This window comes from Electrophorus electricus, chromosome 16 (assembly GCF_041902795.1).
Source record: "Electrophorus electricus isolate QZ-2024a chromosome 16, ASM4190279v1, whole genome shotgun sequence".
Lineage (NCBI taxonomy): Eukaryota > Metazoa > Chordata > Actinopteri > Gymnotiformes > Gymnotidae > Electrophorus > Electrophorus electricus.
Window position 1 is genome coordinate 2,895,582 of NC_137512.1, and position 66,919 is coordinate 2,962,500.

A 66,919-nucleotide genomic window follows, 5' to 3' on the forward strand; every position below is an offset into this window, starting at 1 on the left:
GCCCTTATTTAAATTAATTACTTTGTACTATTTTTTACCTTTAAGAATATTGAAATTATTCATAAGAATTTTGCAACAAACCTGGCATACAGGTATTTTTCTCTGATCCAATAACATTTAAGTCTTCATTATTTCCATAATCACAGCAAGACTTCAACAAGGTAGTGTGATGGAAAAAAAAACTTGTGCAGTTGTGTTTTCATGCCATTAAATATATAAATATAATGCTTAGCAACTAGCCAATCATAGACATAACCACAGTAGATGTTAAATCGGCTACTGTTTTAATTAGCATAATATGGCATGCCCCCCATCATAGAAAAGTCCAGATCTGAAAGTAAGAATATCTATTTAGTGATGTGGGTCTAACATGTTAAAATATGCTGTATCTCACATTATGTACATTTGTTTCATTGCCTTGTTTCAGATATAGCAGGTTATGTAAAGAGCAGAATGATGAGCTACTATAATATTAATCTAATCAAAAACAGTATTAAGATCTGTACATTTTAAAAGGCAATTCACTCATTTTTATACATTTAAAATCCATGACATATTTTACTAAGAATGTTTCTGGCTCTGCTTAGCTTCCTCTGTTTCATATCTGTGGTGCTGATATAGTTTATAGCTGTAGTCTAATTAAAGATCAGAATGACAATAATGTTTACTAAACATTGTTGTTCATTCCCACAGTGACATTATGCTGAAGATCTGAATTATGCTGCCATTCATTTCAATGAGAGGAAAACCAAAAGAGGGCAGGTGAAGAGAGGACAGCCTGAAGACAGCATGTACTCTGAAGTGAAACATTCAGCTCTTACTGACTATCATCTAGATTATTAGCTCTCTTCCCATCCTAAGTGATCCCATAATCCTAAGTGAAGTCTGGATACATTATCTCTTTACTGGCACATTCAGTGTTGTAAAGGAGGAGCTGTGTAACTCTGTAATCTCCAAGTGTCTATTCTCTGTTCATCTGCTTTCTGACATTTAAGGTATGTTGTGTTTCTGCTGGTTCATTCCAAGGTCAACTAAAGTACCACATTTGTTTTAGAGAACCACTGTGCTCAAAACTGGGTGACTGACTGCATAAAAAAAAGTTTCTTAAAGCTTAAGAAAGAAACGTATGTGCACTTGTAACCCCTGACCCTTATGTTTCTAGTTTGATTATAACATGGCCAAATTTTCAGATTAAGTGAAGCGCCTGTGCATTTGCAAATATTACTATTAATCTAACGTAATTTTATCATTTGAATAAGTTGTGTCTCATTTCTAAATTATTGAATATTATATGAACACACACAAAAACATGTATGAATGTGGACAGAGGGTACATTAGTAAATATGAATTAATAATAAAAAAATAAACATTTATTATTATAAATAGCCTTATGAAAGGTTCAAGTAGGGTGCAGGACACAAGTGCACATTTTGAGTATTTTTATACTCCATGAATAAACAAACTCAAAGGTGAGTTGGCACTATTTAAAAAAAAAAAAAAAAAGGTCAACACACTTGCACAGAAACAAAGCACAGCACTGGATTAGTGTTCCTGTGGGCTTTAAATAGGGGGAGAAACAAAAATGCTAACAAGGAACAGGTGCATGTAATCAATAATTAGTGGATTGGAAATGGGGGACGTTGTGTGTGTGTTTGAGTTTCTGTGGTCGTGGGCATGTCCCTTGGGCTTAATGCCTAACGTAACTAAAATATCCTAATGCTTGGTGGCATGAAATACATACATATAGAAAACAGTGCTAGAATAATAATGCATTTCCAGTAACATGGGAGTGCATATATTAATCTTGTACTAGCAGATACAAAAATGACTGTAAATGACAGATACCAAAAAATTCTGCAAAAACGCCTAAAACTCATAACAGTAAAACATAATAAGCACACTTACAAGGAGACTGTAACACAGAAACAAGTTACATTTCAAAAGAATATAAGGTAAACATGTAAAAAAAAATACTTTCTATAAATTATATACACCATATTATACCAATTTGTCAAAACTATAGAAAAGGTAAGGTTTCTCAAGGGTCAAAGGTTAACAGAGCCCAAATGACCTCTGGTGGCCAAACAGACTATATGAAAGAAAAGACGGTAGAGGATCTTGGGAATTCTGATGGCCAATGAGATGTTAACTGAGTGCAGCAAGAATTTTGTTAATTTTGACTTAGTAATATTTAATTCCTCATCCACCTTATTAACGTAGACCTAAAGTTCCAAGAGTGTAAACTGGTTCTTTTTCTGAAGTTTCCAAAAATTAATTTCATGTGAACATCTGAGGAGAAAAGCAGTTTCTGAAATACTCAAACTAGCATGGCTGGCATGAGCTGTTGCACACATTCATACACACTTGCATACACATAAGTAACTAAATGTATAACACTTGTACAATAGATTAACCTGTCACAGTTACCATATCATCCAGCTAAATGTTCTGATACTGTTTTTGTCCTGTGTCCATCGTCCTGTGTTGTCATTCCCCCTACATTATCATTTCCAGGTGTTGTTTCTTCTTCACTATATCATATATTTACGTGTTCTAGTATTTCTTGTTAGTCCTTGTTGTCTCTGCCTTATTACATATATTTTGCTTGTGTTTGTCACTTATTATCTCTGTTAAGTCCTGTCATGTTTTAGCGTGTATGTTTTGGTACAGTTTCATTCTGTTTGTGTTGTGTTTGCTCTGTCGTTTTGTTTTCCCTAAAATACCTGACTGGCACTTTCATCCTGTTCTACATCTCACCCTCCTTATAAAATCTACGGTTGACTATTTTCAGATGGTACCAGTTACACTTGCATCCTGCACTGTATCTTGCTATGTCCGTTCACATAAGATATGAATGATTATTTTGTCTGTAGTTTTTCCATGAAAGCTTCATCTACTTTTGTACAACACTATCTTCATTATGCATGTCTGTTCCATGCTGTAGATATTCACTACCACCATGGTGTGCTGGTCATTAGCATGGGTCTGGCACTGGCTGTGTCTGTAGTCTGGAATCTCACTGTTTGCTCCAGCAGCTGCACAAGGAAGTGCTGCAAATGTGAGTTAATTCAGGTCAACAAAACTGTCAGTGATTTATTATCACTTGGTTGAATATCTGACATGTGTTCCCTTTTTCATGAATTTCAAGGCAAAACATCTCAGTCAGACAACATCAAAGAGGGAAAGATGCCAGAAGGCCAGGTATGTTACTATATACTTGTTTCACTGTACCTGGATCAGTTTTCATTGAACCAAATTCACCCAGTTGAGTTGCGCTTTTTTTCTTTGTTACGTACTGGGCTGCAACACAACTTCCCTTGTTTGTGTGAAAAGGATCCAAGTACTAAAGAGTTCTGTTATGCTGCATTACAGGTCTCTGAGGACAAGATGCAGAAAACAGGGCATCAAGAAAATCAGTACACCCATGTGAGATTCTGGCCTGTTTGAGTACAGGCGAGTTATATAACAAAACAGGCAAACTCAGTTGGTTCAAAGATAAATCAGCTATTCTCTACAACACCATTATTCACAAAAACACAGTTCTCAGATGAAGACACCTGTAATTCATCCTAGAAAATCGGTCCCTGGTCAGACACACCACACCCTCCCATCTGCTCTGTGAGAGAGAAAACACTGTCTGTCTGTACATGGCTCGGTTCACCAACAATCACACACAAATGTACACACAACTTGTGTTTACATTTGATGTATTAGTGGATAATCCCTGTCTCTATTGTCATGCATGCCCAAGTGTACTTAGGTGGTACAATACAAGTGCCAACACAAGACAAATGGATGTGTGATACTAACAACAGGAATTGTAGAGGTAGGCTTTTTTAAAACCCAGAACAATTACAAAATCAAAATCAATTACAAAAGACTCTTAGACAAACATCATTTACCTGACATATTTATCCAAAGTGACTTAAAACTCTGAACACAATTTGAGCAAATGAGAATTAAGGGTCTTACTCAGGAGCCCAACAGTGGTAGGTCTTGATCTGGCAACTGTCTGATTATTAGTCAAGTACCTTAACCACTGAGCTACCAGTGGTATCACTCAAATGGATAGTTCTATAACTAAAAACTTTAAGAGAAAATTAAAAAACTATCAAATTTGTTTGCATTTTGCTTAGAGGATTTTTTTCTAAGAAGACAGCAAAGCTGGGAGTCTGTACATCACTGTAAGTTTTGGTTTCATCTATTGACCTTTTGAAAATTGCCACTACCATAAATCACTGAATCACCACTGACATTCCAGTTTAGTCAAAAGCTTAATCTGTGAAAACCGCTGGCTCTGAAGAGGTGTAACCCAATAATAGATCTGCTCTCTAAAAGAACACAGTAACAACTTGAGCACAGCACAAAAAGCTATTGATTCATTAATATGAGGTCTGTGATGGAGAATATATGCTTGGTAGAGTTCTGACAAAAATCAACAAAATGAATACAATTTGTGAACGACAGCCAGGAACTTCAGTCATTCTTACAGTTATTAATGGTGACTCTCCTTATATTAGTATATATATATAATAATTGATTTATGTAGTTTGGCATTAGGAAATACTGATTCTTGCAAATATGAGGTATCAAGGCATGTGAAAAATATGAGGTATCAAGGCATGTTTTTCTGGCAGCACTAAGACTAAAACGTTATATTGTGCTTTACGGGATGTACACTATTCACAACCTCTGGGCAAATAAAAATAAACTATTAAAGAAAAACAGTGTTGAACTACATCATAAATATGTGTATACTAATCATTAAATGTGAGCACCACTTCTAAATGTGATTGGGGCCTGATTTCCTGTTAGTTGTTTTTGCTACTCTATAGGAAATAGAAGTGCAGATAATGATCTCTTACCCAAAAGAGAGTGGTGGAGGGGTGCTGGTTGGATTATATTTGACCAGAGGGGCTCAACTCTAAGCATTGAGTTCTATCATCTTATTCAGCCTCACATAATGCTGCCTGAAAATGTAAATAAAACAAACATATTATCAGTATAATAATAAATCACTTTTATTTGCCAGTATTTGTTTTTGGCACTGGAATATTTAGACTGCCATGTTTGAGAACTGCTCCATGTATCACACAGGGACACATGGTTGATTAATGTTAATTACATACATTAAAAAGAGGAAAGCTATATAAAACTCTAAAAGCAGACACATCTAAGTTAAGTAGAAAATACCAAATTGTACACTTGTCTGTATAATATAGATACTACGTTATAAGGGCACTCATACTCTCCTCCTGCCAAATGTGTTTTTAACTTTTTAGTGTAACAGACTAACACAGCTTAGATCTTTTGTCATTGATTCTTTCTAAAACCTTTTTATCAGGTTATAACTGGTACTTGTTTGATGATGAACAGAGGGCACTATGGGAGAATTTCTGGTTTTACAATCAAGGCCAAATAAGATAGACAAGACCTCAAAACCTCCCCCAGCCAATGAGAATTTATCTCTGGATTAATACAGATTGATACATTCTTCAATTTCTCAGAGCTGACACTGAATTATAATGGCCAGGGCATCCAGAATTAAACCAAACAAAGGTTGACAGTGCAGGAATACGTTTATTTTATAAGGTCATCATGCATACTCAGATAACTGTCTCAAGTACAGTGCCATCCTCAGTTTACTTTCCTATTTAGCTGCTTTCTGAGAGAATGGTGTGAGAACACAATTTTAGAGCTTGTGGTCACTGTGCATATAGACATATGAAAAAAACACACACACAAGTTTAGAATGATAGTGTCTGATAATACACTTCCAGTTGCAATATGCAGTGTGGGTAAAGTTTTTTTTAACTAAAATATGCTAATGCTTGGTGGTTGGTGGTAAGAAATACATAAATAAAGAAAACAGTGCTTCAATAATAATAATACATTTCCAGTAACATGGGAGCTCATATATTAACCCTGTACTAGCAGACACCAAAATGACTGTAAATGACAGAAAGCAAAAAATTCTGCAAAAACACCAAAGACCCATAACAATAAAATATAGTAAGCGTACTTACAAGGAGATTGAAACACAGCAACACAATGCCCCTAAATAATTGTGTCTGTGTAATATAGATATTACATTATGAGGACACTGCAGATTGCCGCATTCATCAATTTGTCAGAGCTGATACTTTATTTTATTGGGCAGGACATGCAGAGTTAAACCAAACAGAGCCTCACATTGCAGGGATAGGGTTATTTTAAAAGGTCATCATTTGTCATGAGTACAATGCCAACATCAGTTTACTTTCCTGTTTAACTGCTATCTGAGAAAGAATGGTGTGAGAACAGTTTTAGACTTTGTGGACAATATGAATATGCATGTAGAAAAAAACAACAACATAGCTTAGACTGATAGTGTCGGATAAGACACTTCCTTTTTGCAAATGCAGTGTAGTGAAACTTTTTCCTCTAATATATGCTAATGCTTACTGGCAAGAAATACATAAATTGAGAACATTATCAGTTCTGCAATTATAAAATATTACCAGTAACATGGGCATTCATGAATTAACCATGGACTGGAAGAAACCAAAATATTCTTCAAAAACACCTAAGAACCATCACAGTAAAACATAGTAAGAACATTTACAAGGGAATTGTAATATGGCACTGAGTTATATAGAATAACAAATATGTACAAAAGATGTCACTTTATAAGAAAGGACCATCATCATTTTAAAGACTATATATGTTTTAGAATATCTTATCATAACAGATAACAAGAATCATCACATATAAATGCAGAAAAGATAATAAATGAAGTTTAAAGAGGATACATGTGGAAGTAGGGAGAGACAGAGCAGTGTGTGTACTCAAATATGAAATAAAACAGTGCAGTGTAACTATGTCAAGTTTCAAAGTCAATTATATTTCTATAGCACTTTTTAACAACAGCTATTGTCACAAAGATGTCAGAGTCCAAGCCCACAGTGAGTAAGCCAAAGGCAACACTAACAACGAAAAACTGCCCAAGAATCCTTGAGAGGAACCAAGAATCAAAAGAGAGCCCATCGTCATCTGGTCAACACCGGACACCACAACAGCAAGAAAACAAGCAGTAATGAACAAAAGCAACAGAAGTTTATTCCAGGTTTCTAGGAGACTAGTCTGGGTTCACTGAATGTAAGTTTGTTTGAAACCCATGTAGAGCAGGAAAGAACCAGGAAAAGTCACCCAGTCAGTCTAGGGCTTCTCTTTGTTTGGGGGGAGGAGTCACAGTAGAGGAGGTGTTCAGAATGTGGGAGGAACCACAGCAAGTGAGGTTCTCCATCAGCAGCCCCAAATAACTCTGATTTATACTGTACACCAATATGTACAAACTCCATAATGAAAAGGTAAGGCTTCTCAAGGGTATTACGACCCCGTCTAGGCTTTGAGGCCATAACAAGGAAAAGAAGTACAAATGGCTAATGTAATGGAAGTTGTGAAAAAGTGAGCAGCAATAAAACAAACAGAAGCACAAATGAAAGGGTTTTTTTCAGTGTATTTTACAGAGGTTATGATTCATAAACAATCATACTGGTGCAAATATCTTCATGAGTGACACAAGCCAAAATAACAAACATAACCCACATTTAAATAAAACTACACACTAACTAATCCTAACAACACAAGAAACATACAACAAACTTTCCTAACTCCCTAATAAAAAACAGAGACAATACCCACACCCAACTAAAACAGCAGTCACTCCCTACCACCAGTGTCCAACACCAAAATACCAAAAAACAATGTTTACACTATATATATATATATATATATATATATATATATATATATACATACATACATACACACACGACTACCGAAGCAGGAGAGGTGAAGCCAAAGATGAAGTCAAAAAATGGCGAAAAACATACACAAAACATCATACAAATGTTTTTGTGTCATAAACAAAACATACAAATGTTCAATTCAGCAAAACAACTCCAAACTAACAAATAGACTCCTTTCTCTCTCTTCCTCTCTTCTGGGAGGGGCCTTTAAATAGCCGACACAGTGGGCTGGGAAGCCCGGCAAGGAACTGGGCAGAGTTTCAATAAGGCTGGAAATCCTGGCAGTGGATCTGGAACACACACACACACATACACACACACACACACATCCATCTTTCCGTAACAAGGGTCAGAGGTTAATGTAGCCCAAATGAATACTGGCAGCCAACTATAAAGGATCTTGTAAGTTTGATGGCCAATGAGATTTTAACTTATGAGGCATAACATAAACTGGGGCTTTAGTTATGTTAGTCATGTCCTAGTAAGTCTTCCAATTTCTAAAATATAACTTTTCATTATTCAGTGACAGGTTCATCCTGGTTCCACAACACATGTAAATTATTTTCTTGAGGCATACCCAGCCCCACTGACACCATTAATGTGTGATCAGTGCCGCCAGTTCCGTGTGAGATTTACCCTCTAAACTTCCAGCAAACACAGTGTTACTCTACATACATTTAGCCACTGTACTGCCCCCATGCAGCCAATCACTTCATAAACTATAAAATTCATCACTGGTCTCCCCAGAGACTAAAGTCATACTCTGTCATAAAAATTTGTTTAATTGCTTTATGTAAAGAGAAGAATGATGAGATACTATCATATTTGTCTAATCATAAACAGTATTAAGATTTATACATCTTGAAAAGCAATTTAAATAATTTATACACTTACGTCTATGACATCTTTTACTAAGAATGTTTCTGTCTCTGCTCAGCTTCCTCTGTTTCATATCTGTGGTGCTAATATAGTTTATAGCTGTAGTCTAATTATGGCATCATTAACACACATGCATGAAGCTATTGTGGTGGAGATGTATCAGACATGCAACACTGCACTGCTGTAGAGGAGGAGGAGAAGGCAACTCACTGTCTCTATGTTTGAGACTAGTAGTCATATTCTAAATAAGGATAATTATGACAGTAATGTTCACTAAGCATTGTTGATCATTCCCACAGCCACATGATGCTGAAGAGCTGAATTATGCTGCCATTAATTTCAATGAGAGGAAAACCAAAAGAGGGCAGGTGAAGAGAGGACAGCCTGAAGACAGCATGTACTCTGAAGTGAAATGTTCAGGTCTTACTGACTATCATCTAGATTATTAGCTCTCTTCCCTTCTATAATCCTAAATGAAGTTTGGATACATTATTTCTTTACTGGCACATTCAGTGTTATAAAGGAGGTGCTGTGTAATTCTGTATTCTTTTTATTTTTTTTATTTTCTGTTCATCTGCTTTCTGATCTTTAAGGTATGATGGGTTTCTGTCAGTTCATTCCTGCTTCAACAATAAAGTCCCATATGTATTAGAGAACCACTCTGCTCAAAACTGGGTGACTGACTGAATAAATATGGTATAAAGTTGAAATCTTAATAAAGAAAAGTAAACCTTTATTGAATATGAACTGACCCCTGATGTATAGATGTATACTTTTTTTATTGCATTCTATTTAATACTGTATGATTTCTTTTCTCACCATACTGATCCATATTACAACATCTTTTTTTTTAATTTGTGGTTGTTTTATTCCATCCTAATTCAGTTCTGCTACCAATGATCAATAGCCTTTTACTAACTATGTGCTTCACAGATATTGCCATTTGTAAATCTATAACTACCCAAACATTTTGCATAGACAAAAAGTGATTCAACGTATACTGAATAATTAGGCTGTAAAGCTTAATAGGCTAAAAAAAGAAGAATAACACTATATTGAATATGGACATGTAACCTTCGACCCTTATGTTTGTAATATGAAAATAAAGCTTAATGGCCTGTGTATATGTAAATATTATATCAGTATATGTTGTGTTATTTTCTAAATTACTGAATAATATGAATGTGTGCACATAAACAAACACTCAGTCACTTTAACACTATCACAGCTTAAGTAAATACAGTCTGATAGTCAGGAAGGTGGGAAATGAATAAACATGTATTAATAATTTAAAATATTTGTTTGAAACACAATAATAATAACATGAAACTTTTATTTTTGCAAATAGTGTGACATCGTGAAGCTGCGGTAAAACATGAGTGATGAACTTTTAATGGCAGAATGGAGATTACAAAGGGAAGAGAGACAGAAAAAGAAGGGAAGAAACAGAAAAACAGAAACAAAAGCAGAGAAACAAGCTTTGCAAAGTCTCTGCACACACTAGGAACCTTCAATGCAAAACACTGAACTCTGACCTTTGTGGGAGATAAACCTCTGAATTATGTTTAACCCTCTGACATCTCGGGGCATTTCCTCTGTTTTTACATATTATTTTAAATTCACTTTAAAGGTTTTTATGTATAACATGATATCCATATGTTTCATATCAAAGTGAGGCACATGATGTGTATCTTCCTCTATAATATAACTTCTATATGTAACCTCTTATGGGGTCTTTATTCTTACTATCGACAAAACTGAAAAGGCAGATTCTACAGATTCAGAAAATGTTTGATCCATTTTTCTAAACAATGATTTTAATAATATATTTGTGATACGACACACAGGACGTAACAATACTGGTGAGTCAGATCCTAGATACCAAAATTATCAGCTCCTCCCGCTGTGCTGTGCTGTGGTTGTCGTGTGTGCTCTTTGAGGGCTGGATTCCAGCGAGGGTCTGCCAGTACCCCATCACCCAAAAGCGCCCACTGGCGCCTGAGTGCCAGGATGGATGGGTACAGTGGGAGGAGCTGATAACTTTGGTATCTGATATGTGACTCACCAGTATTGTTACATCCTGTGTTCTTTTTGGGTGGCTGTGTGTGTTCCATTCCAAATCCAGTTCCAGATTCCATTACAGAGTTCATGTTTGCAGCAAATCAGGAGACAAGACTCCACCCACCCTGACGAGTAATAAAAGGAGGAAGAAGGTATGGCAGTGATATTTTTGTGAGATGTGTGTTAATAGTATTTGATATTTGAGTTGGTGTATGACCTTGCTTCCCATATTGATTTTGCTATTGTATATTTGTATATATTCCACTTTGATCCTTTTGTTGTGTTCATTGGTAAGTATGGAGTGATTGGGGTGTGGGTTTGCTCTGTATTTTCCACCTAGGGAGTAAGTGTAGTTGTGAGTGTATTTTCTTTTGTCTCTGTAGGTTTAGTGAGTGTATTTTTGTTTCTAGTGTGTATTTGTATGTTATTTTGGCCTGGGTCACTCCTGATGTTATAGTCCAGTCTTGCACTATCTCTTGTATACATCACACTCTCTGTTGTACAATACACTGTATATCAATGAACTACATTGACTGTTTTTGTCTTACTTCATTTCCACCACACACTTGATTTGCCATTTTTCTCACACTTCCTGTTACGGCCTGTACCCTAGGCGAGGTCGTAAGGATATCCAGCTCCTTTTTTCAGGCCCATACCTCTCTGAGTCCTCCAGGTACTGAATCCTTACTCTGCACATCTGGAGTATATTGGATAACGTAGATGTTTAAATTATAACACTCATTCTATGGGGTTCTAAAGTTCCAAGAGTGTAAACTGGTTCTTTTTCTTAAGTTTCCTGAATTAATATCATGTGAAAATCCCAGCAGAAAAGCAGTTTCTGAAATACTCAGACTAGCATGGCTGGCATGAGCTGTTGCGCACATTCATACACACTTGCATGCACATAAGTAACTAAATATAGAACACCTGTACACTAGATTAACCTGGCACAGTTACAATGGCATCCAGCTACATGTTCTAATACTGTTTTTGTCCTGTGTCCATCATTGTCCTGTGTTGTCATTCCCCCTACATTATCATTTCCAGGTGTTTTCTTTTTCACTATATCATATATTTACGTGTTCTAGTATTTCTTGTCAGTTGTTGTTGTCTCTGCCTTGTTACACCTATTTTGCTTGTGTTTGTCACTTATTACTGCTGTTAAATCCTGTCATGTTTTATCGTGTAAGTTTTGTTAGTTTCATTCCATTTGTGTTTGCTCTGTTTTTTTTCCCTAAAATACCTGACTCTCACTTGCATCCTGTTCTACATCTCACCCTCCTTATAAAATCTACGGTTGACTATTTTCAGATGGTACCAGTTACACTTGCATCCTGCACTGTATCTTGCTCTGTCCGTTCACGTAAGCTATGAATGATTATTTTGCCTGTAGTTTTTCCATGAAAGCTTCATCTACTTTTGTACAACACTATCTTCATTATGCATGTCTGTTACATGCTGTAGACATTCACTATCACCATGGTGTGCTCGTCATTAGTATGGGTCTGGCACTGGCTGTGTCTGTAGTCTGGAATCTCACTGTTCGCTCCAGCAGCTGGACATGGGAGAGCTGCAAATGTGAGTTAATTCAGGTCAACACAACTGTCAGTGATTTATTATCACTTGGTTGAATATCTGACATGTGTTCCCTTTTTTTATGAATTTCAAGGCAAAACATCTGTCAGACATCAAAGAGGAAGTGAAACCACAAGGCCAGGTATGCTACTATATGCTTGTTTCACTGTACCTGAATCAGTTTTAATTTAACCAAATTCACCCAGTTGAGTTGCAATTTTTTTTTCTTTGTTACCTATGGGGCTGCAACAGAAATTCCCATCTTTGTGTGAAAAGGATCCCAATAAAAGAGTTCTGTTATGCTGCATTACAGGTCTATGAGGACAAGATGCAGAAAACAGGGCATCAAGAAAATCAGTACACCCATGTGAGATTTTGGCCTGTTTGAGTACCAGACAGTTTAGTGTTCAGTTCAGCACATAAAAGAAAAGGGATCATACTGAGTGGAAGTATAGTCCAGAGTGTGGGTATAATATTATTACTTTCCTATAGCCTTTTAGGTATCTTGCTAACATGGAGTGTTACTTCTGAATTACTTTTCACCCTGTGCTGTAGGACTGTAGCACTAGTTTACTGTACACCCCACATGCTGACATGCTTATACATGTAAACATTTATCAATAAAGTTAATTTCATTTTCCATAAGTGTCCTTTCACTGTTACCACGTTACACTGGTATGTTTTGCACACAATCATTTACAAAGCTCTGAACATGTACTCTGCCAACATGTCAAAAGCACTGACCTTTTGGTAGCAAGAACAGGAAGTCCTGAGTAGTTCTTATCCTGTTTGTATGTGGCCTGAGCTAAAATTAATAACAAAAAATCTACAACAAGAACTAGTGTAATTAACCTCATGTGTGTAAAAAAAAGTCCTGAGATGGAAACACCTGTAATTCATCCTAATTCAGGCCCTTGCCAGACGTACAACACTCTCCCATCTGCTCTGTGAAAGAGAAACACTGTTTGTCTGTATATGGCTCAGTTCACCAACAAACAGACAAATGTACACACAACAGCTTGTGTTTACACTTGTATTTATATGTGGATAATCCCTATCTCTATTGTCATGCATGCCCAAGTGCATGCACAAGTGCTTTGCTATCCAGGTTGGCTGCAAGCCAACTGGATGTGTGATACTGACAACAGGAAGTTTAGTGGTAGGCTTTTTTGAAACCTAGAACCATTACAAAACCAAAAACACACTTAGACCAAAGTCAGTCAAATGGATACTTCTATAAATAAAAATCTTTCAGTAAATGCTATAAGTTGATCAAATTTGTTTGCATTTACTTGGAATAATCTTTTTTTTTTTTCTATGATGACAGCAAATCTGGGCGTGTGTACATCAATGTGAGTTTTGGTTTCCTCTAAAGACCCTCCCTTTAATAAACTGTCACTGCACTGAATCACTGAGACTAAAACGTTATATTGTGCTTTATGAGATATACACTATTCACAACCTCTGGGTAACTAAAAAGAAACTAAAAGAAAAACAATATTGAACTACATCATATCTATGTGTATACTATTCATTAAATGTGAGCACCACTTCTAAATGTGATTGGGGCCTGATTTCCTGTTAGTTGTTCTTGCTACTCTATAGGAAACAGAAGTGCAGATAATGATCTCTCACCTGGAACAGGGTGGTGGAGGGGTGCTGGTTGGATTAAATTTCATCAGAGGTGCTCAATTCAAACCACTGAGTTCTATCACCTTATTCAGCATCAAAGAGTGCTGCCTGAAAGCTGAAACTGAAAATAAACCTTCCAAACATCATATCAGTTTAATAATAAATCACTTTTATTTGCCAGTATGTGTCTTTGGCACTGGATTATTTAGTCATGTTTGAAAACTGCTCAAGGTATCACACAGGAATACAAGGTTCATTAATATTAATTACATACATTACACAGGGGAAATATATTCAAAACAATAAAAACAGAAACATCCAAGCTATAAAAGTAAAAAATATCTAAGTGCAATTTAAAAACACATCTTGTCCTCTCCTCATCCCCATAAATCATCTTGTCTGTGTAAAATAGATATTACATTATTAGGACACTCATACTCTCCTCCTGATAAATGTGTTTTTAATGCTTGAATTCAGCAGGTTATCACAACTTAGAGCTGTCGCAGTGTGCAGCAAGAGAGTCATGCCCCCCCCCCCCCAACACACACACTGCACCTGCCCTGCTCTGAATCATCTGATTACTAATCACCAGCACTTGTGCCTTATTTGCCCTCCCCCTATTTAAAGCCCATGGTTGCTTTCCCAGAATTCATTGTTTGCTGACAGCACCTAAGATGATGTCTTTGCTGCCACTGTGCTGTGAGTTTCCTACCAGCATATTTGTTTCTATTGGTTATGTTTTGCCATTAACCAGCCTTGTGCATTTGTGATTATCTTTATTACTATGGAGAAAAAAATGATCCTAAACTGCACTCACATCTCACTCCCTTCCTGTCACTGTCACAAGAGCTTTTGTGACAAAATAAAAATAAGACCTCAAGACTTCCTCCAGCCAATGAGAATTGATATCCTGAGTAATACAGACTGGCACATTCCTCAATTTTTAAGAAATCAAACTGTATTGTATTGGCCAGGACATGCAGAGTTAAACCAAACAGAGCCTGAAAGTGCAGGCATAGGGTTATTTTAAAAGGTCATCATCACTTTGTCATGAGTACAATACCAACATCAGTTTAGCTGCTATCTGACAAGGAATGATGTGAGAACAGTTTTAGCTTTTGTGGTCACTGTGAATATGCACATATGCATGATAGTGTTTGATATTGCACTTCCTTTATGCAAATGCAGTGTGGTGAAACCTTTTTTAAATTTAGATATGCTAATGCTTAGTGGCATGAAATACATAAATAAAGTAGATAAATTAACAGTTCTGCAACAATACAACATTACAACTAACGTGGGATCTCATGAATTAACCATGGACTGAAAGAAACCAAAACATTCTGCAAAAACACATAAGAACCATCACTATAAAAGATTATAAGAAAAGTTACAAGGGAAATGTAACATAGCATCAAGTTAACTAGCATAACAAATATGTACAAAAAATGTTACTTTTTAATAAAGGGCCATAATCATTTTAAAGACTATGTTTTAGAATATCTTATCATAACAGATAACAACAAACATCACATATACATGCAGAAAAGATAATAAATAAAGTTTAAAGAGGATACATGTGGAAGTAGGGAGACTGACGTGTCAGAGCAGTGTGTGTTCTCAGATATGAAATAAAACAGTACAATGTAACATTGTCAAGTTTCAAAGTCAATTTTATTTATATAGCACTTTTTTACAACAGGTATTCTCACAAAGCAGCCCACAGTGTCTGAGCCAAAGGCAACATTGACAAGGAAAAACTACCAAAGAGCATGAAGAAGAAACCTTGAGAGGAACCAAGAATCGAAGGTAAGCCCATCGTCCTCTGGTCAACACCGGGTATCACAACAGGAAGAAAACAAGCAATAATGAAAAAAAGCAACAGAAGTCTATTGCAGGTTTCTAGAAGTCCTAGTCTGGGTTCACTGAATGTAAGTTTGTTTGAAATCCATCTACAGCAGGAAAGACCCAGAAAAAAAAAAGTCACCCAGTCAGTCTAGACCTTCTCTATGTCTGGGGGGAGGAGACACAGAAGGGGAGGTGATCAGGATGTGGGAGGAGCCAAAGCAACTGAGGTTATGCATCAGCAGCCCCAAATAACTGTGATCTACACTGCAGTGCCACAGACTGAACTCATGTTTACATCAATTTGTACAAACTCTTTAAGGAAAAGGTAAGGCTTTTCAAGGGTCAGAGGTTAACGGAGCCCAAATGATCTCTGGGGGCCAAACTGACTATAAGGGGAAAAAAAAGACTGAACAGTTTATTGTAAGTTTTGATTGATAATGAGATTTTAACTTATGAGGCATAACATAAAATGAGCCTTTTGTTAGTTATGTTGTAGTGAGTCTTCCAATTTCTAAGATATAAATTCATTTTTCACTGACAGCTTCATCCTGGTTCCTTAGGTTATAATTCCACAACACATGTAAGTTATTTTCTTCAGCCATACCCAGCCCCACTGACACCATTAATGTGTGATCAGGGCCACCAATTCCATGTGAGCTTTACACTCTAAACCTCCAGCAAACGCAGTGTTACTCTACATACATTTACCCACATTACTGCCCCGATGCACCCAATCACTTAATAACCTATAAAATCCATCACTGCTCTCCCCAGAGATTGAAGTCATACCCAGCCACACTGACACTGTTAATGTGTACTCAGTGCTGACAGTTCCATATGGATGTTATGAACTACACCACCAAGTATTCCAACACACAGCAGTTCCATGCTGGTCCCCACAGTAACTAAGGCCATGTCCAGCTGAGCTAGTACATTTAATGAATGCTCAGTTGCACCAGGTCCATTTGCATTATTCATTTCCCCATCTAGCCTGTATTCTTCTCACCCACAACCACTGAATAGTCCCTTCAGCTACTTCCAATAATTCCTTCAGAGCTACATTTAGTTTACAATTCCTAAAACCAAATTTCATAAACAAAGATGTGGTGGTGAGTTATTACAAACAGGACCAACAAAACTGACCAACAACATTCCATAGACTTCTGCACTTCATAATCTGAGAAAATAACGCTTGCTATTTGGTGTCTTTACAGTTAAATATGAGACACACTAAAACACTATATAAAACTAATTAGAACCTTTTTTAGCTACTCTGACTGTTGTTATACACTTTTCAATATTGCTCCTTAAAATATAGAGCGCCTCTGTGGTACAGTATTTTCCAGTCATGTTCCATCAGGTGTGGTTTGAAAGGACAGTAGCACATAAGGAAGGGCACATTTTTTAATTTAGTCTTCTTTAGGATAGTAAATTTCCAAAAGTATCTGCACTCAATTTTTTTTACAATCTTGGCTATAAAAAAGATAAATAATAATAAATAAAAAAATAATAGAGCAAATTTAAACACTGTAAACAAGATTGTCATATCACCCCTTTGTTTGAGTGGTGCTCTGTTACCTTAACTTAGATGGATGTTGGGCCCAACATGTTTTAAAAAGATCAGACACTGCAGATGGCCAAACAAGGTTGTAAGACAACAGGACAGAACAGGAACATGTGACTTTTGCCAGCCAATGAGATTTTGAGTCATGAGACCTGAGAGCTCATGAAGTTTAGTTAGTGTGTCAGTTGCTTCTTTTCAAACCGTCTCCTCTGATGTCAGAGGGTTACTCTGCAATGATGATACCAGTCTGGATACTTATATTTTTGAGCTACAAGACATGTACTGTTCCAAATTTACCAATGTTTATAATTACATCTGTTACTGTACTTTATGATGTTGGATAATCAATAATCAATATACATTATTTGCTTTGGATAAACTTTTGTCCACATTTTTTTCATTATTGATCTGACTTGTTTTAATTTTATAGGACCTGTTCAATCTACAAATGCTGCTAAACAAGCAGTCATAAATGCACCTGGAAAAAATATCACTCTTAACTGCACATTGAAAGTGATATCCAGTGATGTTTTTTACATTTGGTACAAGCAAAGACTGAACCAGGAGCCTCAGCTAGTAGGAAGAATGAAAACAAATAAATAGGCAATACTTTCTTCTTCATTCAACAACTCCAGATTTACAATGACGTGGAATAATAACACAAAAGTTTTCACTATTCAAAATGCTACGACACATGATGAAGGAACTTATTTCTGTGGAATACCAAATGCAACAATGGTTTGCTTTTCCTCTGCTACCTTTGGCAGTGTAACAGGTAATTAAATGTTTTATTTTAAACTTCTTAACACTGGATTATAAGTAAAGCAGTAAACACTTATTGTTTTAATGTCAAAGCCACAGATGTTTTATGAAGATAATTAAAATCCTGAATAAAAGAGTAAATAAAGGTTTTCTGTCTATAAACTGCAAAATGATATAAGGTACACATTTTATAAAAGTACCTGAACCTGTTCAAGCATGTGAGGGAACCCAATATGAACTAAGAGCTGACACTGTTTGTGTTTTATTGACCAGGACAAAACCCAACCTAACAGAGCCTGACAGTGCAGGACACTGCAGGTTGGATTCCTCAAAAACAGACCAGTCAAGCAAGTATCTTTGTGTCTCTTTTCTTTAAATAAAATTTAACAAAAAATAAAATAATCATTATCATTTAAGGTTTTATGTGATAGTCACAAGTCACAAAAATCTAGTACAATCACCTGAATATCTCCCAGAAAAACTAGGATTGTACAGTATTTGTGTTATATTTATCAGCATATCAAGAGTAATACGCATCAGTGTATCAGTGTAACAAAATTCAGCATTAGAGTTAGTTCCCCAAGGAATTCTGTGTAAATTAAAAAAATAAAAAATAAAAAATTTTATATATATATATATATATATATATATATATATATATATATATATATATATATATATATATATATATATATATATATGCATACTCATATATATTGTTAATTTATACTTTTCATACAAATGTATATCTTCATGGCATAGCTTTGTTATTAACGTCTGACATCATTGTAGCATACCGTGCTTCTCAGGCTGACAATTTAATTTCACTTTAATTTTATATTCAACTTAATATTTATAAAAAATGTTTTATAGTAAATCTTGTAGTGCTCTGTCTTGGAGCAGTGATGGGAGTGTGTCTGGCTGTTATCACTGCTCTAGCCATAATCGTTTGTAAGATGAAAAATTCTGAACATGGCAATGGTAAGTGTTAATAAAGGGCAGGGGGATTTAACTATTCTAATTCATGACTTCATACTATTTTTATCTTTAAGAAATATTGAAATTATTAATAAGAATTTTGCAACAAACCTGGCATACAGGTATTTTTCTCTGATCCAATTACATTTAATTCTGTATTCTTTCCCTAACTACAGTGAAACATCCACATGGCAGTGTGATGGAGAAAACTACCAATCAGGTACAACTTGTGCAGTTGTGCTTTCCTTCCATTATATATGTAAATATAATGCTTAGCAACTAGCCAGTCATAGACATGACAACAGTAGATGCAGCTGATATTAATTAGCATAATACAACATACCCCCATAATAGAAAAGTCCAGATTTGAAGTTAAAAATATGCTTTATCTCACATTATATATATATATATATATATATATATATATATATATATATATATATATATATATATATATATATATACTTTTTTTTGTTTGTTTAATTGCTTTGTTTCAGACAAAGCAGGTTATGTAAAGAGAAGAATGATGAGCTACTATAATATTAGTCTAATCATAAACAGTATTAAGATCTGTACATCTTAAAAAGCAATTTAATGCCTTTTAAATATTTAAATCTATGACATCTTTTACTAAGAATATTTCTGGCTCTGTTCGGCTTCCTCTGTTTCATATCTGCGGTGCTGATATAGTTTATAGCTGTAGTCTAATTACAGCATCATTGATACACATGCATCAAGCTATTGTGGTGGAGATGTATGAGACATGCAACACTGCACTGCTGTGGAGGAGGAGAAGGCAACTCACTGTCTCTGTGTTTGAGACTATTAGTCATATTCTAGATAAGGATAAGAATGACAGTAATGTTGATTAAACGTTGTTCATTTCCACAGCAACGTGATGCTGAAGAGCTGAATTATGCTGCCATTCATTTCAGTGAGAGGAAAACCAAAAGAGGGCAGGTGAAGAAAGGACAGCCTGAAGACAGCATGATCTCTGATGTGAAACGTTCAGCTCTTACTGATTATCATCTAGATTATTAGCTCTCTTCCTTTCTATAATCCTAAATGATGTCTGGATACATTATCTCTTTTCTGGCACATTCAGTGTTGTAAAGGAGGTGCAGTGTAATTCTGTAATCTCTAAGACTCTATTCCCTGTTCATCTGCCTTCTGATATTTAAGATATGTTGTGTTCCTGCTGGTTCATTCCAGCTTCAACAATAAAGTGCCACCTTTGTCTTAGAGAGCCACTGTGCTCAAAACTGGTTGACTGAATAAATAGTTTGTAAAGCTTAAGAATGAAAAGTAAAACTATTGAATATGCATTTGTATCCCCTGACCCTTATGTTTCTATTTTGATAATAACATGGCCAAGGTTCCAGATTAAAGTTTAAGGGTCTATGCATTTGTAAATATTATTATTAGTCTAAATAATCCTAATTATTTGAATATATTTTGTGATTTTCTAAATTAAAAAGATAAGAGGTAAGTTAGGCAGAAGGTAAATTGTTAATGTAAACGGCCTTGTGACTGATTCATGTAGGGTGGAGGACATTAGTGCACATTCGGAGTGTTTTTATACTTCATGAATAAACAAACACAAAGCACAGAAGTACGTTGGCAAAAAAGCTAAAAAAAAAAGTGGCAAAACCACTTGCACAGAAACAATGCACAGCACTAGATTAATGTTCCTGTGGGCTTTAAATAGAGGAAAAAACAAAAAGGCTATGAAGGAACAGGTGCATGTAATCAATAATTAGTGGATTGGAAATGGGGGAGGTTTTGTGTGTGTGTGTGTGTTTGGGTTTCTTTGGTAGTGGGCATGTCCCTTGGGCCGGGTGCCTAATATAACCACCCCACAAAGGTCTTGTTGGCCTCTGAGAGTGGGGCCCACCTGGCCGACAAAGATCTGGTTTGGATGGATGTGGCTGACAGGATTTGAGATGTAGGCATCCAGCTTCCCTATTCCATATCCCTTCCCACGCCATGAAGTACTGGCTGCATCCACTGTCGTTGTGAGTCCAGCAGGGCACCCACCTCGTATGCCAATTGAATTGTATCCTTCAAGCTCCAATAGCATCAGCGATGAACCGGAATTTGTTTTGACCTTCTGAATGGGTCCCACGACCACAGGCATCAGGTCAGATATGCTGCCCACCAGCAAGCTGACCATGTAAGTTCTCATTGATACGGCAGAGGATGGTGTACAGACCTGCTCACTGAGCTGGCACCACGTCTGGACTGCGGGCTGATCCACGGTTGGGGGGTTACAAATATACAGCGGGTGATGGAATCCCAGGACACACTAGGAGGGGGTGAGCCCTGTAACTGTGTGGCAGAGAGTGTTATGCACATACTCTGCCAAGGGGAAATAGGTGCTCCCAGGTTTCTGGGGCTCTTAGCAATGGAGCCATAGGAACTTTCATAGCTGCTAGTTAGCTCTAAGGGCCCCTTGGTCTGAAGGTGGTAGTCTGAAGTCAACCTCACTATTACATTGAGCTTCCCAAGGAACTCCTGCCATATCCGGAAGGTGAATGGAACTCCCCGATCTGAAACATTGTCTTCAGTCAGCCTGAACTGTCAAAAGATGTGGTGCAAGAGCTGCTTACCTGTTTTGAGTGCAGTAGGAAGTGCCGGGAGTGGAACGAACTGGAGCATCTTCGACAAGGGATCGACAATAATGAGGACCACTATGTTGCCCTGAGAGACCAGTAGGTCTGTGACAGAACCAAATGCCAGGTGACACCAGGTGCAATGTGGTATAGGAAGGGGGTGCAGCTTACCAACATGTTGGTGTGTGAGGTATTTTGCTGCACTGCACATTCAGCACAAAATATTCCTGTGCATTGCTGGCCACTAATATTGTGCTGTCAGCTGTGGGTGTAGCTTGGATGTCCTAAGCCAAGGGATCTGTGTACCCAGGTGATGAGAGTTCTGCGACTTCACAGACAGGTGTAGAGCTAGTGTGGAGGGCAGTGAGGGTCAGGGTCAGCTGATCAAAGTCCCTACTGACAGCCCCAATGAAACAGGCAGGAGGAAGGACTGACTCTTGGTCCCCCTTCACATCCTTCAATCCCAGTCTGTAGGTCACCTGGAACACAAACAGGGAAGACGAAATGGACCATCGAGCTCACCTGAAATTCAGCCTCTGGTGGGTTGGAGGTCCTCCAGGATTTTGTGGTCCGTGATCACTGTGAAGGGGTGCTGTGCTCCCTCTAGCCAGTGTGACTTCATCCAGGAACTAAAGGCTTTTTTCAATCATCCTCAATGGGGTTGCTTTTGTGGTCTAGTCCTGCTGCTTCTGAGAGAGGGTACTTGTTCAGCAGCATAGTACAGCATGGAGTTCAGGTCTCTGGATGCCTTGATATGCTGGAATAAGCAGTGCTAGTGCACATCCTCATTGATTGACTTCGAGAGGAGCTGTGCGCAGAACTGGCCTGAAAACAGGAGGTGGTTACCCTCATTGTTCACATTCTCATCAGTGTAAAAGATAATGGATCTACCCAGAAACTACCTACCTGTGGCTAGGAAATAAAATAATCAGTTTATTTGAAAACAGATAGACTGTATCTCCTGCTCCTCCACGTAACTCTTGTCATTAAGTATATGGTTGAACATGTTGTGAGGGAAAATGTTTAATGCTTGCTTAAAGGAGGACTAAAGAATATGTGACCTTTATGTGATCTTTGCCCTCATCTCGACCAGTCTGCAAGAAAGGTGAATAGACAAGTGATGGAGAATGACAGTTATCATTTAACTGTTGCTGGGCAGGGGTGCAGCAGCAGGAAGTAACAACTTGTTTTTAGCAGGAAAGAATGTTCAAGGACAGTTGGGAGGCCTGGCACCTGGAGTCATGAGATTAGCTCATGAGAGAACAACGGGGAAAGGTGCGGGTATATGAACTCATGTGAGAGAGAAGTTTGACGCTTCTCTTCCTCAATGCATAAGGGACAGAAGCAATAAAGCTCGCTCATCTGCACATCTGGCTCGAGTCCTATTGATTTTTCCTCCACAGTGTCTTTAAATGTATATATGATTATCCAGACGTCTGCACTGTTCATTCATAACTTAGGAAATGCAGCACAATTACTCATAGTTCAAAATTAATTACCATCATACAGTTAAGTTCTGAGAAGAGTAAATAAATGTCAAAATGTTTCTTTACACAGCAAGTACTCATTTCAGGTACATTCCTATAATTCCATTCTCATGACAATGACTTTAAACCTGATCTTATCTGTTTACTTAGATATATTTCCCTGTATTAGACTGAGGAGACTGGACCGATGTTCATGTATTTGATGTTCAGTTTAGCTTCTTGAAAGCATCAAGCAGAATCAACGTGTCTAACTACACCGATAAGGAAAACCACAAAAAGAACTTAAATAACTGAAAACATCTATATGTATGGTGTCACTTCTTCTGTTTACCAAAACCATCTCAATGTTAGTGTCATCCCTTATACTGAGATCTCACATGATGCTATTCTGTAAGCGTCATACCATACTCATTTGTCAAATCTGTCATGAGTTTTCAGTTGCTTTCAGTTGCCACAGGAACAGAAGCAACATCAGTTTAATTTCCTGTGTAGCTGCTTTCTGAGACAGCCAACAAGTTGCGTTTCTGCGCACACATGCCACGATCTGCCATAGGGGTGCACATCTCTGGTCCTGTAAAACACTCAAGACTGGATGAAGCCTCAGTTTTTAGAAGAATGATGTGAGAACACAATTCTAGACTTTTTGGTAACTGTGAATATACTCTTCAATAAATACACTTTTTTTTTACTAAAATATGTTAATGCTTAGTAGCATGAAATAATTAAACTAAGAAAAAAGTGCTACAATAATGCATTGCCAGCAGGCTGGGAGCTCATGTATTACCCTTGTACTAAGAGACATTAGAAAATGTCTAAACATTTTTAATAACACAATGCAATGTTAAACATTTTGCAACCAATTACATAGCATAAAAATGTAAGGTTAAATATGTATAAAAGTTGATACATAATGTCACAGAACACTCACGTCCCGCGAGTCACATGGTTTGGCCCGCTGCGTGCAGTGGGAGGGTCATGTTCGTAGCCACATGTGCACACACCTGTATTGTGTTAGTCTTTGTGCAATTAACCTCTTGTCGTTCTGTGCAGTGTTGTCGGTTATTGTTGAAGTAATGTGTTAATGATCATGTTAAATGTTCTTCTTGTCGTTGTTAAATGTAACTGTGTTTATTGTGTTTGCTTTGTTAACTGGGTTGCGTTCATTGTAACACATGTGAGTGCCATCATCTTTATGTTTCTATTAAATGTTCACCCATGTCGAGGAAGTATGTGCGTTCTGCTCAACCTCCTTCAGCACTCAGGCATTCGTTACACTTTTTATATAAGGACCATATTCATTTTAAAAATGTGCATACTTTAGAATATGCCATAATAACATAAAAGAAAATACTATACTTTATATTCTTACTAATACTGTTACTGTACTAATGTTTGATTACTAATCTATATATTATTTGCTTTGGACTAAATTTGGTTCACATTTTTTCTTTGTTAATCTGATTCATTTTCAATTTACAGGTCCGGTTCAGCCTACGGAGCATGCAAAACATTCCTGCATCAAATTAAAAATCACCACCTTTCCCTACTTTACTAACACATCCTAACAACACACTTTCATAGATGGCACACAACTTAATCTTCTCTTCATTCTATGCCAGCAATCTGGGGCTTCATATCATTGTAGATATTCTTTATCAGTCACCCAGTTTTGAGCACAGTGGTTCTCTAAGACAAATGCGGCACAACCAAGAGAAGCACACCATACCTTAAAGATCAGAAAGCAGATGAACAGAGAATAAAGGCATAGAGATTACAGAGTTACACAGCACCTCCTTTACAGCACTGAATGTGCCAGTAAAGAGATAATGTATCCAGACTTAATTTAGGATTATAGAAGGGAAGAGAGCTAATAATCTAGATGATAGTCAGTAAGACCTGAACGTTTCACTTCAGAGTACATGCTGTCTTCAGGCTGTCCTCTCTTCACCTGCCCTCTTTTGGTTTTCCTCTCATTGAAATGAATGGCAGCATGATTCAGCTCTTCAGCATCATGTGGTTATGTGAATGAGCAACAAGCTTTAGTGAACATTACTGTCATTCCTATCCTTATTTAGAATATGACTACTAGTCTCAAACACAGAGACAGTGAGTTGCCTTCTCCTTGTCCTCTACAGCAGTGCAGTGTTGCATGTCTCATACATCTCCACCACAATAGCTTCATGCATGTGTGTCAATGATGCTGTAATTAGACTACAGCTATAAACTATATCAGCACCACAGATATGAAACAGAGGAAGCTGAGCTGAGCAATGCCAGAAACATGCTTAGTAAAAGATTTCATAGATTTAATTGTATAAATGGCAAAAATTGCTCTTTAAGATTTAGAGATCTTATCATTGTTGATTAGACTGTGATTAGACAAACATTACTATAGCTCATCCTCTGCTCTTTACATCGCCTGCTATGTCTATAACAAAGCAATTTATCAAATGTACATAATGCGAGATTTTATCAAGGTAGGGCTGCTTCTCTAGACTACTGCTATCATATCTAGCATGTTAGCATGTTATTCAGCATTATAAATATTTCAATATTTAAGTATGAGTTTTAATGTCAGCTGATACAGCCCACATTCAAGATGAAGACCGTAAACCTGGAGAAAGAAGTTTTACTAATAAAGGCATGAAAACACGACTGCATTAGTTGTACCTGAATGGTCCTTTTCTTCATCACGCTACCTTCTGGAGGTCTCACTGTAGTTGGTGAAAATACAATATCAATTGTAATTGGATCAGGGAATATTACCTCTATGCCAAAATTATTGCTGATTTTTTTGATCAATATTTTCAAATTTTCATAAAGATAAAAAATATACGAAGTCAGGAATTAGAACAATTTGAACCTCCTGCCCTTTATGAACACTTACCATTGCCATGTTCAGAGTTTTTCATTTTACAAATGATTATGGCTTGAGCAATGATAACAGCCACACACACTCACAACCACTGCTCCAAGACAGATCACTACAGGACCGACAGGTTTTACTGCAGAACGATCTTTATAAAAATAATTGAATATACAAATTAAAGTGAAAAGTGTGTGGTATGTGACCATACTATCAGATGTTAACCACACAGCTATAACCAGCACTGATCCAAGGAAGATCACTACATAATTTTAAAATATTAATCCAAAAATTAAAGTGAAAAAGTGTCAGCCTGAGCACCCTGTTATGCCACCATTATGTCAAACATTAACTACACAGCTCTACCATGAACTAAAATAATGATGGAAAAGTATAAATGAACAAAGATTAAGTTTAGTCTGCCCACACAAATGAAATTATGTGAATGAAAAAAGTTCATTCTGTTGCCCTGCATGCACAAACGTTTGTGTGTTTGTGTGTGTGTGTGTGTGTGTGTGTGTGTGTGTGTGTGTGTGTGTGTGTAAGAGAGAGAGATTGCATCCTTCTGTTCTAAGAACAATAAGGCTCAAGTCAGCTATTGCTTAGGTAATAAACTACTAAATAAAATACGGTACAATCCTAGTTTATTTTGGTGTCTTTCACATGGTCATGCTAGAATTTTATGAGAACGGCAGTTCCTATATACAACACTTGTTGCTATCATATAGAACCTTGAAGAGCAAGCTTCTATGATGATCACTTTATTTAAACCAAAGAGGCACAACAATACTTGCTTTACTGGGATGTTTTGGGGGGATCCAACCCTCTTCTTCTATTATCAGGCTTTGTTTGGTTTAACTCTCCATGTCCTGGTCAATAAAATAGAGTGTCAGCTCTTAGTTCATCTTGCTTTCCCTCACATGTTTAAACAAGTGTACTACTAAAGAATTAGCAGGTTATATTAAAAACATGGGTATTTTAGAGCACTTTGCAATCCACAGACTGTAAAAATCAATGTATTTATACAGAACAAAGGCATTTAATTCTCTAATTCATAAAATAAAGTAGCTTTGACATTAAGATTAGAAGTGCTCTGTGTTTTGGTTATAGTATATTTTTAAATGTTAAGAAGTTTTAAAAAATAATTAATTTACCTGTCACATTGATGAATGTAGCAGAGGAAAAGTGAATCATTGTTCCATCTGTCACTAAGACAGATGGATTTATCAGTAAGATGTATAATAGTCAGAGAGTTTGTGTTATCATTCCAAATAATTTTGAATGTGGATTTGCTGAATTGAGATGAAGGTATGGCCTCTTTATGTCTTAGCACATATCCTACTTGCTGAGGCTCCTGTTTCAGTCTTTGCTTATACCAAATGCAAGTATCATCATCATATTTTGCTTTAAATGTGCAGTTAAGAGTGATATTTTTTCCAGCTTGCATCAGGACTGCTTGATTAGCAAGGTTTGTAGTTTGAACAGGACCTATACAATGAAACAGAGTTAGACCAATAAGGAAAAAAGGTGGACAAAATTGAATCCAATATTGAATATTAAACCAACAAAAAAGTACTGTAACACATGTAATTATGAACTCTAGTAAAGATTTGGAACCATACATGTCTTGATGCTCAAAAATAAAAGTAACCAGAATTTTTTATAGCCAGTAGTAGAGTCACTCAAAAAATGCACCTCTCCTCCTGTGCTAATGCCCAATCAATCCATGCCTGATGAAGCATGAATGGCTAATGCTGTAACACAGTGACGTTCACTATTTTATGGAACACTATTGACAAGTGTATAACAGTCAGAGTAGTTTAAAAAGGTTTTATTGTGTATCCCATATTTATCCCATATTTAATTTTACAGAAAGAGACAAAACAACAAGAATAATATTTTGGGATTATGAGCTGTAGAAGTCTATGATTTTTCACTTTTGTTGGTCTCGTGTAAAGTTCTAAGAATGATGTAAAAAATTCAGTCAGGTCTATGTTAATAAGGTGGATGAGGAATTAAATATTACTAATTCAATATAAACAAAATTCTTGCTGCACTTAAAATCTGATTGGACAAGATAACTCCCAAGATTCTCTATTGCCTTTTCTTTCATATAATCTGCTTGGCCACCAAAGGTCATTTTGGCTCTGTTAACCTTTGACCCTTGAGAAGCCTTAGCTTTTATAGAAAGAGTTTGGATAAATTCGTGTAGACATGAGTACAGCATAAAGCATTGTAGTGTATTTCACAGTTTTGGTTGCTGTGACTCCTCCCACATCCTGACCACTTCCCCTTTTGTGGCCCTCCCCCCAAGAAGAGAAGCTCTATGCTGACTGGGTGACTTTTCCTGGGTCGTTTTTGTGCCAGATGGGTTTTAAACTCACTTACACTCAGACTAGGACTCCTAGAAATCTGGAGTAGACTTTTGTTACTTACTTATTCTTAATACTGATTTAATTCTTAATTGCTTATTTTGTTCCTGCTGTGATCTCCGGTGTGGAACAGAGGATGAGGGACTCCTCTTTTGAGTCTTGTTTCCTCTCAAGGTTTCTTCCTCATGCTCTTTGCGAGTTTTTCCTCAACACTGTTGCATTTTGGTTGCTCACTGCAGGCTTGAATTCAGACATCTGTAAGGTTGATTTGTGACGATGGCTGTTGTAAAATGTACTATATAAATAGTGTATATCAGACTATATACACTACTCTGGAAAATCAGTCTCTCAACTTGCACATGTACGCAAACTTTGTCTAAACTTCAGTAATGATCATTTATGCATTTACATGTGATTTTGTTTGTTGTCCTTTATGATGGGATAATCAAATATATATATATATATATATATATATATATATATATATATATATATATATATATATATATATATATATATATATTTAATTTATTTATTTTTTAATGGTTGTGTAACTTATAAAAAGTAACATCTTTATGTACAAATTATATTCTTATACAATGTCTCCTTGCTATATTGTTACTATGTTTTACTCTTATGGGTCTTAGGGTGTTTTTGCAGATTTTTTTGCTATCTGACATTTACAGTCATTTTGGTATCTGCTAGTACAAGGTTAATATATGAGCTCCCATGTTACTGGAAATGTATTATTATTATTATTATTATTATTATTATTATTGTAGCATTGTTTTCTTTATGTATGTATTTCATGCCACCAAGCATTAGAACATTTTAGTTAAAAACTTTAAGCACACTGCATATGCACACAGGAAGTGTATTATCAGACACTATCAGTCTAAACTTGTATGTGTTTTGTTTTCCTATGTCTATATTCACAGTGACCACAAGGTCTAAAACTGTGTTCTCACACCATTCTCCCAGAAAGCAGATGAAGAGGGAAGTAAACTGAGGTTGGCACTGTACTTGAGACAGTGATCTGATTATCCACGATGGCCTTATAGAATAACCCTCTCCCTGCACTTTCAGGCTCTGTTTGGTTTAACTCTGGATGTCCTGGCCAATATAATTCATTGTCAGCTCTGAGAAATTGATGAATGCATCAATCTGTATTAATCCAGAGATAAGTTCTCATAGGCTGGGGGAAGTTTTGAGGTCTTGTCTATCTTATTTGGCTTGATTGTAAAACCAGAAATTCTGCTATTGTACCCTTTGTTCCATGATGCTTTCCTGTGTTAGTGATCAAAAATGACTCCCAATACATTTAATAAAAAATAATAATCTGCAACATTTTTAAACTTTAAAATCTGCTTATTGTATAGAGGAATAAAGAGATCATTGTAACTGGATCCATCAGCAAACAAGCACCAGCTGTACCCTGAAGCAAAAGTTTCAAAAATAATCAATAATAAAAGTTGTGATAGCCTGTTACATACAAAAATTAAAACACATTTGTGATACACTGAGCAGTTTTCAATCATGGCAGACATTATCCAGTGCCAAAAACACATACTGGCAAATAATCCTAGAGAGTTGTGCACCTCTGGTCAAATATATTCTGACCATAACCCCTCCCCCCACCCTCATACACACCCCACATGTTTTCAGTGAGAGATTATAACTACGCTTCTATTTTCTTTAGAGTAAGAACAACCAACAGGAAATCAGGCCCCAATCACATTTAAAGAGAGATGTCAGACTGTCTGTGATATTGTGCAGCTTGTACTGAAACCTAAATTAGGATGAAAACAGAACTTCCCCAAAACTGTGCACTGTTTCCTTTGCCTGCTCCTTGTGATTTTGTCTGTATGTCTCCTGTGCCTCTCTGGTTTTGCCTCAGACTGTTTTTAATTGTAAATTTGGAGGTCATTTGGATTTGTCTTCTTGTATTTTATGGTTCTGATCCTCCTTCTGTTACATACTATGACTATGGATTACACCACTGAGAATGAAGACGCTTTAAAGGTCTGCAAGTGTCTGACTTTTTCTGTCATGTCACACATATATTCTCTGTAACAAACCACATGCTTGTTTATTATCACGATCAGTCCCTCCCTTGTTCGGTGTTTTTCCTGTCTTGTGTTTTTTGGTTCCATTGCATGGTTTCGTTTTCTCCTCCCCTCATTTGATTTTCCACAGCTGTCCCTCATTTCTAGTATTAAGTTCATGTATTTAAACCCTGTCTGCATTTCAGTGTTTTTGCTGTTCATTGAATTAATTTGTGAATGCGTTTCCTTGTAGTCATTTCTTGAATCGGTGTTCCAAAGCCTTCATTTTTGTTAGCCTGTCTTGTTTATCCCTAAGGGTTTTCCTATCCTTAGTTATAGCCTGCTTTCCAGTTTGCCTTTGTGTGTTTTTATTTGTTAGTCATGTATCCATGTGCTCTCCGTGTTGACCCAGAACTAGGACAATGATTCTGACTTTGGATTTTCATGAATAAATCTCGCTCTTCTCCACACATTCGTCTGCCTCCTTCCCGCTAAACATTACGTTAATCAACAGCTTTTTGTGCAACCCTGTTGCCTGCACCTATCGTGAGCTCAAATTCTAGGACCAAAAACTGCACAACATAAAAAAAGAAACATGGAGATGAACACCAAACATTTACACTCAAGGCATTTAGCTGACACTTTTATTCAAAGTGACATACAATTATGACTGAGGATAACTTGAGCAATTGCGGGTTAAGGGCCTTGTTCAGGGGCCCAACAGTGACAAGCTGGCAGGTGGGGCTTGAGCCAGCAACCATCCAGTTACAAGTCAAGTACCTTAACCTCTGAGCTACCACTGCCATATACAGGGTTTTCAGTGATGTGTTATCATTTTCTTTTTATTTACAGTAACAAAAACATACATACAAAAATATATACAAACAACAACAACAACAACATAAAGCGAATTTCAAACGGGAATGTTTTTTTCAGGGTGGGCTTTATGCCAACACAATTAACAAAAATTTACTATAGCAACTCAAATGTTAACTTCCCTAAAACAAAAGAAAATAAAATGCATCACTCTTACCTTATCTTACAAAAACAGAAATACAAGAAGGCAAAAAACACAGCACCCAACCCTACAACTCCAAACAAAAGAACAGAACAATACTCAATGTTTCTGGCAATTGAATATATGTAAATATGACTCTCTGTCTTCCTTTTGAAACTGTCTGTATCAACTTGACAGCATTATTAATAGTGAAAAAGAAACAACACCTGGAAATGATAATGTAGGAGGAATGACAACACAGGACGATGATGGAAACAGGAGAAAACCATATCAGAACATGGAGCTGGATGCCGTGGTAACTGTGACAGGTTAATCTAGTGTACAAGTGTTATACATTTAGATACTTATGTGCATGCAAGTGTGTATGAGTGTGTGCGCAACAGCTCATGCCAGCCATGCTAGTCTGAGTATTTCAGAAACTGCTTTTCTGCTGGGATTTTCACATGATATTAATTCAGGAAACTTAAGAAAAAGAACCAGTTTACACTCTTGGAACTTTAGAACCCCATAGAATGAATGTTATAATTTAAACATCTACGTTATCTAATATACTCCAGATGTGCAGAGTAAGGATTCAGTACCTGGAGGACTGGGAGAGGTATGGGCCTGAAGAAAGGAGCTGGATACCCTTACGACCTCGACTAGGGTACAGGCCGTAACAGGAAGTGTGAGGAAAATGGCAAATCAAGTGTGTGGTGGAAAAGAAGTAAGACAGAAATGGACCAAAGTAGTTCATTGATATACAATGTATTGTACAATGGAGACTGTGATGTATACAAGAGATAGTGTGACACTGCACTATAACGTCATGAGTGACCCAGGCCAAAATAACATACAGATACGCACTAGAAACAAAAATACACTCACTAAACCTACAGAGACAAAAGAAAATACACATACAACTACACTTACTCCCTAGGTGGAAAATACAGAGCAAACCCACACCCCAATCAAAATGGCAGTCACTCCATACTTACCAGTGAACACAACAAAAGGATCAAAGTGGAATATATACAAATATACAATAGCAAAATCAATATGGGAAGCAAGGTCATACACCAACTCAAATATCAAATACAATTAACACACATATCACAAAAATATCACTATCATCCCCTCCATACCTTCTTCCTTCTTTTATTACTTGTCAGGGTCGGTGGAGTCTTGTCTCCTGATTTGCTGCAAACATGAACTCTGTAATGGAATCTGGAACTGGATTTGGAATGGAACACACACAGCCACACCAAAAGAACACAGGATGTAACAATACTGGTGAGTCACATCCCAGATACCAAACTTATCAGCTCCTCCCACTGTACCCATCCATCCTGGCACTCAGGCGCCAGTGGGCGCTTTGGGTGATGGGGTACTGGCAGACCCTCGCTGGAATCCAGCCCTCAAAGAGCACACACGACAACCACAGCACAGCACAGCGGGAGGAGCTGATAACTTTGGTATCTAGGATCTGACTCACCAGTATTGTTACGTCCTGTGTGTCATTTCACAAATATATTACTAAACTCATTGTTTAGAAAAATGGATCAAACATTTTCTGAATTTGTAGAATGTGCCTTTTCAGTTTTGTCGATAGTAAGAATAAAGACCCCCTTGAGAGGATACATATAGAAGTTATAGTATAAAGGAAGATATACATCATGTGCCTCACTTTGATATGAAACATATGGATATCATGTTATACGTAAAAACCTTTAAAGTGAATTTAAAATAATATGTAAAAACAGAGGAAATGCCCCGAGATGTCAGAGGGTTAAACATAATTCAGAGGTTTATCTCCCACAAAGGTCAGAGTTCAGTGTTTTGCATTGAAGGTTCCTAGTGTGTGCAGAGACTTTGCAAAGCCTGTTTCTCTGCTTTTGTTTCCTTTTCTGTTTTTCTGTTTCTCTGTTTCTCTTTGTAATCTGCATTCTGCCATTAAAAGTTCATCACTCACGTTTTACCGCAGCTTCACAATGTCACACCATTTACAAAAATAAAAGTTTCATGTTATTATTATTGGGTTTAAAACAAATATTTTAAATTATTAATGAATATTTATTCATTTCCCACCCAACTGACTATCAGACTGTATTTTCTTATGCTGTAATAGTGTTAAATTGTCTGAGTGTTTATTTATGTGCACACATTCATATTATTCAGTAATTTAGAAAATAACACAACATATACTGATATAATATTTACATATACACAGGCCCTTAAACTTTATTTTCATATTACAAACATAAGGCTCGAAGGTTACATGTCCATATTCAATAGTGTTATTCTTCTTTTTTTAGACTATTAAGCTTTACAGCCTAATTATTCAGTATACGTTGAATCACTTTTTGTCTATGCAAAATGTTTGGGTAGTTATAGATTTACAAACGGCAATATCTGTGAAGCACATAGTTAGTAAAAGGCTATTGATCATTGGTAGAGGAACTGAATTAGGATGGAATAAAAAACCACAAATAAAAAAAAAAAAGATTTTGTAATATGAATCAGTATGGTGAGAAAAGAAATCATACAGTATTAAATAGAATGCAATAAAAAAAGTATACATCTGTCATGATCAGTCTCTCCCAGGTTCTGTATTTTTCAGTTCCGTTTCTTAGTTACATTTTCTCCACCCCTCGTTTGATTGCTTGCACCTGTCCCTCGTTTCTACCTTTGGTTCTCGTATTTAAACCCTGTGTTGAGCCTTGTGTTTTAGGTGCTGTTTATTTGAATGTGTTTAGTTTATTGTGTTTGCAGGTTTATTCTAATGGTTGTTACTCTGCGCCATTGTGTAATCCTAGCTTCGGTCTGTGTTATAACCTGCTCCCTTGTTTGCTTCTGTGTTTTTAGTTCTAGCCTCTGTGTTTAGTTAGTCGTGTGTCTTAGCCCTTGTTCCATTTATTCATGCATCCCTGTGCTCTCCATGTTGGCTTTTTGACCCTGGACTGCATTAACGACTCTGATTCTGGATTTGCCCCAATTAAATCGTACTCTTCTCCACACATGCATCTGCCTCCTTACCGCTCAACGTTACAACATCAAATTTAATATTGATTATCTATAATAATAATAAATAATAATAATAATAAGAAGAAATATAATAATAATTTATTATTATATGTTAATATTTATAGCTGAAATTTAATATAAAATGCTAAGCAACAAAACAACAGGCACAATGCAATCTTGTAGTATGAAGAGCAGATATAAAGGTCAGAAAATGAAGTCATAACTAAGTAAGCACAACAGAATGGGTACATTGTGGATATTCTTTATCTGACACCCAGTTTTGAGCACAGTGGTTTTCTAAGACAAATGTTGCACATTACTGTTGAAGCTGGAATGAACCAACAGAAACAACATACCCTAAAGTTCAGAAAGCAGATGAACAGGGAATAAAGATATTGTATCCAGATTTCACTTAGGATTATAGAAGGGAAGTGAGCTAATAATCTATATGATAGTCAGTAGGAGCTGAACGTTTCACTTCAGAGTACAAACTGTCTTCAGGCTGTCCTCTCTTCACCTGCCCTCTTTTGGTTTTCCTGTCATTGAAATGAATGGCAGCATAATTCAGCTCTTCAGCATCATGTCTCTGTGGGAATTGAAAACAATGTTTAGTGAACATTACTGTCATTCTGATCCTTATTTAGAATATAACTACAAGTCTCAAACACAGAGACAGTGAGTTGCCTTCTCCTCCTCCTCTACAGCAGTGCAGTGTTGCATGTCTCATACATCTCCACCACAACAGCTTCATGCATGAATATCAATGATGTTGTAATTAGGCTACAGCTATAAACTATATCAGCTCCACAGATATGAAACAGAGGAAGCTGAGCTGAGCAGAGCCAGAAACATTCTTAGTAAAAGATATCATAGATTTAAATGTATAAATGGCAGTTAATTGCTTTTTATGACTCACAAATCTCATCATTGTTTAGAATTTGACTAATATTACAACAACTTGTCTTCTGCTGTGTACATCACCTGCTATGTCTGAAACAACACAATTAAAAACATGCACAAAATGCGAGATACAATCTGATGTATCAGGATAAACCCCTAACACTCACATCTACTGTTGTCATATATGATAGGCACGTTGTTAAGCATCAAGTAAGAGTTTAATGTCAACTGATGCATGCCACATGCACGATGAAGAGCATAAAGTGTTACTAATAAAGTCGTGAAAGCAAACTGCACAAGTTGTACCTGATTGCTGGTTTTCTCCATCACACTTCTTTCTTGAGGTCTTGCTGTGGTTGGTGAAAATGAAGTATTAATTGTAATTGGATCAGGTAATATTACCTCCATGCCAAAATAATTGCTGATTTTTTGAAAATCAATATTGTTAATTTTCAAAGTCATGAATTAGAAGAGTTCAAACCTCCTGCCCTTTTGAACACTTACCATTGCCACTTTCAGAGCTTTTCATCTTACAAATGATTATGGCTTGAGCAATGATAACAGCCACACACACTCCCAGCACTGCTCCAAGACAGATCTCTACAGGACCCACAGGTTGTACTGCAGAACAATCTTTATAAAATAATTTAATATACAAATTAAAGTGCAAGTGTGTGGTATGCAACCAAGAGTTCAGACGCTAATCAGACAGCTATAACCAGCACAGCTCCAGGGAAGATCACTACATAATTAAAACATTTAAAAAGGGTCATCCTGAGCACCCTGTTATGCCACCATTATGTCAGACATTAACTACACAGCTCTGCTATGAGTTAAAATGAAGATGTAAAAGTATAAATGAACAAAGATTAAGTTTAGTCGGCCAACACAGACTTTTGCCCTGTATACACAAATGTGTGTTTGTTTGTTTGTTTGTGTGTGTGTGTGTGTGTGTGTGTGTGTGTGTGTGTGTGTGTGTGTGTGTGTGTGTGTGTTAGTAAGAGAGAAAAGTGGGAGAGGTGTGTGTGTGTGTAAAAGAGAGAGCTTTCTTCTTGTCTAACAATAAGGCTCAAGTCAGCTATTGCTTGAGGAATAAACTCTAATGCTGAATTATGATGCAACGATGTGTATAAACCTTGATATCCTGGTAATTATAAAAAATATTATATGCTCTTAGTTTTTCTTGTTATCTTTCACATGGTCAAGCTAGATTTTTATGAGAAAGGCATTTGATTTTATAAAACACTTGTGGCTGTGGCTTAGAACCTTGAAGAGCAAGCTTCTATGATGATCACTTTATTTAAAGAAAAGAGGTACAAATATACTTGCTTGACTGGGATGTTTTTGGGGTTCCTGACCCTTTTCCACTACTGGTAGACTGTGTTAGTTTTAACCCTCCATGTGCTGTTCAATAAAAACACACAGTGTCTGCTTTTAGTTCATCTTGGTTTCTCTCTTATGCTTAAACAACTGTACTACTAAATAATTAGCCTTATCTAATTATCTTAGAGCATTTTACAATCCACAGACTAAAAAAATCATTGTATTTCTTCATAACAAAGACACTTAATTCTCAACTTCACAATATAACAGTAGATTTAACATTAAGATTAGAAGTGCTCTGTGTTTTAGTTATAGTATAGTTTTATATTTTAAGACGTTTAAAGGAAATAACTTATTTACCTGTCACACTGACAAATGTAGCAGAGGAAAAGTGAATCATTGTTCCGTCTGTCATTGCACAGAAGTACGTTCCTTTATAATCTTCAGTAAGATTTATAATAGTCAGAGAGTTTGTGGTGTCATTCCAAATAATTCTGAATGTGGAGATGCTGAATGGAGATGAAGTTATGGCCTGTTTATTTTTTAGCACTTCTCCTACTTGCTGAGGCTCCTGGTTCAGTCTTTGTTTGTACCACATGCAAGTATTGTCATCATATTTTTCTTTAAATGTGCAGTTAAGAGTGATATTTTCTCCAGGTTGCATCAGGACTCCTTGATTAGCAAGGTTTGTAGTTTGCACAGGACCTATAAAATGAAACATAGTCAGACCAATAAGGAAAAAAAAATGTTAACAAAATTGAATCCAGTAAAATGTAATTATGAACACTAGTAAAAATTTGAAACTGTACATGTCTTGTAGCTCAAAAATATAAATATCCAGACTGGTATCATCATTGCAGCATAACGCTCTGACCTCAGAGGAGACGGATTGAAAGAAGCAAGAAACTAACTAAACTTCATCAACTTTTGTGTTTCATGACTCAAAATCTCATTGGCTGGCAAAAGTCACATGGTCCTGTTCTGTTGTTGTCTCACAACCTTGTTTGGCCACTATCAGTGCATGATCTCTTTTAAAACACTTTTAAAATGTTATTTTATGCTTTTGGGAAACACTCTTATCCAGAGTGACTTAGAATTTCAAACATGTTTCAGATAGGCAGCTGTAGTGTTAGGAGTCTTGCCCAAGGACTCTTATTGATACAGCATAGAGCACTTGAACCAATAAGGTTTGAACTGCAGTCGCCAACGAGACAGGCAGTGTTGTTATATACTACACTTTACCACACATGATGGTAAAAAAAAAATGATGTAAAAATCTTGCTTACAGGCTTGTTTGCAAAATTGCTCAAAAATATATTTTTTAATTATTATTCAGTTATCTTTTTTTTTCTAAATCTTAGATTGTTAGTGTTAGAGTGAGCTTTTTTTATAGACAATAGTAGAGTTACTCAAAAAAATGCACCCCTCCTCCTGTGCTACTGCCCAATCTACATGCCTGATGAAGCGTGATTGGCTAATGCTGTAATACAATGACGTTCACTATTTATGGAACACTCTTGAAAAGTGTATGACAACAGTCAGAGTAGTTTAAAAAGGTTTTATTGTGTATGTCATCTCATATTTAATTTTACAGTAAGAGACAAAACAACAAGAATAATATTCTGGGATTATGAACTGTATAAGTCTATGATATGTCATTTTTGTTGGTCCCGTGTAAAGTCCTAAAAATGATCTAAAGAATTCAGTCAGGTCTATGTTAATAAGTTGGATGAGGAATTAAATATTAATAATTCAAAATAAACAAAATTCTTGCTGCACTCAGTTAAAATCTCATTGGCCACCAGAATTCCCAAGATCCTCTAGCATCTTTTCTTTCATATCATTTGTTAACCTTTGCTAACCTTTGACCCTTGAGAAGCCTTACCTTTTGTATAAAGAGTTTGGACAAATTGGTGTAAATATGAGTACAGCCTCAGTCATTGTAGTGTATTTCACAGTTACTTTTGGTTGCTGTGGCTCCTCCCACTTCCCCTTTTATGCCCCCTCCCCAAAGAAGAGAAGCTCTAGGCTGACTGGGTGACATTTCCTGGGTCTGTTTCTGTGCCAGATGGGTTTTAAATACACTTACACTCAGACTAGGACTCCTAGAAACCTGGAATAGACTTCTGTTACTTACTTATTCTTAATATTGATTTAGTTTATTGCTAATTTTGTTCCTGTTGTGATGTCCGGTGTTGAGCAGAGGATGATGGCCTCCTCTTTCAAGTCTTGGTTCCTCTCAAGGTTTCTTCCTCATTTTCTTTGAGAGTTTTTCCTTAACACATGCCCACTACAACAGAAACTCTCTCTCTCTCTCTCACACACACACACACACACACACACACACACAACATATGTCCCACATTTCCAATCCACTAATTATTGATTATATGTGCCTGTTATCCTTTTTGTTTCTCCCTCTATTTAAGCCCACAGGAACACTAGTCCAGTGCTGTGCTTTGTTTATGTGCATGTGTTTTTTCTTTTTTTTTTTCTTTTTTTAAAGCTTTTTACCAACTCACCTCTGTGCTTTGTGTTTGTTCTTTCATGGAGTATCAAAACACTCCAAATGTGCACTTCTGTCTCCCACCCTACATGAACCTGTCACAAGGCCATTTACAATAATAAATGTTTCATTTTTAAATTATTAATTTATATATGCTAACTTACTCTCTGTCCTCATTCATACATGTTTTTGTGTGTGTTCTTATAATATTCAATAATTTACAAATGACACCATTTATTCCAATAAAATTAATTTAGATTAATAATAATATTTACAAATGCACAGGCCCTTCACTTAATCTGAAAACTTGGCCATGTTATTATCAAACTAGAAAAATAAGGTTCAGGGGTCAGTGCATATTCAATAAAGGTTTACTTTTCTTTATTAAGATTTCAACTTTATACCATATTTATTCAGTCAGTCACCCAGTTTTGATCAGAGTGGTTCTCTAAGACATATGGCACTTTATTGTTGAAGCAGGAATGAACTAACAGAAACACAACATACCTTAAATATCAGAAAGCAGATGAACAGAAAATAAAGAAAACAAAAAGATTATAGAGTTTCACAGCACCTCCTTTATAACACTGAATGTGCCAGTAAAGAAATAATGTATCCAAACTTCATTTAGGATTATAGAAGGGAAGAGAGCTAATAATCTAGATGATAGTCAGTAAGACCTGAACGTTTCACTTCAGAGTACATGCTGTCTTCAGGCTGTCCTCTCTTCACCTGCCCTCTTTTGGTTTTCCTCTCATTGAAATGAATGGCAGCATAATTCAACTCTTCAGCATCATGTAGCTGTGGGAATTAAAAACAATGTTTAGTGAACATCACTGTCATTCTGATCCTTATTTAGAATATGACTACTAGTCTGAAACACAGAGACAGTGAGTTGCCTTCTCCTCCTCCTCTACAGCAGTGCAGTGTTGCATGTCTCATACATCTCCACCACAATAGCTTCATGCATGTGTGTCAGTGATGCCATAATTAGACTACAGCTATAAACTATATTAGCACCACAGATATGAAACAGAGGAAGCTGAGCAGAGACAGAAACATTCTTGTAAAAGATGTCATAGACGTAAGTGTATAAAAGGCATTAAATTGCTTTTCAAGATGTACAGATCTTATCATTGTTTATGATTAGACTAATATTATAGTATCTCATCATTCTTCTCTTTACATAAAGCAATTAAACAAATTAGTATGACTAAATTAGTATGACAGAGTATGACATGATATGACATCTCTGGGGAGACCATTGATGAATTTTATAGTTTATGAAGTGATTCGCTGCATGGGGGCAGTACAGTGTCTAAATGTATGTAGAGTAACACTGTGTTTGCTGGAGGTTTAGAGTGTAAAGCTCACACGGAAGTGGTGGCACTGATCACACATTAATGGTGTCAGTGGGGCTGGGTGTGGCTGAAGAAAATAACTTACATGTGTTGTGGAATTATAACCTAAGGAACCAGGATGAAGCTGTCAGTGAAAAATGAAGTTATATCTTATAAATTGGAAGACTCACTACAACATAACTAACAAAAGGCTCATTTTATGTGATGCCTCATAAGTTAAAATCTCATTGGCCATCAAACTTACAAGATCCTGTTCTGCCTTTTTTTCCTTTATAGTTGGCTGCCAGTATTCATTTGGGCTCCATTAACCTCTGACCCTTGTTACAGAAAGATGGATGTGTGTGTGTGTGTGTGTGTGTGTGTGTGTGTGTGTGTGTGTGTGTGTGTGTGTGTGTGTGTGTGTGTGTGTGTGTGTTCCAGATCCACTGCCAGGATTTCGACCCATCTTAAAACTCCGCCCAGTTCCTTGCTGGGCTTTCCAGCCAACTGTGTCGGCTATTTAAAGGCCCCTCCCAGAAGAGAGGAAGAGAGAGAAAGGAGACTGTGTGTTAGTTTGGAGTTGTTTTGCTGAATTGAACATTTGGATGATATTTTGTGTATGACATTGTTTTCCCCCATTTTTGAACTTCATCTTTGGCTTCACCCCTCCTGCTTCGGTAGTTGTGTGTATGTTTATATATATATATATATATATATATATATATATATATATATATATATATATATATATATATATAAATATATATATGTATGTATGTGTGTGTGTGTGTGTGTGTAAACATTGTTTTTTGGTATTTTGGTGTTGGACACTGGTGGTAGGGAGTGACTGCTATTTTAGTTGCGTATGGATTTTGTCTCTGTTTTTTGTTAGGGAGTTAGGAAAGTTTGTTGTATGTTTCTTGTGTTGTTAGGATTAGTTAGTGTGTAGTTTTATTTAAAAATGGGTTATGTTTGTTATTTTGGCTTGGGTCACTCATGAAGATATTTGCACCAGTATGATTGTTTTTTTATGAATCATAACCTCTGTAAACTACACTGAAAAAAACCCTTTCATTTGTGCTTCTGTTTGTTTTGTTGCTGCTCACTTTTTCACAACTTCCATTACATTAGCCATTTGTACTTATTTTCCTTGTTATGGCCTCACAGCCTAGACGGGGTCGTAATACCCTAGAGAAGCCTTACCTTTTCATTAAGGAGTTTGTACATATTGGTGTACAGTATAAATCAGAGTTACTTGGGGCTGCTAATGGAGAACCTCACTTGCTGTGGTTCCTCCCACATCCTGAACACCTCCTCTACTGTGACTCCTCCCCCCAAACAAAGAGAAGCTCTAGACTGCCTGGGCGACTTTTCCTGGTTCTTTCCTGCTCTACATGGGTTTCAAACAAACTTACATTCAGTGAACCCAGACTAGTCGCCTAGAAACCTGGAATAGACTTGTTTTTTTTTGTTCATTATTGCTTATTTTCTTGCTGTTGTGGTGTCCGGTGTTGACCAGATGACGATGGGCTGTCTTTTGATTCTTGGTTCCTCTCAAGGATTCTTGGGCAGTTTTTCGTTGTCAGTGTTGCCTTTGGCTTACTCACTGTGGGCTTGGACTCTGACATCTTTGTGACAATGGCTGTTGTTAAAAAGTGCTATAGAAATATAAATGACTTTGAAACTTGACATAGTTACACTGCACTGTTTTATTTCATATTTGAGTACACACACTGCTCTGGCTTTCCATACTTCCACATGTATCCTCTTTAAACTTCATTTATTATCTTTTCTGCATTTATATGTGATGTTTCTTGTTATCTGTTATGATAAGATATTCTAAAACATATATAGTCTTTAAAATGATTATGGTCCTTTCTTATAAAGTGACATCTTTTGTACATATTTGTTATTCTATATAACTCAGTGCCATGTTACAATTCCCTTGTAAATGTTCTTACTATGTTTTACTGTGATGGTTCTTAGGTGTTTTTGAAGAATATTTTGGTTTCTTCCAGTCCATGGTTAATTCATGAATGCCCATGTTACTGGTAATATTTTATAATTGCAGAACTGATAATGTTCTCAATTTATGTATTTCTTGCCAGTAAGCATTAATATATCTTAGAGGAAAAAGTTTCACTACACTGCATTTGCAAAAAGGAAGTGTCTTATCCGACACTATCAGTCTAAGCTATGTTGTTTTTTTTTTCTATGTGCATATTCATATTGTCCACAAAGTCTAAAACTGTTCTCACACCATTCTTTCTCAGATAGCAGTTAAACAGGAAAGTAAACTGATGTTGGTATTGTACTCATGACAAAGTGATGATGACCTGATAAAATAACCCTATCCCTGCAATGTGAGGCTCTGTTTGGTTTAACTCTGCATGTCCTGGCCAATAAAATAAAGTATCAGATCTGACAAATTGATGAATGCGGCAATCTGCAGTGTCCTCATAATGTAATATCTATATTACACAGACACAATTATTTAGGGGTATTGTGTTGCTGTGTTTCAATCTCCTTTTAAGTATGCTTACTCTATTTTATTGTTATGGGTCTTTGGTGTTTTTGCAGAATTTTTTGCTATCTGTCATTTACAGACATTTTGGTGTCTGCTAGTACAAGGTTAATATATGAGCTCCCATGTTACTGGAAATGTATTATTATTATTGAAGCACTGTTTTCTTTATGTATGTATTTCATGCCACCAACCACCAAGCATTAGAATATTTTAGTTAAAAAAAACTTTACCCACACTGCATATTGCAACAGGAAGTGTATTATCAGACACTATCATTCTAAACTTGTGTGTGTGTTTTTTTCATATGTCTATATCCACAGTGACCACAAGCTCTAAAATTGTGTTCTCACACCATTCTCTCAGAAAGCAGCTAAATAGGAAAGTAAACTGAGTTTGGCACTGTACTTGAGACAGTGATCTGAGTATGCATGATGACCTTATAAAATAACCCTATTCCTGCACTGTCAGGCTCTGTTTGGTTTAACTCTGTATGCTCTGGCCATTATAATTCAGTGTCAGCTCTGAGAAATTGAAGAATGTATCAATCTGTATATCAATCTATTTTAATCCAGAGATAAAGTCTCATTGGCTGGGGGAAGTTTTGAGGTCTTGTCTATCTTATTTGGCCTTGACTGTAAAACCAGAAATTCTTCCATAGTGCCCTCTGTTCATGATGACTTACAGCCTTATTGATCAAAAATGACTCCCAAGACACTTCATAAAACAAAATAATCTGAAATATTTTTAAACTGTAAAATCTGTGCATATTTTATAGAGGAATAAATGATCATTGTAACTGGATCCATCATCAAACAAGTACCAGTTATAACCTGACGAAAAAGTTTTAGAAAGAATAAATGACAAAAGATCTAAGGTGTGTTAGTCTATTACACTAAAAAGTTAAAAACACATTTGGCAGGAGGAGAGTATGAGTGCCCTTATAACGTAGTATCTATATTATACAGACAATTGTAAAATTTGGTATTTTCTACTTAAATTAGATGTGTCTGTTTTACTGATTTATATAGCTTTCCTCTTTTTAATGTATGCAATTAATATTAATCAACTGTGTGTTCCTGTGTGATACATGGAGCAGTTTTCAAACATGACAGTCTAAATATTCCAGTGCCAAAAACAAATACTAGCAAATAAAAATGATGTATTATTATACTGATAATATGGTTGGTTTATTTACATTTTCAGGCAGCACTATGTGAGGCTGAATAAGATGATAGAACTCAGTGGTTTGAGTTGAGCCCCTCTGGTCAAATATAATCCAACCAGCACCCCTCCACCACTCTGTTTTGGGTGAGAGATCATTATCTGCACTTCTATTTCCTATAGAGTAACAAAAACAACTAACAGGAAACCAGGCCCCAATCACATTTACAAGTGGTGCTCATATTTAATGATTAGTATACACATATTTATGATGTAGTTCAAAACTGTTTTTCTTTAATAGTTTATTTTTATTTGTACAGAGGTTGTGAATAGTGTACATCCTGTAAAGCACAATATAACGTTTTAGTCTTAGTGCTGCCAGAAAAAACATGCGTTGATACCTCATATTTGCAAGAATCAGTATTTCCTAATGCCAAACTGCATAAATCAATAATATATATATATATATATATATATATATATATATATATATATATATATATATACTAATATAAAGAAAGTCACCATTAATAACTGTAAGAATGACTGAAGTTCCTGGCTGTCGTTCACAAATTGTATTCATTTTGATGATTTTTGTCAGAACTCTACCAGCATATATTCTCCATCACAGACCTCATATTTATGAATCAATTGTGTTTTGTGCTGTGCTCAAGTTGTTACTGTGCTCTTTTAGGGAGCAGATCTATTATTGGGTTACACCTCTTGAGAGCCAGCTGTGTTTATAAATTAAGGTTTTGACTAAACTGGAATGTCAGTGGTGATTCAGTGATTCATGGTAGTGGCAATTTTCAAAAGGTCAATAGAGGAAACCACAACTTACAGTGATGTACAGACTCCCAGCTTTGCTGTCTTCTTAGAAAAAAAAATCCTCTAAGCAAAATGCAAACAAATTTGATAAATTTGTAATTTTTACTTAAAGTTTTTAGTCATAGAACTATCCATTTGAGTGCTACCAATGGTAGCTCAGTGGTTAAGGTACTTGACTAATAATCAGACGGTTGCCAGATCAAGCCCTACCACTACCAAATTACCACTCTTGGGCTCCTCAGCAAGCCCCTTAATCCTCATTTGCTCAAATTGTGTTCAGAGTTGTAAGTCACTTTGGATAAATATGTCAGGTAAATGATGTTTGTCTAAGAGTCTTTTGTAATTGTTCTGGGTTTTAAAAAAGCCTACCTCTACAATTCCTCTTGTAAGTATCACACATCCAGTTTGCATGTGTTGGCACTTGTATTGTACCACCTAAGTACAGTTGGGCATGCATGACAGAGACAGGGATTATCCACATATACATCAAGTGTAAACACAAGTTGTGTGTACATTTGTCTGTGTTTGCTGGTGAACTGAGCCCTGTACAGACAGACAGTGTTTTCTCTCTCACAGAGCAGATGGGAGGGTCTGGTGTGTCTGAGCAGGGACCGATTTTCTAGGATGAATTACAGGTGTCTCCATCTGAGAACTGTGTTTTTGTGAATAATGGTGTTGTAGAGAATAGCTGATTTATCGTTGAACCACCTGAGTTTGCCTGTTTTGTTATATAACTCGCCTGTACTCAAACAGGCCAGAATCTCACATGGGTGTACTGATTTTCTTGATGCCCTGTTTTCTGCATCTTGTCCTCAGAGACCTGTAATGCAGCATAACAGAACTCTTTAGTACCTGGATCCTTTTCACACAAACAAGGGAAGTTGTGTTGCAGCCCAGTACGTAACAAAGAAAAAAAGCGCAACTCAACTGGGTGAAATTGGTTCAATGAAAACTGATCCAGGTACAGTGAAACAAGTATATAGTAACATACCTGGCCTTCTGGCCTCTTTCCCTCTTTGATGTTGTCTGACTGAGATGTTTTGCCTTGAAATTCATGAAAAAGGGAACACATGTCAGATTTTCAACCAAGTTATAATAAATCACTGACAGTTTTGTTGACCTGAATTAACTCACATTTGCAGCTCTTCCTTGTGCAGCTGCTGGAGCAAACAGTGAGATTCCAGACTACAGACACAGCCAGTGCCAGACCCATGCTAATGACCAGCACACCATGGTGGTAGTGAATATCTACAGCATGGAACAGACATGCAAAATGAAGATAGTGTTGTACAAAAGTAGATGAAGCTTTCATGGAAAAACTACAGACAAAATAATCATTCATATCTTATGTGAACAGACAGAGCAAGATACAGTGCAGGATGCAAGTGTAACTGGTACCATCTGAAAATAGTCAACCGTAGATTTTATAAGGAGGGTGAGATGTAGAACAGGATGCAAGTGCGAGTCAGGTATTTTAGGGAAAACAAAACAACAGAGCAAACACAACACAAACAGAATGAAACTCTAACAAAACATACACGCTAAAACATGACAGGACTTAACAGAGAGAATAAGTGACAAACACAAGCAAAATATATGTAACAAGGCAGAGACAACAAGAAATAAAAAGAAATACTAGAACACGTAAATATATGATATAGTGAAAAAGAAAACACCTGGAAATGATAATGTAGGGGGAATGACAATACAGGACAATGATGGACACAGGACGATAACAGTGTCAGAACATGTACCTGGATGATATGGTAACTGTGACATGTTAATCTATTGTAAAAGTGTTATACATTTAGTTACTTATGTGCATGCAAGTGTGTATGAATGTTTGCAATAGCTCATGCCAGCCGTGCTAGTTTGAATATTTCAGAAACTGCTTTTCTGCTGCGATTTTCACATGATATTAATTTAGGAAACTTCAGAAAAATAACCAGTTTTACACTCTTGGAACTTTAGAACTCCATAGAATGAATGTTATAATTTTAACATCTACGTTATCTAATATATGGTTGTACAGCTGAGGAAGGACCTCTGTGTACTTCACTACAATTTTGAACATCTTCATCATTCTCTCTCCATAAATATATGAAAAAGCTTATGACTATCATATAGAACCTTGAAGAGCAAGATTCTATGATGATCACTTTATTTAAAGCAAAGAGGCACAAATATACTTGCTTGACTGGGATGTTTTTGGGGTTCCTGACCCTTTTCCACTACTGGTAGATGGTGTTAGGTTTAACCCTCCATGTGCTGTTCAATAAAAACACACAGTGTCTGCTTTTAGTTCATCTTGGTTTCTCTCTTATGCTTAAACAACTGTACAACTAAATAATTAGCCTTATCTAATTATCTTAGAGCATTTTGCAATCCACAGACTAAAAAAATCATTGTATTTCTTCATAACAAAGACACTTAATTCTCAACTTCACAATATAACAGTAAATTTAACATTAAGATTAGAAGTGCTCTGTGTTTTAGTTATAGTATAGTTTTATATTTTAAGACGTTTAAAGGAAATAACTTATTTACCTGTCACACTGACGAATGTAGCAGAGGAAAAGTGAATCATTGTTCCGTCTGTCATTGCACAGAAGTACGTTCCTTTATAATCTTCAGTAAGATTTATAATAGTCAGAGAGTTTGTGGTGTCATTCCAAATAATTCTGAATGTGGAGATGCTGAATGGAGATGAAGTTATGGCCTGTTTATTTTTTAGCACTTCTCCTACTTGCTGAGGCTACTGGTTCAGTCTTTGTTTGTACCACATGCAAGTATTGTCATCATATTTTTCTTTAAATGTGCAGTTAAGAGTGATATTTTCTCCAGGTTGCATCAGGACTCCTTGATTAGCAAGGTTTGTAGTTTGCACAGGACCTATAAAATGAAACATAGTCAGACCAATAAGGAAAAAAAAATGTTAACAAAATTGAATCCAATAAAATGTAATTATGAACACTAGTAAAAATTTGAAACTGTACATGTCTTGTAGCTCAAAAATATAAATATCCAGACTGGTATCATCATTGCAGCATAACGCTCTGACCTCAGAGGAGACGGATTGAAAGAAGCAAGAAACTAACTAAACTTCATCAACTTTTGTGTTTCATGACTCAAAATCTCATTGGCTGGCAAAAGTCACATGGTCCTGTTCTGTTGTTGTCTCACAACCTTGTTTGGCCACTATCAGTGCATGATCTCTTTTAAAACACTTTTAAAATGTTATTTTATGCTTTTGGGAAACACTCTTATCCAGAGTGACTTAGAATTTCAAACATGTTTCAGATAGGCAGCTGTAGTGTTAGGAGTCTTGCCCAAGGACTCTTATTGATACAGCATAGAGCACTTGAACCAATAAGGTTTGAACTGCAGTCGCCAACGAGACAGGCAGTGTTGTTATATACTACACTTTACCACACATGATGGTAAAAAAAAAATGATGTAAAAATCTTGCTTACAGGCTTGTTTGCAAAATTGCTCAAAAATATATTTTTTAATTATTATTCAGTTATCTTTTTTTTTCTAAATCTTAGATTGTTAGTGTTAGAGTGAGCTTTTTTTATAGACAATAGTAGAGTTACTCAAAAAAATGCACCCCTCCTCCTGTGCTACTGCCCAATCTACATGCCTGATGAAGCGTGATTGGCTAATGCTGTAATACAATGACGTTCACTATTTATGGAACACTCTTGAAAAGTGTATGACAACAGTCAGAGTAGTTTAAAAAGGTTTTATTGTGTATGTCATCTCATATTTAATTTTACAGTAAGAGACAAAACAACAAGAATAATATTCTGGGATTATGAACTGTATAAGTCTATGATATGTCATTTTTGTTGGTCCCGTGTAAAGTCCTAAAAATGATCTAAAGAATTCAGTCAGGTCTATGTTAATAAGTTGGATGAGGAATTAAATATTAATAATTCAAAATAAACAAAATTCTTGCTGCACTCAGTTAAAATCTCATTGGCCACCAGAATTCCCAAGATCCTCTAGCATCTTTTCTTTCATATCATTTGTTAACCTTTGCTAACCTTTGACCCTTGAGAAGCCTTACCTTTTGTATAAAGAGTTTGGACAAATTGGTGTAAATATGAGTACAGCCTCAGTCATTGTAGTGTATTTCACAGTTACTTTTGGTTGCTGTGGCTCCTCCCACTTCCCCTTTTATGCCCCCTCCCCAAAGAAGAGAAGCTCTAGGCTGACTGGGTGACATTTCCTGGGTCTGTTTCTGTGCCAGATGGGTTTTAAATACACTTACACTCAGACTAGGACTCCTAGAAACCTGGAATAGACTTCTGTTACTTACTTATTCTTAATACTGATTTAGTTTATTGCTAATTTTGTTCCTGTTGTGATGTCCGGTGTTGAGCAGAGGATGATGGCCTCCTCTTTCAAGTCTTGGTTCCTCTCAAGGTTTCTTCCTCATTTTCTTTGAGAGTTTTTCCTTAACACATGCCCACTACAACAGAAACTCTCTCTCTCTCTCTCTCACACACACACACACACACACACACACACACAACATATGTCCCACATTTCCAATCCACTAATTATTGATTATATGTGCCTGTTATCCTTTTTGTTTCTCCCTCTATTTAAGCCCACAGGAACACTAGTCCAGTGCTGTGCTTTGTTTATGTGCATGTGTTTTTTCTTTTTTTTTTTCTTTTTTTAAAGCTTTTTACCAACTCACCTCTGTGCTTTGTGTTTGTTCTTTCATGGAGTATCAAAACACTCCAAATGTGCACTTCTGTCTCCCACCCTACATGAACCTGTCACAAGGCCATTTACAATAATAAATGTTTCATTTTTAAATTATTAATTTATATATGCTAACTTACTCTCTGTCCTCATTCATACATGTTTTTGTGTGTGTTCTTATAATATTCAATAATTTACAAATGACACCATTTATTCCAATAAAATTAATTTAGATTAATAATAATATTTACAAATGCACAGGCCCTTCACTTAATCTGAAAACTTGGCCATGTTATTATCAAACTAGAAAAATAAGGTTCAGGGGTCAGTGCATATTCAATAAAGGTTTACTTTTCTTTATTAAGATTTCAACTTTATACCATATTTATTCAGTCAGTCACCCAGTTTTGATCAGAGTGGTTCTCTAAGACATATGGCACTTTATTGTTGAAGCAGGAATGAACTAACAGAAACACAACATACCTTAAATATCAGAAAGCAGATGAACAGAAAATAAAGAAAACAAAAAGATTATAGAGTTTCACAGCACCTCCTTTATAACACTGAATGTGCCAGTAAAGAAATAATGTATCCAAACTTCATTTAGGATTATAGAAGGGAAGAGAGCTAATAATCTAGATGATAGTCAGTAAGACCTGAACGTTTCACTTCAGAGTACATGCTGTCTTCAGGCTGTCCTCTCTTCACCTGCCCTCTTTTGGTTTTCCTCTCATTGAAATGAATGGCAGCATAATTCAACTCTTCAGCATCATGTAGCTGTGGGAATTAAAAACAATGTTTAGTGAACATCACTGTCATTCTGATCCTTATTTAGAATATGACTACTAGTCTGAAACACAGAGACAGTGAGTTGCCTTCTCCTCCTCCTCTACAGCAGTGCAGTGTTGCATGTCTCATACATCTCCACCACAATAGCTTCATGCATGTGTGTCAGTGATGCCATAATTAGACTACAGCTATAAACTATATTAGCACCACAGATATGAAACAGAGGAAGCTGAGCAGAGACAGAAACATTCTTGTAAAAGATGTCATAGACGTAAGTGTATAAAAGGCATTAAATTGCTTTTCAAGATGTACAGATCTTATCATTGTTTATGATTAGACTAATATTATAGTATCTCATCATTCTTCTCTTTACATAAAGCAATTAAACAAATTAGTATGACTAAATTAGTATGACAGAGTATGACATGATATGACATCTCTGGGGAGACCATTGATGAATTTTATAGTTTATGAAGTGATTCGCTGCATGGGGGCAGTACAGTGTCTAAATGTATGTAGAGTAACACTGTGTTTGCTGGAGGTTTAGAGTGTAAAGCTCACACGGAAGTGGTGGCACTGATCACACATTAATGGTGTCAGTGGGGCTGGGTGTGGCTGAAGAAAATAACTTACATGTGTTGTGGAATTATAACCTAAGGAACCAGGATGAAGCTGTCAGTGAAAAATGAAGTTATATCTTATAAATTGGAAGACTCACTACAACATAACTAACAAAAGGCTCATTTTATGTGATGCCTCATAAGTTAAAATCTCATTGGCCATCAAACTTACAAGATCCTGTTCTGCCTTTTTTTCCTTTATAGTTGGCTGCCAGTATTCATTTGGGCTCCATTAACCTCTGACCCTTGTTACAGAAAGATGGATGTGTGTGTGTGTGTGTGTGTGTGTGTGTGTGTGTGTGTGTGTGTGTGTGTGTGTGTGTGTGTGTGTGTGTGTGTGTGTGTTCCAGATCCACTGCCAGGATTTCGACCCATCTTAAAACTCCGCCCAGTTCCTTGCTGGGCTTTCCAGCCAACTGTGTCGGCTATTTAAAGGCCCCTCCCAGAAGAGAGGAAGAGAGAGAAAGGAGACTGTGTGTTAGTTTGGAGTTGTTTTGCTGAATTGAACATTTGGATGATATTTTGTGTATGACATTGTTTTCCCCCATTTTTGAACTTCATCTTTGGCTTCACCCCTCCTGCTTCGGTAGTTGTGTGTATGTTTATATATATATATATATATATATATATATATATATATATCTATATATATATATATATATATATATATATATATATATATATATATATATATATATAATAAATATATATATGTATGTATGTGTGTGTGTGTAAACATTGTTTTTTGGTATTTTGGTGTTGGACACTGGTGGTAGGGAGTGACTGCTATTTTAGTTGCGTATGGATTTTGTCTCTGTTTTTTGTTAGGGAGTTAGGAAAGTTTGTTGTATGTTTCTTGTGTTGTTAGGATTAGTTAGTGTGTAGTTTTATTTAAAAATGGGTTATGTTTGTTATTTTGGCTTGGGTCACTCATGAAGATATTTGCACCAGTATGATTGTTTTTTTATGAATCATAACCTCTGTAAACTACACTGAAAAAAACCCTTTCATTTGTGCTTCTGTTTGTTTTGTTGCTGCTCACTTTTTCACAACTTCCATTACATTAGCCATTTGTACTTATTTTCCTTGTTATGGCCTCACAGCCTAGACGGGGTCGTAATACCCTAGAGAAGCCTTACCTTTTCATTAAGGAGTTTGTACATATTGGTGTACAGTATAAATCAGAGTTACTTGGGGCTGCTAATGGAGAACCTCACTTGCTGTGGTTCCTCCCACATCCTGAACACCTCCTCTACTGTGACTCCTCCCCCCAAACAAAGAGAAGCTCTAGACTGCCTGGGCGACTTTTCCTGGTTCTTTCCTGCTCTACATGGGTTTCAAACAAACTTACATTCAGTGAACCCAGACTAGTCGCCTAGAAACCTGGAATAGACTTGTTTTTTTTTGTTCATTATTGCTTATTTTCTTGCTGTTGTGGTGTCCGGTGTTGACCAGATGACGATGGGCTGTCTTTTGATTCTTGGTTCCTCTCAAGGATTCTTGGGCAGTTTTTCGTTGTCAGTGTTGCCTTTGGCTTACTCACTGTGGGCTTGGACTCTGGCATCTTTGTGACAATGGCTGTTGTTAAAAAGTGCTATAGAAATATAATTGACTTTGAAACTTGACATAGTTACACTGCACTGCTTTATTTCATATTTGAGTACACACACTGCTCTGGCTCTCCCTACTTCCACATGTATCCTCTGTACATGGTGAACTGAGCCATGTACAGACAGACAGTGTTTTCTCTCTAACAGAGCAGATGGGAGGGTCTGGTGTGTCTGAGCAGGGACCGATTTTCTAGGATGAATTACAGGTGTCTCCATCTGAGAACTGTGTTTTTGTGAATAATGGTGTTGTAGAGAATAGCTGATTTATCTTTGAACCAACTGAGTTAGCCTGTTTTGTTATATAACTCGCCTGTACTCAAACAGGCCAGAATCTCACATGTGTGTACTGATTTTCTTGATGCCCTGTTTTCTGCATCTTGTCCTCAGAGACCTGTAATGCAGCATAACAGAACTCTTTAGTACCAGGATCCTTTTCACACAAACAAGGGAAGTTGTGTTGCAGCCCAGTACGTAACAAAGAAAAAAAGCACAACTCAACTGGGTGAATTTGGTTCAATGAAAACTGATCCAGGTACAGTGAAACAAGTATATAGTAACATACCTGGCCTTCTGGCCTCTTTCCTTCTTTGATGTTGTCTGATTGAGATGTTTTGCCTTGAAATTCATGAAAAAGGGAACACATGTCAGATTTTCAACCAAGTGATAATAAATCACTGACAGTTTTGTTGACCTGAATTAACTCACATTTGCAGCTCTTCCTTGTCCAGCTGCTGGAGCAAACAGTGAGATTCCAGACTACAGACACAGCCAGTGCCAGACCCATGCTAATGACCAGCACACCATGGTTGTAGTGAATATCTACAGAAAACACCTGGAAATGATAATGTAGGGGGAATGACAACACAGGACAATGATGGACACGGGACGATAACAGTGTCAGAACATGTACCTGGATGATATGGTAACTGTGAAATGTTAATCTATTGTACAAGTGTTATACATTTAGTTACTTATGTGCATGCAAGTGTGTATGAATGTTTGCAATAGCTCATGCCAGCCGTGCTAGTTTGAATATTTCAGAAACTGCTTTTCTGCTGCGATTTTCACATGATATTAATTTAGGAAACTTCAGAAAAAGAACCAGGTTTACAATCTTGGAACTTTAGAACCCCATAGAATGAATGTTATAATTTTAACATCTACGTTATCTAATATATGGTTGTACAGCTGAGGAAGGACCTCTCCGTACTTCACTACAATTTTGAACATCTTCATCATTCTCTCTCCATATATATATGAAAAAGCTTGTGACTATCATATAGAACCTTGAAGAGCAAGATTCTATGATGATCACTTTATTTAAAGCAAAGAGGCACAAATATACTTGCTTGACTGGGATGTTTTTGGGGTTCCTGACCCTTTTCCACTACTGGTAGACTTTGTTAGGTTTAACCCTCCATGTGCTGTTTAATAAAATACACACATTGTCCACTCTTAGTTCATCTTGCTTTCCCTCACATGTTTAAACAAGTGTATTACTAAAGAATTAGCAGGTTTTATTAAAACCATGCATATCTTAGATCCACAAACTCTAAAAATCATGTATTTTTTTCAGAACAAAGACATTTAATTCTCTACTTCATAAAATAACAGTAGCTTTGACATTAAGATTAGAAGTGCTCTTTGTTTTAGTTTTAGTCTAGTTTTATATTTTAAGACGTTTAAAGGAAATAACTTATTTACCTGTCACATTGACGAATGTAGCAGAGGAAAAGTGAATCATTGTTCTGTCTGTCACTGCACAGAAGTACGTTCCTTTATAATCTTCAGTAAGATTTAGAATAGTCAGAGTTTGTGGTATCATCCCAAATAATTTTGAATGCGGAGTTGCTGAATTGAGATGAAGGTATGGCCTGTTTATTTTTTCGCACTTCTCCTACTTGCTGAGGCTCCTGGTTCAGTCTTTGTTTGTACCACATGCAAGTATTGTCATCATATTTTTTTTTTAAATGTGCAGATAAGAGTGATATTTTCTCCAGGTTGCATCAGGACTACTTGATTAGCATGGTTTGTAGTTTGCACAGGACCTATAAAATGAAACATAGTCAGACCAATAAGGAAAAAAAATGTGGACAAAATTGAATCCAATAACACATGTAATTATGAACACTAGTAAATATTTAGAAACATACATGTCTTGTAGCTCAAAAATATAAGTATCCAGACTGGTATCATTATTGCAGCATAACGCTCTGACCTCAGAGGAGACGGTTTGAAAGAAGCAAGAAACTAACTAAACTTCTTCAACTTTTGTGTTTCATGACTCAAAATCTCATTGGCTGGCAAAAGTCACATGGTCCTGTTCTGTTGTTGTCTCACAACCTTGTTTGGCCACTATCAGTGCCTGATCTCTTTTAAAACACTTTTAAAATATTATTTTATGCTTTTGGGAAACACTCTTATCCAGAGTGACTTAGAATTTCAAACATGTTTCAGATAGGCAGCTGTAGTGTTAGGAGTCTTGCCCAAGGTGTCTTATTGATACAGCATAGAGCATTTGACCTAATGAGGTTTGAACTGCAGTCGCCAACGAGACAGGCAGTGTTCTTATATACTGCACTATACCACACATGATGGTAAAAAAATGATTTAAAAATCTTGCTTACAGTCTTGTTTGCAAAATTGCTCAAAAAGGTTTATTTTTATTATTATTCATTTGTCTTTTTTCTACATATAAGAGTGTTAGTGTAAGAGTGAGCTTTTTTATAGACAATGGTAGAGTCACTCAGAAAATGTGCCCCTGCTCCTGTGCTACTGCCCAATCTATCCATGCCTGATGAAGGGTGATTGGCTAATGCTGTAACACAGTGATGTTCACTATTTTATGGAACACTACTGAAAAGTTTATGACAACAGTCAGAGTAGTTTACAAAGATTTTATTGTGTATGTCGTCTCATGTTTAATTTTACAGTAAGGACAAAACAACAAGAGTAATATTTTGGGATTATGAACTGTAGAAGTCTATGATATGTCACTTTTGTTGGTCCTATGTAAAGTCCTAAAATTGATCTAAAAAATTCAGTCAGGTCTACGTTAATAAGTTGGATGAGGAATTAAATATTACTAATTCAAAATAAACAAAATTCTTGCTGCACTCAGTTAAAATCTCATTGACCACCAGAATTCCAAAGATCCTCTAGCGTCTTTTCTTTCATATAGTCTCTTTGGCCACCACAGGTCATTTGGGCTCTGTGAACCTTTGTCCCTTGAAAAACCTTACCTTTTCTATAGTTTTGACAAATTGGTGTAATATGGTGTATATAATTTATAGAAAGTAATTTGTTTTTTTACATATTTACCTTATATTCTTTTGAAATTTAACTATGTTTTACTGTTATGGGTTTTGCAGAATTTTTTTGGTATCTGACATTTACAGTCATTTTTGTATCTGCTAGTACAAGGTTAATATATGAGCTCCCATGTTACTGGAACTTTATTGTTATTGCAGCACTATTTTCTTTATGTATGTATTTCATGCCACCAAGCATTAGGATATTTTAGTTACGTTAGGCACTCAGCCCAAGGGACATGCCCACGACCACAGAAACTCACACACACACACACACACACACACACGCACACGCACACACACATACACATACACATACACATACACAACGTGCCCCATTTCCAATCCACTTATTATTGATTACATGCACCTGTTCCTTGTTAGCCTTTTTGTTTCTCCCTCTGTTTAAGCCCACAGGAACACTAATCCAGTGCTGTGCATTGTTTCTGTGCAGGTGTGTTGGCCTTTTTTTTTAAAAATAGCTTTTTTGCCAACTCACCTTTGTGTTTGTTTATTCCTGGAGTATAAAAACACTCAAAATGTGCACTTGTGTCCTGAGCCCTACTTCAACCTTTAATAAGGCTATTTACAATAATAAATGTTCATTTTTTTAATTATTAATTAATATTTGCTATTTTACCATCTACCACATTCACACATGTTCAATACAATATTCAATAATTTAGAAATGACACACAACTTATTCAAATAATAAAATTATTTTTAGATTAATAATAATATTTGCAAATGCACAGGCCCTTCACTTAATCTGAAAACTTGGCCATGTTATAATCAAACTAGAAACATAAGGGTCAGGGGTTACAAGTGCATATTCAATACAGTTTTACGTTTCTTTCTTAAGCTTTACAACGTTTTTATTCAGTCATTCACCCAGTTTTGAGCACAGTGGTATTCTAAGACAAATGTGGCACTTTATAGTTGAAGTTGGAATGAACCACCAGAAACACAACATACCTTAAATGTCAGAAAGCAGATGAACAGGGAATAGACATTTAGATATTACAGAGTTACACTGCACCTCCTTTACAACACTGAATGTGCCAGAAAAGAGATAATGTATTCATGCTTCACTGAGGATTATGGGATCACTTAGGATGGGAAGAGCGCTAATAATCTAGATGATAGTCAGTAAGATCTGAACTTTTCACTTGAGAGTACATGCTGTCTTCAGGCTGTCCTCTCTTCACCTGCCCTCTTTTGCTTTTCCTCTCATTGAAATGAATGGCAGCATAATTCAGATCTTCAGCATCATGTCTATGTGGGAATGAACAGCAATGTTTAGTAAACATTATTGTCATTCTGATCTGTAATTAGACTACAGCTATAAACTATATCAGCACCACAGATATGAAACAGAGGAAGCTAAGCAGAGCCAGAAACATTCTTAGTAAAAGATGTCATGGATTTAAATGTATAAAAATGAGTGAATTGCCTTTTAAAATGTACAGATCTTAATACTATTTTTGATTAGACTAATATTATAGTAGCTCATCATTCTGCTCTTTACATAACCTGCTATGTCTGAAACAAAGCAATTAAACAAATGTACGTAATGGGAGATACAGCATATTTTAACATGTCAGACACACATCACTAAATAGATATTCTTACTTTCAGATTTGGACTTTTCTATGATGGGGGGCATGCCATATTATGCTAATTAAAACAGTAGCTGATTTAACATCTACTGTTGTTATGTCTATGATTGCCTAGTTGCTAAGCATTATATTTATATATTTAATGGCATGAAAACACAACTGGACAAGTTGTACCTGATTGGTGTTTTTTTCCATCACACTACCTTGTTGAAGTCTTGCTGTGGTTAGGGAAAGAATGCAGAATTAAATGTTATTGGATCAGAGAAAAATACCTGTATGCCAGGTTTGTTGCAAAATTCTTATGAATAATTTCAATATTTCTTAAAGATAAAAATAGTACGAAGTAATGAATTAAAATAAGGGCCCCCTGCCCTTTATGAACTTACCATTGCCATGTTCAAAGTTTTTCATCTTAAAAATGATTATGGCTTGAGCAATGATAAAAGCCACACACATTCCCAGCACTGCTCCAAGAGAGATCACTACAGGACCCACGGGCTTTAATCTTTATAAAATAATTTACTATACAAATTAAAGTGAAAAGTATGTGGTATGTGACCATGATTTCAGACGTTTCAGACATCGCTACAAGATTTACTTTAAAACAATTGTTATAAATATTAAGTTGAAGATAAAATTAAAGTGAAATTAAATTCTGTATATATATATATATATATATATATATATATATATATATATATATATATATATATATATTCTTCTTCTACAATGTAAGGCTTGAGTTGACAATTCCTTGGGGAACTGACTCTAATGCTGAAATTTGATACACTCATGTGGATTACTCTTGATTTGTTGAATATAACACAAATACTGTAAATCTTGGTTTTTCTTGGTGATATTCGGATTATTCTACTAGATTTTTGTGACTTGCGACTATCATACAGAACATTGAATGATATAAAAAAATCATTGTTAATCATTTTATTTAAAGAAAAAGACACAAATATACTTGCTTGACTGGTCTGTTTCTGAGGTCTCCAACCAACATTGTCCTGCACTGTCAGGGTCTGTTAGGTTGGGTTGTTGCCCTGATTAATAAAACATAAACAATGTCAGCTCTTAGTTCATATTGGATTCCTCACATGCTTGAACAACTTCACTACTGAAGAATTAGCAGGAACATTTATAAAATGTATGTTTATCTTATATCACTTTGCAGTTTATAGAATGAAATGTCTTTGTATTTATACAGGATTTTAATTCACGTCTTCATAAATCATCTATGGCTTTGACATTAAAACAATAAGTGTTTGGTGCTTTAGTTAAAATCCAGTGTAAATAAGTTTAAAATAATACATTTAATGATTTGTTCCTCTGCCAAAGGTAGCAGAGGAAAAGTGAACCATTGTTGCATTTGGTATTCCACAGAAATAAGTTCCTTCATCATGTCTTGTAGCATTTTGAATAGTCAAAACTTTTGTGCTATTAAGCCATGTCATTGTAATTCTGGAGTTGTTCAATGAAGAAAAAAGTATGGCCTGTTTATTGGTTTTCATTATTCCTTCTTGCTGAGGCTCCTGGTTCAGTCTTTGCTTGTACCAAATGTAAACAACATCACTGGATGTCGCTTTCAATATGCAGTTAAGAGTGATATTTTTTCCCGGGTACATTTATGACTGCTTGTTTAGCAGTGTTTGTACTTGAATAGGACCTATAAAATTAAAATACGTCATATCAATAATGAAAAAAAATGTGGACAAAAGTTTATCCAAAGCAAATAATGTATATTGATTATTAATCCAATATCATAAAGTACAGTAACAGATAAAGATTTGGAACTGTATATGTCTTGTAGCTCAAAAATATAAGTATCCATACTGGTATCATCATTGCAGAGTAACGCTCAGACCTCAGAGGAGACACTTTGAAAACAAGCAACTGACAAATTAAGTAAACTTTCAGGTCTCATCATTCAAAATCTCATTGGCTGGCAAAAGTCACATGGCCCTGTTCTGTCCTGTTGTCATACAACCTTGTTTGGCCACCTGCAGTGTCTGATCCCTTTAAAACATGTTGAGCCCAATGTCTATGTAAGTTAAAGTAACAGAGCACCACTTGAAGAAAGGGGTGATATAACAATCTTGTTTATAGTATTTAAATTTCCTCTAATTTTTAATTTTTTTTAAGAATTATTTTTTAGTTATCATTTTTTTACAGCTCAGATTGTTTGAGTGCAGATACTTTTGAGCATTTAATTATCCAATAGAAGAACAACGGAAAAAAATGTGCCCCTCCTGTTGTGCTAATTTCCTTTCAAACTTCACCTGATGGAACATGATTAGATAATGCTGTACCACAATGACACTCAATATTTTATGGAACAATATTGAAAAGTGTATGACAACAGTAAGAGAAGCCTAAAAAGGTTCTAATTAGTTTTATATAGTGTTTTCGTTTGTCACATATTTAATTGCTAAGACACAAAACAGCAAGAGTTATATTCTTGTATTATGAAGTGCCGAAGTCTATGGAATGTCAATTTTGTTGGTCCTTTCTGTAACTTATCACCGCCACATCTTTCCTTAAGTAATTAGGTTTTAGGATTTGTAAACTAAATGTAACTATCAGGGAATTATTGGAATTAGCTGAAGTGACTAGACATTGGTTGTGGGTGAGGAGAGTCCAGGCTAGTTGTGGAAATACATAACGCAAATGGAACCACTGAACATTGCATTTGCAATACTGAGTGCCACTGAACATGTATTAAATGTACTAGTGAGGCTGGACATGGCCTTAGTCACTGTGGAGATCAGCATGGAACTGTTGTGTTAGGGAATACTTGGTGGTGTAGTTCATAACATCCATATGGAACTGTCAGCGCTGTGTACACATTAACAGCGTCAGTGGGGCTGGGTATGACTTTAGTCTCAGGGGAGACCAGTGATGAATTTTATAGGTTATGAAGTGACTGGCTACATGGCGGCAGTACAGTGGGTAAATGTATGTAGAGTAACACTGTGTTTGCTGGAGGTTTAGAGTGTAAAGCCACACATAATTTACATGTGTTGTGGAATTATAACCTATGGAACCAGGATGAAGCTGTCAGTGAAAAATGAACTTCTATTTTAGAAACTGAAAGACTCACTAGGACATTACTAAAAAAAGCTCCATTTTATTCTATGCCTCAAAAATGTAAATCTCATTGGCCATCAAAACTCAAGATCCTGTTCTGTCTTTTTTTTGCATTATTGTCAGTTTGGTAACCAGAGTTCATTTGGGCTCCATTAACCTCTGACCCTTGAGAAGCCTTACCTTTTCCTTAAAGAGTTTGTATAAATTGGTGCAAACATGAGTTCAGTCTGTGGCATTGCAGTGTAGATCACAGTTACTTGGGGCTGCTGATGGAGAACATCAGTTGCTGTGGCTCCTCCCACATCCTGACTAACTCCCCTACTGTGACTCCTCCCCCCAAACAAAGAGAAGCTCTAGACTGACTGGGTGACTTTTCATGGGTCTTTCCTGCTCTAGATGCTTTCCTGCTCTTTCCTACTCCTGCTCTAGAACATTGCTTTTCTTTAATAGTTTCTTTTTATTTGCCCAGAGCCTGTGAATAGTGTACATCTAGTAAGTCACAATATAACATTTTAGTCTCAGTGCTGCCAAAAAACATTACACATGCTTTGATACATCATATATGAAAGAATCAGTATTTCTTAATGCCAAACTACATAACTCCATTAGTATATAGATACTAATATAAGGACAGTCACCATTAATAACTGTAAGACTGACTGAAGTTACAGGCTCCCATAAATAAATATGAACATTTATTTATTTATCTATTTATTTATTTATTTATTTATTTATTTATTTATTTATTTTTGGTCAGAATTTTGCCAAGCATATATTCTCCATCACAAACCAGTTTAAGTCCCACCACCACCTGGTTACCACTGTTGGGCCTCTGAGCAAGATTCTTAATGCTCAAGTTGTTTTCAGTCAGAATTGTTAGTAACTTTGGATAAAAGTGTCAGCTAAATGCTCTATATGTATATTATGCTGGTCTAAGTGTATCTTTTGTAAGTGTATCTTTTGTAATTGATTTTGGTTTTGTAATTGTTCTGGGTTTTAAAAAAGCCAACCTCTACACTTCCTGTTGTCAGTATCACACATCCAGTTGGCTTGTGTTGGCACTTGTGTTGCACCACCTAAGTAACACTTGTAACACCTACAGTATTAAATATTTAATAAAAATAGAGTCTATCAAATTTAATATTGGTTATCTATAATTGTCAGGGGACAGCCTGCTGCGTGCAGAGGGGTTGATCCTTGTATGTAGCCACACCCCCATGGTGGCATGCACCTGCACGGGGTTTAACGTTGAGTGTTTGTCTGGCTATTGAAACCCCCATCAGTGCGTGCCTCATTGTTGGTCATTGGTAATGTTTATGTTCATGTTAGTGTCGATTTCGTTGCTAATGTCTCTGTTAATGTAAATGTTAAATATCCCTGTCTCTGTTAGTTTTCAAACTGTTTGTATGTTTATGTTCCCTATAGTCCTTATAGTCCCTATGTGTGAGAGCAGCCATTGTTCATGTTTTATGTTATTAAATGTTTCATGACGTCAAGGGAGTTTGTGCGTCCTGTACCGCAACCTGCAGCACTCGGGCCACTGTTACAATAATAATATGTTTAAATGTTTATATGTGATATTTAATATCAGACACTATGCAACAAAGACAACAGGCACAATGCAATCTTTTAGTATGAAGAGAAGATATAAATGTCAGAAAATTGACAGTCATAGCTAAGTAAACTCAATGGGTAGAGATCAATACATTGTCGATATTATTTATCAGTCACCCAGTTTTGAGCACAGTGGTTCTCTAAGATAAATGTGGCACTTTATTATTAAAGCTGGAATGAACCAGCAGAAACACAATATACCTTAAATATAGTTAAAATCAAAACTCACAATAAACTGTTCTGTCTTTTTTTCCCCTTTTAGTCAGTTTGGCCACCAGAGATCATTTGGGCTCCATTAATCTCTCACCCTTGAAAAGCCTTACCTTTTCGTTAAAGAGTTTGTACAGACTGATGTAAACATGAATTCAGTCTGTGGCACCGCAGTGTAGATCTCAGTTACTTGGGGCTGCTGATGGATAACCTCAGTTGTTTTGGCTCTTACCAGATCCTGATCACCTCCCCTCCTGTGTCTCCTCCCCCCAGACATAGAGAAGGTCTAGACTGACTGGGTGACTTTTTTTTTCTGGGTCTTTCCTGCTCTAGATGGGTTTCAAACCACCTTACGTTCAGTGAACCCAGAATAGGACTTCTAGAAACCTGGAATAGACTTCTGTTGCTTTTGTTCATTATTGCTTGTTTTCTTCCTGTTGTGATGTCTGGTGTTGACCAGAGGACGATGGGCTCTACTTTGATTCTTGGTTCCTCTCAAGGTTTCTTCTTCATGCTCTTTGATAGTTTTTCTTCGTCAATGTTGCCTTTGGCTCAGTCACTGTGTGCTTGGACTCTGACATGTGTGAAGCTGCTTTGTGACAATATCTGTTGTAAAAATTGCTATATAAATAAAATTGACTTTGAAACTTGACTTAATGTTACACTGTACTGTTATCTGAGTACACACACTGCTCTGACACGTCAGTCTCCCCACTTCCACATGTATTCTCTTTAAACTTCATTCATTATCTTTTCTGCATGTATGTGTGGTTTGTTGTTATCTGTTATGATGAGGTAATCTAAAACATATAGTATTTAAAATTATTATAACCCTTTCTTAAAAAGTAATATTTTTTGTAAATAGCTGTTATGCTAGTTATCTTAATGCTATGTTACAATTCCCTTGTAAGTTTTCTTACTATGTTTTACAATGATAGTTCTTATGTGTTTTTGCAGAATGTTTTGGTTTCTTCCAGTCCATGGTTAATTCATGAGATCCCATGTTAGTTGTAATGTTGTATAGTTGCAGAACTGTTAATTTATCTACTTTATTTATGTATTTCATGTCACAAAGCATTAGCATATCTAAATGTAAAAAAGGGTTCACCACACTGCATTAGCATAAAGGAAGTGCAATATCAGATTCTATCAGTCTAAGACGGTATGTTTTTTTTCTGATATGCATATTCACTGTGACCACAAAAGCTAAAACTGTTCTCACATCATTCTTTTTCAGATAGCAGCTAAACAGGAAAGTAAACTGAAGTTGGTACTGTACTCATGACAGTAATGATGACCTTTTAAAATAACCCTATTCCTGCACTTTCAGGCTCTGTTTGTTTTAAGTCTTCATGTCCTGGCCAATAAAATACAGTTTCATGTCATAAAAATTGAGGAATGCACCAGTCTGCATTACTCAGGAGATAAATTCTCATTGGCTGGAGGAAGTCTTGAAGTCTTATTTTTATTTTGTCAAAAAAGCTCTTGTGACAGTGGCAGGGAGGGAGTGAGATGTGAGTGCAGTTTAGGATAATTTTTATTCTCCATAGTAATAAAGATAAACACAAATGCACAAGGCTGGTTAATGGCAAAATGTAACCAATAGAAACAAATACGCAGGTAGGAAACTCACAGCACAGTGGCAGCAAAGAGAAGGATACAGTCGACATCATCTCAGGTGCTGTCAGCAAGCAATGAATTCTGGGAAAGCAACCATGGGCTTTAAATAGGGGGAGGGCATATAAGACACAAGTGCTGGTGATTAGTAATCAGGTGATTCAGAGCAGGGCTTATGCAATGTGTGTGTGTGTGTGTGTGTGTGTGTGGGGGGGGGGGGGGGGGGGGGGGGGGGGGAATGACTCTCTTGCTCCACACTGCGTCAGCTCTAAGTTGTGATAACCTGCTGAATTCAAGAGTTAAATACACATTTATCAGAAGGAGAGTATTTATCAGAAGGAGAGTATTTAATAATGTAATATCTATGTTACACAGACAAGATGATTTAGAGGGATGAGGACAGGATGTGTCTTTAAGTTGCACTTTAATATTTTCTACTTTGATAACTTGGATGTTTCTGTTTTTATTGTTGTGAATATCTTTCCCCTGTGTAATGCATGTAATTATTATTAATGAACCTTGTGTTCCTGTGTGATACCTGGAGCAGTTTTCAAACATGACAGACTAATTAATCCAGTGCCAAAAACACATACTGGAAAATAAAAGTGATTTATTATTACACTGATAATATGTTTGGAAGGTTTATTTTCAGTTTCAGTTTTCAGGCAGCACTCTTTGAGGCTGAAAAAGGAGATAGAACTTAGTGGTTTGAGTTGAGCACCTCTGGTCAAATATAATCCAACCAGCACACCTGCCTCCACCACCCTGGCAGGAACTCCTGGACAAGCTCAACGTAACAGTGAGCCTGACTCCATTTGAATATGTCCTAGGGTTCCTGCTGCTGCTATGACCCTGGAACTCTCCAACGTCCTGGTTCACAGCAATCCAGTCCTGGTTGTGAGAGAGCCAGAGAGTATTGGAGAAGATGCACTGCAAACTGCAGAGGTCCATCACAGCTTTCAAGAGGAAGGCTGATCAGGGAGAGACCACCATCTGTCAGCTGGGGGTGTGTGGGTGTGGGTACTGTACGTAGCCACCAAAGCGGGGAAGACCGGCTTGAGAGGGAATGTTTGCCCGTAAGATATCACGGTGAGGCTCAACAAGGTCACCTAGTAGGTCAATGTAGTTGAGGTTCCTCTGCATTTTATGTGTCCTTCATAAAGCCTGTCATCATAGGTCCTCTAGACAATGTTGATCTTGCTGTCGTCCATTCGACTGCAAGTGACATCGATGAAGGACCCTCCTACATGGTTCATGCCCTCCTCAACTCCAGATGTGCAGAGTAAGGATTCAGTACCTGGTGGACTGGGAGGGGTCTGGGCCTGAAGAAAGGAGCTGGATACAGTCACGACCTCATCTAGGCTCCAGGCCGTAACAGGGAGTGTGAGTAAAATGGCGAATCAATTGTGTAATGGAAATGAAGTAAGACAGAAAGAGATCAAAATAGTTCAATAATATACCGTGTATTGTACAACAGACAGTGTGATTTATACAAGAGATAGTGTGACACCCACACTATAATGTCATGAGTGACCCAGGCCAAAATAACAAACAAATACACACTAGAAACAGACACTCACTAAACCTATAGAGACAAAAGAAAATACACACACAACTACACTTACTCCCTAGTTGCAAAATACAGAGCAAACCCACACCCCAAACAAAATGGCAGTCACTCCTTACTTACCAATAAAATCAACAAAAGGCTCAAAGTGGAATATATACAAATATACAATAGCAAAACTAACTATTAGAGCAAAGTCAACAGCAAAGTCAATATGGGAAGCAAGGTCATACACCTACTCAAATATCAAATACTATTAACACACATCTCACACACATATCACTGCCTTCCCCTCCATAGCTTCTTCCTCCTTTTATTACTCCTCAGGGTGGGTGGAGTCTTGTCTCCTGATTTTCTGCAAACATGAACTTTGTAATGGAATCTGGAACTGGATCTGGAATGGAACACACACAGCCACACCAAAACAACACAGGATGTAACAATACTGGTGAGTCACTTCCCAGATGCCAAACCTTTCAGCTCCTCCCACTGTGCCCATCCATCCTGGCAGTCTGGCCCCAGTTGGCACTTTTGGGTGGGGGGTACTGGCAGGCCCTGGCTAGAATCCAGCCCTCAAAGAGCACACATGGCAATCACAGCACAGCTCAGTGGGAGGAGCTAATAACTTTGGTATCTAGGATCTGACTTAACAGTATTGTTATATCCTGTGTGTCTTATCACAAAGATATTATTAAAATCATTGTTTAGAAAATTGGTTTAATGGTTGATTAGAGAAATGTTTCAAACATTTTCTGAATCTGTAGAATCTTTCTTTTCAGTTTTGTCGATAGTAAGAATAAAGAGCCTATGAGAGGTTAGATATAGAAGTTATATTATAGGGGTTAGATACACGTCATGTGCCTCACTTTGATATGAAACATATGGATATCATGTTATAAGTAAAAACCTTTAAAGTGAATTTAAGAAAATATGCAAAAACAGAGGAAATGCCCTGAGATTTCGGAGGGTTAAACAAAATGTAAAACATAATTCAGAGCTTTATGTCCCACAAAGGTCATAGTTCAGTGCTTTGCACTGAAGGTTCCTAGTGTGTGCAAAGACTTCACAAAAC

The 66,919-nt window shown here is 36.4% G+C and overlaps 1 long non-coding RNA gene across 1 annotated transcript; it reads right to left on the bottom strand.

Moving 5' to 3' along the window:
* Window positions 1–44,823: 44,823 nt before the first annotated feature.
* On the bottom strand, window positions 44,824–46,328 carry LOC145651755 (uncharacterized). Its single transcript, XR_014117702.1, has 3 exons — window positions 46,213–46,328; window positions 46,070–46,122; window positions 44,824–45,898 (listed from the first exon to the last, which is right to left on the bottom strand). It is a non-coding gene; the product is annotated as an uncharacterized LOC145651755 (long non-coding RNA).
* Between the last annotated feature and the right edge of the window lie 20,591 nt (window positions 46,329–66,919).